This window comes from Mixophyes fleayi, unplaced genomic scaffold (assembly GCF_038048845.1).
Source record: "Mixophyes fleayi isolate aMixFle1 unplaced genomic scaffold, aMixFle1.hap1 Scaffold_62, whole genome shotgun sequence".
NCBI lineage: Eukaryota > Metazoa > Chordata > Amphibia > Anura > Limnodynastidae > Mixophyes > Mixophyes fleayi.
Window position 1 is genome coordinate 111,362 of NW_027448322.1, and position 72,089 is coordinate 183,450.

Genomic DNA, 72,089 nt, shown 5'->3' on the forward strand with positions numbered 1-72,089 from the left:
AGAGAGATACAGAGGATGCTGGGTTAGAAGAGGGAGGAGGAGAGATACAGAGGATGCTGGGTTAGCAGAGGGAGGCAGAGAGATACAGAGGATGCTGGGTTAGCAGAGGGAGGAGGAGAGATACAGAGGATGCTGGGTTAGCAGAGGGAGGAGGAGAGATACAGAGGATACTGGGTTAGCAGAGGGAGGGAGAGAGATACAGAGGATGCTGGGTTAGCAGAGGGAGGGGTAGAGAGATACAGTGAGGATGCTGGGTTAGAAGAGGGAGGAGAGAGATACAGAGGATGCTGGGTTAGCAGAGGGAGGAGGAGACATACAGTGAGGATGCTGGGTTAGCAAAGGGAGGGGGAGAGAGATACAGAGGATGCTGGGTTAGCAGAGGGAGGAGGAGAGAGATACAGAGGATGCTGGGTTAGCAGAGGGAGGAGGATAGATACAGTGAGGATACTGGGTTAGCAGAGGGAGGAGGAGAGATACAGAGGATGCTGGGTTAGCAGAGGCAGGAAGAGAGATACAGAGGATGCTGGGTTAGCAGAGCAAGGAGAGAGATACAGAGGATGCTGGGTTAGCAGAGGGAGGGAGAGAGATACAGAGGATGCTGGGTTAGCAGAGGGAGGAGGAGAGAGATACAGAGGATGCTGGGTTAGCAGAGGGAGGAGGAGAGATACAGAAGATGCTGGGTTAGCAGAGTGAGGAGGAGAGATACAGAGGATACTGGGTTAGCAGAGGGAGGGAGAGAGATACAGAGGATGCTGGGTTAGAAGAGGGAGGAGAGAGATACAGAGGATGCTGGGTTAGCAGAGGGAGGAGGAGACATACAGTGAGGATGCTGGGTTAGCAGAGGGAGGGGGAGAGAGATACAGAGGATGCTGGGTTAGCAGAGGGAGGAGGAGAGAGATACAGAGGATGCTGGGTTAGCAGAGGGAGGAGGATAGATACAGTGAGGATACTGGGTTAGCAGAGGGAGGAGGAGAGATACAGAGGATGCTGGGTTAGCAGAGGCAGGAAGAGAGATACAGAGGATGCTGGGTTAGCAGAGCAAGGAGAGAGATACAGAGTATGCTGGGTTAGCAGAGGGAGGGAGAGAGATACAGAGGATGCTGGGTTAGCAGAGGGAGGAGGAGAGAGATACAGAGGATGCTGGGTTAGCAGAGGGAGGAGGAGAGATACAGAAGATGCTGGGTTAGCAGAGTGAGGAGGAGAGAGATACAGTGAGGATGCTGGATTAGCAGAGGGAGGGAGAGAGATACAGAGGATGCTGGGTTAGAAGAGGGAGGAGGAGAGATACAGAGGATGCTGGGTTAGCAGAGGGAGGGAGAGAGATACAGAGGATGCTGGGTTAGCAGAGGGAGGAGGAGAGATACAGAGGATGCTGGGTTAGCAGAGGGAGGAGGAGAGATACAGAGGATACTGGGTTAGCAGAGGGAGGGAGAGAGATACAGAGGATGCTGGGTTAGCAGAGGGAGGGAGAGAGATACAGAGGATGCTGGGTTAGCAGAGGGAGGAGGAGAGATACAGAGGATGCTGGGTTAGCAGAGGGAGGAGGAGAGATACAGAGGATACTGGGTTAGCAGAGGGAGGGAGAGAGATACAGAGGATGCTGGGTTAGCAGAGGGAGGAGGAGAGAGATACAAAGGATGCTGGGTTAGCAGAGGGAGGAGGAGAGATACAGAGGATGCTGGGTTAGAACAGGGAGGAGGAGAGATACAGAGGATGCTGGGTTAGCAGAGGGAGGAGGAGAGATACAGAGGATGCTGGGTTAGCAGAGGGAGAGAGATACAGAGGATGCTGGGTTAGCAGAGGGAGGGGTAGAGAGATACAGTGAGGATGCTGGGTTAGGAGAGGGAGGAGAGAGATACAGAGGATGCTGGGTTAGAAGAGGGAGGAGGAGAGATACAGAGGATGCTGGGTTAGCAGAGGGAGGAGGAGAGATACAGAGGATGCTGGGTAAGCAGAGGGAGGGAGAGAGATACAGAGGATGCTGGGTTAGCAGAGGGAGGAGGAGAGATACAGAGGATGCTGGGTTAGCAGAGGGAGGGAGAGAGATACAGAGGATGCTGGGTTAGCAGAGGGAGGAGGAGAGATACAGAGGATACTGGGTTAGCAGAGGGAGGAGAGAGATACAGAGGATGCTGGGTTAGCAGAGGGAGGAGGAGAGATACAGAGGATGCTGGGTTAGCAGAGGGAGGAGGAGAGATACAGAGGATACTGGGTTAGAAGAGGGAGGAGGAGAGATACAGAGGATGCTGGGTTAGCAGAGGGAGGAGGAGAGATACAGAGGATGCTGGGTTAGCAGAGGGAGGGAGAGAGATACAGAGGATGCTGGGTTAGCAGAGGGAGGAGGAGAGATACAGAGGATGCTGGGTTAGCAGAGGGAGGGAGAGAGATACAGAGGATGCTGGGTTAGCAGAGGGAGGAGGAGAGATACAGAGGATGCTGGGTTAGCAGAGGGAGGAGGAGAGATACAGAGGATGCTGGGTTAGCAGAGGGAGGGAGAGAGATACAGAGGATGCTGGGTTAGCAGAGGGAGGAGGAGAGATACAGAGGATACTGGGTTAGCAGAGGGAGGAGAGAGATACAGAGGATGCTGGGTTAGCAGAGGGAGGGGTAGAGAGATACAGTGAGAATGCTGGGTTAGCAGAGGGAGGGGTAGAGAGATACAGAGGATGCTGGGTTAGCAGAGGGTGGGGCTGATGTATGACACAATATCTATAGTGCAGCAGTAGATGTGTTTGGCTGCCCCCATGTTGGTCTTATATTGGACACAGCATCATCTTGGTATATTCAGCCGTCGGTCTCTTCATCCTCTGCTCTCTGTTCCTGCTGTATATTGACCTCTCCGTCACCACTAAGGAGAACTACTACCCCCATCATGTACGCCTTCTACTCCCTGCTGGTCTACATCATCTACACGTTCTTCAGGAAGCGAGAGGAGAAACCAGCAGAACACAGCTCTGAGCAGGTAGGTCCAAAGACATTATATATATATATATATATATATATATATATATATATACACGTGGGATCGCTGCCTCTCCTGCCAGGGACATGGATATATATATGTAATTATCCACACGTATGTACACACAGAGCAGGGCCCAGGTACCATGTTATCAGAGCGTGTAATCATAGATCAGGCAGATATGTCCTATAGACACACACACACACACATATATATATATATACACACATGTACTTCCACCTCTTCCACATTTGTTGCTGGTGACAAGTCAGACAATAGGGTCTGGCAGCTGGGGCAGTTGTCTTGTCAGCTGGGGCAGTTGTCTTGTCATCTGGGGCAGTTGTCTTGGCAGCTGGGGCAGTTGTCTTGTCAACTGGGGCAGTTGTCTTGGCAGCTGGGGCAGTTGTCTCAGGCTGGGGCAGGTTGGGGCACCAGCCACATAAAGCCGACACACTCACGTTGAACATCATTGTGGCCTCATCTCTGATATATTCCTCCTTCTTTCTCTCTCCAACTATCTCTGATTGCAGCAATAGTCTTATGTGGTTGTCTGACGCTTATAATAACACTGTACATTATAAGAGGGGACATTCGGGACTGAGCGGCGCAGTGTAATTGTGCGTTTAGCTTTTAGCGTGTACGGAGCGGTTCTCCGATCCCCCAGTATTTGTCCTGATGATTTGTGCAACACTTAACCCCTAATAGTCCGGCCTGATCTCGACCTTTTGGACTGATCCCCGAGTCTTGTTATATTGAACCTTTCCTACATTCTGCTATTGATTTGCTTCTATATACTCAATAAACCATTAGTTGAGAAGAGGAGTCTTAATTTGATGTATTTTTCTGTAATATTAATGTTATTTCCTGCAGAGGAGGCAGCTCCCCAATAATAGCAATGACTGAGCTGATGCTGAGAGTCTGCAGCCGAGCCCAGAGCACAGATGTGGGGATGGGGCTGTACCTGGCCATGACAGGGTGTTGTATGATTATTATCTGACAGTCTGCTGACATCTTACCCTCTGTCACCCGGATGGCCCAGCACGGCCGCTAACTGCCCCTGGTCCCTGCCTGCAGCCGGGGTACATGTATTACAGGGTCTGTGGAGTATAATAACCTCCTCGGTTGTCATAGAAACTGATGACTGAGCTCTGTACAATCCTCGCTCTCAGTACCACGTGGGTGACTGCTGGGGGCATCTGATATAAGAGAGGAGGGAGGGGGGCACTTATAAAGCAGAATAACAGTGGGGTGCGTAAGTAGATTAGGGGCCCAATAACCTCTGGTCTCTGTGACTTGTGGGGGACACATTGAGATCCCCCATAATCTAAGGGTGACTCCTCTGATCACCATCTCTTGTGTTGGGGGGCTCTTCTCTCGCTCCATCGGTGACCCCACAAACCTCACACGTCATATGACCTCCACCTCCTCCAGCATAAATAGGAATTCTCCATTTCCTCCCATGGATGACTAATTCATACTCACCTACTCTCCTGTATTGTCCGGGAGACTCCTGAATTTCAGGTAGGTTTCCCAGGAGACCAGGCCATTCTCCCGCATCCCACACGCTTCCTAGCAAAGTGGTTGGGCAAGGAGCCACCGTAACGCGATTCACAGGAAATCACATCATATTAACCCCACGAGGTGTTGATGTGATCATTGCATCATTGTGCTGAGTGGTATCGCTGCACCTCGCCCCCACCTCACTGAGGGGGTGGGGGGCAAAACACAGAAGTTATTGCAGAACTGTAACTTATACATATGGTATATTGTATATACAAATGTTATTGTTTTGTTTAAATTGTTTTTATTAATTGTACATTCATGTGAGGGTTACTGACAGTACACAAGGGGGGGTCTGGGGGGTTAGCGGTAATAGTTATTATAACATATAACAGACATATGGTTTCCCCCCATGTCCAGGTCTTATAAAGGAAATTTCTACTAAAACTGGGTTTATATGATCTAGGTTGTGGCTTCATGATGGGAAGAAGAGGTTAAAAGATGGGGGAGATTGTTTGTGTTTGTGAAAAGCTTTCCAAAGAGTGTGTGTAAAAAGAGCCAGTATAAGGGCCCCTGGGGTATGAATGGAGAGAGGAGGGTGGGCTCCTTTCATAAGATCCATTTCGGGTTTTCCAACAAGTTAGCAAGTTGCTAGTAATCAGTAGTTGCTCCTTTGTGGTGCAGGTAGAAGGCTGCTGGGCAGTTAATTCAGTCTCTCAACACTCAGACGGCTCCTGAGAGATGCTGCATTGTGTGATCTGTAAGTTCCATTGTTTGTATGTGTGGGACACTAGGTCCCTCGCTTTAGAGAGGGAGCTCCCGTGTATTAGTTAGAAGCCAGACGCAAGGATTTTGCTTATTTACATGTTAGTGAATAAATCTAGCTGAGGCTATTTAAACCAAAGCCCTGTACTGGTGTGACATGTGTCTACCCCAGGAGATGTTACCCTCTAACCCAGGGGTAGGGAACCTGTGGCTCTCCAGGTGTTGTGAAACTACAAATCCCAGCATGCCTTGCCACCTCTCTGCTGGTTATCTACTGGCAAAGCATGCTGGGACTTGTAGTTTCACAACACCTGGAGAGCCGCAGGTTGCCTACCCCTGCTCTAACCCATTCTTATGACACACTTTAAATCATACTTGCCTACTTTGGCGGTTATTTCTGGTAGAGGGGCGCACACAAAAGCGTAATTTTGGCCCCGCCCCCGCGACAAAAAACGACAGTGCTACCCGATTATAAAGAGGGATTTGTTCACTTATCCCCTTTATGGGTTCTGTCTCCTATACAGAATAAAGAATTATATATAACCATTAAGGCAGTAGACCTCTATAATTGGCTGTCTGCATAATATTCGCCATTTAGCGCTAGACCAGTAATGATTTTCTGCCTTAATGAGGAGCGCTGAGAAGAGAAGGCTGAGAGTCAATCAATGGATTCACTCTGAATCTCGGGTATCTTCGTTAAGGCCTCTTGTCTTAGATCTGTGGTTGGTCAGATTTGGGGGTGTCGCTTGTTCCAGCCAGACGACACTGTGTATTATCACTATATTCTTCTCCGTTTTCCCACTTTTATTGGGTTTATCTGTGAATCAAATGTCTCTGTCTGTGAGAACCTCAGTGTTTGTTGGTCTGTGCGGCCTCATACGCAGCTTATTGCCACTGAGTCTCTGAAGTCAATTCTGTTAATATTGGTTAATGATTGTTCAAATTAATTTAATCATTTGCTCTGCTGGTCCAGGCTCAGTGAGCGTCTGATATTCTGGAGGGTAACAAAGGTAGTACTCCCTTCAGGATCCCCCCTCCTTCTATATTAATGGGGGGTTCTGTGGGGACTGCTCTAGTGTTGGGGTAATAGGATCTCAGGTAGACTCGATAATGATGGACCCTCCTTGTGGTGAGCGAGCGCACCCTAAACGTGACCTCTCACGCGCTCCGCCCAACGGAAGGATCGAAACCTCATCACAGTCTTACAAAAAGTGGAAAAGCCAAATATCAAGGTATCAATCTGTTATTGTCTAATAATTACAAACGTATCTGAAAACATTGGCTCCCTGTGTATAACAATATTACTCATGATTTATACAGAGACATATGTTTGAAGGTCACACATGTAGATACAAGCATACATACACTAATTAATATAAATATATACGCACATAATAAATGTCAATGTGTACGTTACACTGTTTACAGATGTTTACATTGATTTGTGTGAGGATGAGAGGGTAACGCAGCGGTGTGGACGCCCCAACAATGCGTTCATGACCATACCCAGAATGCTCCAGTGTCTGCTTGTTATCCGGTCTGTCCGGTGCTGATACAATGGGATTAGTTGTTGATCTGTTATAGGCGTAATATAATTATTATTTATGTGTCCTTGTGGGAAAAAGTCATCTAATTAGAGACTCAGCAGTTATTAGCACTGTGCTCCCCCCGGCTGGCACCGCTGTTCCAATTAACACCAAGTATTACCGATCAATGGCTTTTCTCATTACAGAAACGAGTCATCAGCAGTGCCGATAAACAGCCGGCAGCTCAGGTTCACTTCAAGTCACACAACAGAGACACTAGGTCACCCAGCAGCCTGCTCACTGCCGGGGTTACAGAGACACTAGGTCACCTAGGTGCCTGCTCACTGCCAGGGTTACAGAGACACTAGGAGTAAATGTATCAAGCTGAGAGTTTTCTGGCGGGTTTGAAAAGTAAAGATGTTGCCTATAGCAACCAATCAGATTCTAGCTGTCATTTTGTAGACTGTACTAAATAAATCATAGCTAGAATCTCATTGGTTTTTCAAACACGCCGGAAAACTCTCAGCTTGATACATTTACCCCTAGGTCACCCATGTGCCTGCTCAATGCCGGGTTACAGAGACACTAGGTCACCCAGGTGCCTGCTCAATGCCGAGTTACAGAGACACTAGGTCACCCAGGTGCCTGCCCAATGCCGGGTTACAGAGACACTAGTCACCCAGGTGCCTGCCCAATGCCGGGTTACAGAGACACTAGGTCACCCAGGTGCCTGATCACTGCTGGGGTTACAGAGACACTAGGTCACCCATGTGCCTGCTCACTGCTGGGGTTATAGAGACACTAGGTCACCCAGCAGCCTGCTCACTGCCGGGGTTACAGAGACACTAGGTCATCCAGCAGCCTGCTCACTGCCGGGGTTACAGAGACACTAGGTCATCCAGCAGCCTGCTCACTGCTGGGGTTACAGAGACACTAGGTCACCTAGGTGCCTGCTCACTGCCGGGTTACAGAGACACTGGGTCACCCATGTGCCTGCTCACTGCCGGGTTACAGAGACACTAGGTCACCTAGGTGCCTGCTCAGTGCCGGGTTACAGAGACACTAGGTCACCTAGGGGCCTGCTCAGTGCCGGGTTACAGAGACACTAGGTCACCTAGGTGCCTGCTCAGTGCCGGGTTACAGAGACACTAGGTCACTTAGGTGCCTGATCACTGCCGGGTTACAGAGACACTAGGTCACCTAGGTGCCTGCTCACTGCCGGGTTACAGAGACACTATGTCACCCAGGTGCCTGCTCACTGCCGGGTTACAGAGACACTAGGTCACCTAGGTGCCTGCTCACTGCCGGGGTTACAGAGACACTAGGTCACCCAGCAGCCTGCTCACTGCCGGGTTACAGAGACACTAGGTCATCCAGCAGCCTGCTCACTGCTGGGGTTACAGAGACACTAGGTCACCTAGGTGCCTGCTCACTGCCGGGTTACAGAGACACTGGGTCACCCATGTGCCTGCTCACTGCCGGGTTACAGAGACACTAGGTCACCTAGGTGCCTGCTCAGTGCCGGGTTACAGAGACACTAGGTCACCTAGGTGCCTGCTCAGTGCCGGGTTACAGAGACACTATGTCACTTAGGTGCCTGATCACTGCCGGGTTACAGAGACACTAGGTCACCTGGGTGCCTGCTCACTGCCGGGTTACAGAGACACTATGTCACCCAGGTGCCTGCTCACTGCCGGGGTTACAGAGACACTAGGTCACCTAGGTGCCTGCTCACTGCCGGGTTACAGAGACACTAGGTCACCTAGGTGCCTGCTCACTGCCGGGTTACAGAGACACTAGGTCACCTAGGTGCCTGCTCACTGCCGGGGTTACAGAGACACTAGGTCACCCAGCAGCCTGCTCATGGTTGCTCGGATGACACTAGAATAGAGACAAGCAACCAGTGGCTTTCGTGTGAAACTATCCGTCCCATCATGCACTTGCAGATGGTCAGGTCCTGCTAGGTGTTAGGTGTTCTAGTTCCACAGTAAATGGAGAAACGCGAAGGTATCTAACCCTGCAGTAATACATGGCGTCAAACATCCTCTTATCTACCATCAGCAAAGTGTCACTGTGTAGATAATAATAATAGCAGATTATATGTGGAGAAGGAGAGAACCTGTACCTGTATCTACGGGAATTATTAGGCACTTTAACGGGTGATATAAATATTAATAATTATAAAAAAGGATATTATAAATGATCCATTACAATTTCTCTTTAGGCCAAGGGGTGGATACCAAAATGCTATTTATATACAATATGGATAATGGAAGCAATGAAATGGCAAAATAGACAGAACACAGCTGCCCTGTGTCAGATTCCTGTGTCCCAATCCAATAACAGACAAACAAAACGTTAAAGGAAATGAGGGCACTTATCTTCTTGTCTGTACTAAACACCAACCACAATGTACTAAAAACAACTCTATTAAATTAATATAAAACCTGATAAACCATCATTTTAATCACATATAACAATCCACCTTATGTAGCAAAACAGTATCCTGGGATGTCCAGTTAATATAACTCTGATTTATATACTTCAGTATAAATCCCACTACTGACTGAGTGCAGACTGTAGGGTTAGTATCCTTCAAACACTGCGAAATCAGTCTCTTGATTAAACTGCTATATTACCTTAACTCAATCTGTCAGCTGGACACATATTAAGAGGATTAGAGGATCTTTTGGGAACAATATTGGAGTGAGATTTTTAGTACAAATAGTGCTGTTTTGCTTTTTCTGGTGCTCATGTGCCCATTGTAGGCGCTGTCAGCAGTGGACAGGGGTCAGCGTGGGCTCTCTGACCGGTCTGCTGCTACGCAGCCCCATACACAGCAAGCTGCGATGCTCTGTGTGTCCTGACACCTTTCTATCATACCCAGCAGTAACTTTTTCAGCAGTGTGTGCTACAGTAGCTCTTCTGTAGGATTGGACCAGACGGGGTAGTCTGCACTCCTCACATGCATCAATGAGCCTTGGGCACCATGACCCTGTCTCAGTTCACCGGTTGTCCTTCCTTGGACCACTTTGTTAGGTAGTAACCACTGTATACCGGGAACACTCCATAAGACCGGCCTGCTTCCAACATATCAATTTCTAGAACTAATTGTTCACTTTCTCATATAATATCAGGTGGGTAAACTGCGCTCACTAAGAGTTGAAGCCACATAGGGAAAAAGTTGGGGAAATGGATTCCAGTCATTCCCTCCTGGATTAGATTGTTTTCCATACATTGTGATACATATACGAGCTTTCCATATCTGCCCATAGGGGGGGAGTACACTCTTCATCTGTCTGCCTACTGGGGAAAAAGAATTTCGAGAAAAAGTGGATTGAGAATTTTCAAAAAAACACCTTTAACTAAGACAATGAGAGATTCATGGGAGGATGAAAAAAGTTCCCAATGAATGCTCTATCACCTTGATGAATGCTCTATCACCTTGATAAATGCTCTATCACCTTGATGAATGCTCTATCACTTTGATGAATCTCTATCACCTTGATGAATACTCTATCACCTTGATGGATGCTCTATCACCTTGATGAATCTCTGAATCTCTATAACCTTGATGAATGCTCTATCACCTTGATGAATCTCTATCACCTTGATGAATCTCTATCACCTTGATGAATCTCTATAACCTTGATGAATGCTCTATCACCTTGATGAATGCTCTATCACCTTGATGAATGCTCTATCACCTTGATGGATCTCTATCATCTTGATGAATCACCTTGATGAAATTAATCATCGAGAGCAGGGAGGCCTCAATATTTAAAATAGAAGAAGAGACAAAACTCTTATACGACAAGCTCACACCCTTTGTCATTTAGACGACTTTCAGAATTTAGAGAACCTTACTAAGAATAAACTCAAAAGCATTGAGGAAGAAACCATCAAACACAAAGAAAAGAGATTTATAAGGGTCCTTAGAGATTCTGAAACAGACTATAGGAACCTAAACCTCAACAAACGAGATCCTACTTGTCCTGATCTTCATCAAAATAAACTGACATTTGAGAAGAATAAGAAATTGCAGGGACCCTATAACAACACAACCCTCTAACAACACAACCCTATAACAACACAACCCTCTAACAACACAACCCTCTAACAACACAACCCTCTAACAACACAACCCTCTAACAACACAATCCTCTAACAACACAACCCTCTAACAACACAACCCTCTAACAACACAACCCTCTAACAACACAACCCTATAACAACACAACCCTCTAACAACACAACCCTATAACAACAACACAACCCTCTAAAGATAAAGTACAAAAATATCATTCAAGATCACCTCTCATTACAAAAACACCTAAATTGAATGCTAATTAGAGAATTTTCAAACCCTTGGATCCAAGGAACATTGGAACCTCAGTGAGAAACATTTGCACTAGAGATACCTATCGTAGGAATAGGGACAATAATTACAGGAATAAAATATTCCGAATCTCAATGATCACAACTTCAATTTACCATACTCAAAAAACTAGACCCCACCTACCCCAGACACTGTCACTATCTGTTGATCCTACCAAAATATTGATACTTTTTAGAACTAGCATTGAATATTTCCTCCAGAATTAATTTCACAAACAACAAAAAGTCCCCCAAGCTTAAAAAGAAAAGAGAGACCAGGATCCCCAGAGGAGTTACGGCAAAAAATCAAGAAATGAAACATCTGATGAGTCAATAGATCAAGTTACCGATCCAACGCTGCCTCAACGAAATAAAGGGATATTTAATCTAAGTAACACCACCCTCATATTGCCTCAGACTAATGTGCTAAGTAAAGGGCTTAAATTTGCCCCAGATAAGGGACTGAAAAAATTTGAGAGTTTCATCGATCTCCATAAAATTATTAGAAAATTCACTTTAAAAAAATTCTTTGTGAATAATCAGAAGGTTTCAGGACCCAACAACACTGATGATAAAGAGATGACCACTCAATATGTACAAATCACTCTTCTATCCGAGCTATAAGAAAGGTCCCTGTGTTGAGACCTTCCAGAAATCAGTGGAGGAAGACCTGGAAGAACACCAAGAGGAGCACCCAATGCAAAATCAACATTACAAAATCTGAATCCGCTGCTATTAAAGAACTAATTTAAAGTAGAGCAATTACCATCAACCTGCAGATAAATCATGAACAGAAGAGACTATATTCAGGAATCAGAAAATCACCTAGCGGCTAGATATGAACCATTATAATCCCACTACACTCTATGGCCGAGAATTAGAAAAACTTTTAAAAATAGATCTTCTTAAGGGACTATTAAACAAATCAGAGTTCGAGTGTCTCAATACCAAACATCCTAAAGTCCCTGTCATCTACTCCCTACCTAAAATCCATAAGTCACCTACTCAACATCTTGGCAAATATCACATGGAAACAGGAATATATTATCATGTGATGTGACATCATTATACACGGAGATCGATTTTCACAGGATTTATATATGTTAAAAATATCCTGAGCAAAGAAACAGAAATTCCTCCTGAACAAGTTGAGTTCATTGGGGACAGAATTCTATTTAGATTACAACATAATTATTTTTGGTTTAACGGTGGGGACCCTAAACAGGTTCGTGGAACTGTGATGGGCACTAAGTTTGTGCCCAGTTACGCTAACCTGTTTATGTCCCATTGGGAAGAGCCCACATATGGCACAACAACCCCTATCTGGGTAACATCCGTGGCTGGCATAGATTTATTGATGATGTATTCTGGCTTTGGACCGCCGACATGAATGATCTGGAATCCAACATCCAATACATCAACTCTAACAACATCAATCTTCACTTTACCTTTACTAGTAGATAGAGAGTAGAATTTCTAGACTTAGATAACAACATAGAAACCAGAACCTTTGTAAAACCTGTGGATTGTGACTCCTACCTCCCGGCAGATAGCAATCACCGTAGACATCGGCTACAAACATTCATAAAGGCCAATTCACTCAGCTTAGAAGGAACTGTTCCAACATAGAACAATATGAATATCAATAAAAAACTTTGAAAGAGAGATTTTTAGAGAGAAATTATGACGAAAATCTAGTAGAACAAGTTTATGAGCACGTAAGGGATTCGTCAAGAGAAAGTTTTCTTATCCCTAAGACCATGAGATGCTCTTATGGCAAGATATAGCCCCAATTCCAAATCCATAGAGAAAATCATTAAAAAATATTGCAGTGTTTTTCTAATGGACACAAAATTAAAAAGGATTTTGCCAACTAAACCCAACTTTATATATAGGAAGGCAGAAACCGGGGAAATACACTAAATAAAAGTTACATACCTGTCGAGAAAGATAAACCTTGTAAGACCTGGTTTAAGGAGAACAGAAAGGAAGTAATAGATGCTATGTATGTAAAACCACAGAGCAGCGTAAGACCAAACCTATCCGAAGATTCAAATCAGACAAGACAGGGTTAACGTACAAGTGGGGTCATTTACCTCCTGGAATGTCCCTGTGGCTTAAATACGTGGTGCGGACTATCCACATAAGGGACATTAAGAAGGACTTTGAGGCCCACAAGTGTCTCCAGACATTACACCTCACACCATAGACACGATCCCACATCCACGAAATTCATAAGTAAAGTAAAAAGATCTTGGAGAGGTGGGGACTATATAAAGCTAATATCAAAAGAGGAGACAAGATGGATCTACACCTTAAAACATTATTGCCCAATGGTCTAAATATAGACTTTGATTTGGGAACATTTCTGTAGTATCATTACACATCTGTGTACCTGTAACACAAACTGTGCTACTGCTTGTACCATGTATGATTACTATATGACACTACTATATGTTCAAATATACTACAAAATACCATGTATTAGATAATGTGTGATATCTCATGCTCTATGCAAATGTCTGTTCTTCCATTGGGATGTAGGAAGCAGCTACACCGAGCCGTACGCTAATACCGCCATAGCACAGACGTACTCCATGTGCCACCATACGCTAATACCGCCATAGCACAGACGTACTCCATGTGCCACCATACGCTAATACCGCCATAGCACAGACGTACTCCATGTGCCACCATACGCTAATACCGCCATAGCACAGACGTACTCCATGTGCCACCATACGCTAATACCGCCATAGCACAGACGTACTCCATGTGCCACCATACGCTAATACCGCCATAGCACAGACGTACGCCATGTGCCACCATACGCTAATACCGCCATAGCACAGACGTACGCCATGTGCCACCATACGCTAATACCGCCATAGCACAGACGTACTCCATGTGCCACCATACGCTAATACCGCCATAGCACAGACGTACTCCATGTGCCACCATACGCTAATACCGCCATAGCACAGACGTACGCCATGTGCCACCATACGCTAATACCGCCATAGCACAGACGTACGCCATGTGCCACCATACGCTAATACCGCCATAGCACAGACGTACTCCATGTGCCACCATACGCTAATACCGCCATAGCACAGACGTACTCCATGTGCCACCATACGCTAATACCGCCATAGCACAGATGTACTCCATGTGCCACCATACGCTAATACCGCCATAGCACAGACGTACTCCATGTGCCACCATACGCTAATACCACCATAGCACAGACGTACTCCATGTGCCACCATACGCTAATACCGCCATAGCACAGACGTACTCCATGTGCCACCATACGCTAATACCGCCATAGCACAGACGTACTCCATGTGCCACCATACGCTAATACCAGCCGTAGCACAGACGTACTCCATGTGCCACCATACGCTAATACCGCCGTAGCACAGATGTACTCCATGTGCCACCATATGCTAATACCGCTATAGCACAGACGTACTCCATGTGCCACCATACGCTAATACCGCCGTAGCACAGACATACTCCATGTGCCACCATACGCTAATACCGCCGTAGCACAGACATACTCCATGTGCCACCATACGCTAATACCGCCATAGCACAGACATACTCCATGTGCCACCATACGCTAATACCGCCATAGCACAGACGTACTCCATGTACCACCATACGCTAATACCGCCATAGCACAGACATACTCCATGTGCCACCATACGCTAATACCGCCGTAGCACAGACATACTCCATGTGCCACCATACGCTAATACCGCCGTAGCACAGACATACTCCATGTGCCACCATACGCTAATACCGCCGTAGCACAGACATACTCCATGTGCCACCATACGCTAATACCGCCGTAGCACAGACATACTCCATGTGCCACCATACGCTAATACCGCCATAGCACAGACGTACTCCATGTGCCACCATACGCTAATACCGCCATAGCACAGACGTACTCCATGTGCCACCATACGCTAATACCGCCATAGCACAGATGTACTCCAGGTGCCACCATACGCTAATACCGCCATAGCACAGACGTACTCCATGTGCCACCATACGCTAATACCGCCGTAGCACAGATGTACTCCATGTGCCACCATATGCTAATACCGCCATAGCACAGACGTACTCCATGTGCCACCATACGCTAATACCGCCGTAGCACAGACATACTCCATGTGCCACCATACGCTAATACCGCCATAGCACAGACATACTCCATGTGCCACCATACGCTAAAACCGCCATAGCACAGACGTACTCCATGTACCACCATACGCTAATACCGCCATAGCACAGACATACTCCATGTGCCACCATACGCTAATACCGCCGTAGCACAGACATACTCCATGTGCCACCATACGCTAATACCGCCATAGCACAGACATACTCCATGTACCACCATACGCTAATACCGCCATAGCACAGATGTACTCCATGTGCCACCATACGCTAATACCGCCATAGCACAGATGTACTCCATGTGCCACCATACGCTAATACCACCATAGCACAGATGTACTCCATGTGCCACCATACGCTAATACCGCCATAGCACAGACGTACTCCATGTGCCACCATACGCTAATACCACCATAGCACAGATGTACTCTATGTACCACCATACGCTAATACCGCCATAGCACAGACGTACTCTATGTACCACCATACGCTAATACCGCCATAGCACAGACGTACTCCATGTACCACCATACGCTAATACCGCCATAGCACAGACGTACTCCATGTGCCACCATACGCTAATACCGCCATAGCACAGACGTACTCTATGTACCACCATACGCTAATACCGCCATAGCACAGACGTACTCCATGTACCACCATACGCTAATACCGCCATAGCACAGATGTACTCCATGTGCCACCATACGCTAATACCGCCATAGCACAGATGTACTCCATGTGCCACCATACGCTAATACCGCCATAGCACAGATGTACTCCATGTGCCACCATATGCTAATACCACCATAGCACAGATGTACTCCATGTGCCACCATATGCTAATACCACCATAGCACAGACGTACTCCATGTGCCACCATACGCTAATACCACCATAGCACAGATGTACTCCATGTGCCACCATACGCTAATACCGCCATAGCACAGATGTACTCTATGTACCACCATACGCTAATACCGCCATAGCACAGACATACTCCATGTGCCACCATACGCTAATACCGCCATAGCACAGACGTACTCTATGTACCACCATACGCTAATACCGCCATAGCACAGATGTACTCTATGTACCACCATACGCTAATACCGCCATAGCACAGATGTACTCCATGTGCCACCATACGCTAATACCGCCGTAGCACAGATGTACTCCATGTGCCACCATACGCTAATACCGCCATAGCACAGACGTACTCCATGTACCACCATACGCTAATACCGCCATAGCACAGACATACTCCATGTGCCACCATACGCTAATACCGCCATAGCACAGATGTACTCCATGTGCCACCATACGCTAATACCGCCATAGCACAGATGTACTCCATGTGCCACCATATGCTAATACCACCATAGCACAGATGTACTCCATGTGCCACCATACGCTAATACCGCCATAGCACAGATGTACTCTATGTACCACCATACGCTAATACCGCCATAGCACAGATGTACTCCATGTGCCACCATACGCTAATAGCGCCATAGCACAGACGTACTCCATGTGCCACCATACGCTAATACCGCCATAGCACAGATGTACTCCATGTGCCACCATACGCTAATACCGCCGTAGCACAGACGTACTCCATGTGCCACCATACGCTAATACCGCCATAGCACAGATGTACTCCATGTGCCACTATATGCTAATACCGCCGTAGCACAGACATACTCCATGTGCCACCATACGCTAATACCGCCATAGCACAGACATACTCCATGTGCCACCATACGCTAATACCGCCATAGCACAGACGTACTCCATGTGCCACCATACGCTAATACCGCCATAGCACAAATCTACTCCATGTGCCACCATATGCTAATACCGCCGTAGCACAAATCTACTCCATGTGCCACCATACGCTAATACCGCCATAGCACAGATGTACTCCATGTGCCACCATATGCTCTGTCTGGAACACCTAGGCTGAGAATGAGGGTTATTATGGGATATAACCATTTACACAATAAATTCCACTATCCAGTGGCTTCATTAAGAGACACAAATGTAGGTTTCTTGGTGAAGTATACCCTACATACCAGAAATAGGAAAATATCTAAAGAAGATCTGCTTATTAGCTGGTGCCAATCAGAGAAAACATCAAGTACAAATACTTTATATATGATGGCTGATTGGTTTTACTCAAGAAGGGACTTTTTGAATCTAAACATGAATAATGCGTTTATTCTCCCTTTGTTTTATATATATATATATATATATATATATATATATATATATATATATATAGATATATATATATATAGATATAGATATATAAATATAGATATAGATTTAGACATAGATATAGATATAGATATATAAATATAGGTATAGATATATAAATGTAAATATAGATACAGATATATAAATATAGATATAGATTTAGACATAGATATAGATATATAGATATAGATATATAAATATAGATATAGATTTAGACATAGATATAGATATAGATATATAAATATAGATATAGATTTAGACATAGATATAGATATAGATATATAAATATAGGTATAGATATATAAATGTAAATATAGATACAGATATATAAATATAGATATAGATTTAGACATAGATATAGATATATAAATATAGGTATAGATATATAAATGTAAATATAGATACAGATATATAAATATAGATATAGATTTAGACATAGATATAGATATAGATATACATACATTTTCACATTTTAGTGTTTAACCAGATATGAAACTACAATGTGCTGTTTGTGGACCCCAATCAAAGATTCCACCAATCACTAACTGGACCACCTTATGTGTCATCACTACATCCACCAATCAGCTCTGCATCCAGTCATGACTCTCATTTTGAAAAGACAAACTAGTGCAGTGTCTGATCATACACTTTTCCATGAGGAAGACCTGATTAACTCTGGGGCGAAACGCGTTGGGTACGGCACTCTACATATATCCTTTTACAAGAGCGGTGTCTATTATAACACCACGATTGACAATGGTTAAGTACAGTGCAGAGCAGACCAGCATCGGTTGGCAGTGTGTAGCCTCCGAGAAGGAGATTCTTCACTGTGCACGCGCAGCAGCCGGTAAACCCCGAACATGCCCCAGGACTCCCGACAACCCGCATTCAAGGGGAGGTATTGGGACTAGTCCAGGAGCGAATCATCGCCATCATCCCCGGCAATGTCTTACATGTACGTTGACACCATTTACTCGGTGACCACACTTTGGACTCCTACTTTATCTTTGAGGGACAGAACTCCAGGTTGTGGACTTTCTATAAATGTGATTTATTACAAAAAATCCATAGACTATAACGTCAATAGTAAGAGCGAGTATTTATGATAAAGCAGTTTGATTATTTATGTATCTGGACTTTGGTGAATACCGTAAGGAGAAGAGTCACTGTTACTCTGATAGACTTACAGTAAGCTAACCCAGGACTACTCACCTACTACTATTGCTAACATTGCTTAATATGCAGTTTATTATCTTGCTTGTTCTGGCCAGAACTGTCATAAAATTAGTATATATTTTTAATAAATTATCTTTTGTTATTTTATATTTGAGATGTTTTCCATACATTTTGATAGATATACACGGTTTCCAGGGAGTACACTCTTGATGTGATCACTCACTGCCTAATATCTCCTACCCCCTCTCATTGTAACCAGATGATCCATGTTATTCACTGCACTTGTCGGTGGTTTTAATGTTGTGGCTGATGGGTCTATATGGACAATATATAGATTGTAATATTACATTATCTGCCAGTGGGAAATTTGTGACATACAACATACATGAGACTCCTTGTCATATGAACTGACAATGTCTTCTCTCTTGTGCAGGAAGATAAAGGTTCAGCGGAATCCAAGCAGAATATCTCGTGGTCAGATTGTGCAGAGCTGGAAAGTAGGTGACGTTAATCCCACAACGCATTTCACTGTCTCCTATGATAGAGCTCTATCTATCACTTTGAGACGTTTGTTCCATCACAAACTATAAATCAATATGACACAGGGTTACCTGAAGACAACACCCACTTTAGGGAGTACAGAACCTGCAGTGTAGATATCGGGTGGATTGAAACACAGGTGGGAAATGCTGAACTCTATATAAGGATCCCTGATAAGGGTGGGAGGATCAGAATGAATGGTAGCCCCCAAAATTATAAACAGATTCAGGCTCTTTGTAGAGTGATCAAACATGTTATAACTCCCCGTTAGGATGCACACCTGAGAGACGGTGATATGACCAAAGAGCATTCCCACCAGCGCGTTTCACTTACTGCACTGAGACTTATCAAGACTAGTGATTGGAGTGTCTGATTGAGTGTAAATAGAAATACATCATACAAATAGCTGTACACGCCCATAGATGGACACAAGGATTAATACATATTATGGTGGAAAACATCAGTTTTGTAAATGATCAAATCTTTTTATGACTTAGGACATAAGACAGATGCAGCAGAGGATCTGACAGCGGAGGGGAGACATTTATATAATGTTTGAGGGAAAAATTCTCTTACCTAACAAGGGTCAGATTTGTTATAGAATGGTCCAGAAATACTAATTGTCCTCCAGTCCATCCGTCTATATCCCACTTCTGGTACCAACTTAATGTCGTGGACAATAACAGTCAATTGTATAAGTGATCAGAATGGTCCCTTTATTATATAAAAGCAGAATATAAAAATAAAATAAATATATTTAATTTGTAGCTATCAAGCCCAGTCCTTATGTGGGTAAGATGAACATCATACATAATATCCTTTTTACATAACATTAACAGTTTATGTATGATCTTCCATAGATTTGTCAGAAGAACATAAATAAATCCTTTCTTTACCCAGAGAGACCATTAAAGTAACACTTGTTTACACATTGCTGTTTAAAAAGACCAAATGTTTATATATGAAATATGAAGGACAATGCGCTGTTTAGTGTTACCCTGACATTCTGCTGCTCTTCTATTAAAGTTCTACCTCCCCCCTCCATTATAGACAGCTGATGCTCTTCCCACATCTTTAGGAGAGTGTCCTGATGGGATTTAATACTGTTCAAAAAGCTGATTCTGCAGTCTGTTGAGCTGCTGTAACTTCATTGGCCCGCCCCTTTGTCTGTAGAGCAAGTCTGGCACTCACTCTCTGCCTGCTCAGTTATAGAAGCTCCTCCCTCCTATCATGACAATCTGCTGCAGGGGGTGCGAGAGAGCATGGTATGTGTCGTTATAGTTATTTCATGGATATTATCCAGCTCAATCTCTCATATATATAAATATCACAGGCTGCATAGCGCAGTGGAAGGGAGGGTTGTCCAGTACTCTGTTACTTTCTTAATGCGTTGGTTTTACTAATTTGCAGGCAGTGACGACAGTGATGGGTTCTCTGGATCAGAGGATGATTTGGGAGCAGCTGGGGATCAGTTACTGGGAGATCTCAGCTCCCCTCTCTCTGAGTTCTTGGCCTTTAAGCAGGAGAGGAGCTCCGAGCAATCTGCGGCCATCAGTCAGGACTCTGGCAAGGTGAGTGGGCATTATACTTATCCCTTCTGATAATGCTGCGGGCAGTGCCCATCACTACAAGTCCCAGAATCCTTTGTAATATAATCTATACACCACAGTGTGTCTGGGTCATTTATAAAGTGCAGAATGGCGCTGGGTGATGGAAGGTGCCGAGTACAGATCTGCAGTTAGTTTAGCAGGATGTCCACCTCTGTACCGTCAGTATATCGCGGTAACGCTGCACCGCGCTCATCTTCTGTACTCTGCGGAGCGGGGCAGGGATGGTCTATAGACTTATGATGGAAGTCCCCAATGATGTTTATATAGACAGTGACGGACTGAGGGATCTGGTAAATCCATTATAGATTAATATAATATATTACATAACAATCTATGAATAACGAGGTGACTGTGTCCTCCTGCGCTGCAATCATGGCAGACTGCGGCCACTGAGCCCCGATATAAGAGCCGCAGCCACATGGGTGCTATATACAGGGACTGATCACATTCTTGTAAGATAACAGTGGGGTATTTGCCGTCCTGCTCACAGGACCTCAGTATAAGGCTGCAGTGGGACGAGGTGAAGGGAATAACATCCATAATGTGACCCCTCCTCTCCCCCCCAGCCGGCCTCCCCTCTCCTCACGGTCATGTCCCATCTCATCACGTTCTTGGAGCACTACTCCCAGATGCAGCGGCTGCAGAGTAAGGCTCAGGAATACAGGGAGCAGCTCCGCAGGGAGGAGCGAAGGCGCAAGAAGCAGCTGAGAACCCTACGAGGAGCCTACAAGCAGCGCATGCGAGACAAGCTCAGTCTCATCGAGAGCCTGGAGAGTGTGATATGTGAGCAGCAGAGTGTCCTGGAGAGACTGCAGAGAGGTGAGTGACAGAGACTGCAGAGAGGTGAGTGACAGAGACTGCAGAGAGCTGAGTGACAGACCAGACACTGCTGGAGCCCAGAGAGTGTGATATGTGAGTGTCAGAGTGTCCTGGAGAGACTGCAGAGAGGTGAGTGACAGACCAGACACTGGGGGGAGCCGGGAGAGTGTGATATGTGAGCAGCAGAGTGTCCTGGAGAGACTGCAGAGAGATGAGTGACAGAGACTGCAGAGAGGTGAGTGACAGAGACTGCAGAGAGCTGAGTGACAGACCAGACACTGCTGGAGCCCAGAGAGTGTGATATGTGAGTGTCAGAGTGTCCTGGAGAGACTGCAGAGAGGTGAGTGACAGACCAGACACTGGGGGGAGCCGGGAGAGTGTGATATGTGAGCAGCAGAGTGTCCTGGAGAGACTGCAGAGAGATGAGTGACAGAGACTGCAGAGAGGTGAGTGACAGAGACTGCAGAGAGCTGAGTGACAGACCAGACACTGCTGGAGCCCAGAGAGTGTGATATGTGAGTGTCAGAGTGTCCTGGAGAGACTGCAGAGAGGTGAGTGACAGACCAGACACTGCGAGAGCACGGAGAATGGGATATGTGAGTTACAGAGACTGCAGAGAGGTGAGTGACAGACCAGACACTGGGGGAGCCGGGAGAGTGTGATATGTGAGTGTCAGAGTGTCCTGGAGAGACTGCAGAGACATATGTGACAGACCAGACATTGCTGGAGCCAAGAGAGTGTGATATGTGAGTTACAGAGACTGCAGAGAGGTGAGTGACAGAGACTGCAGAGAGGTGAGTGACAGAGACTGCAGAGAGGTGAGTGACAGAGACTGCAGAGAGATGAGTGACAGAGACTGCAGAGAGATGAGTGACAGAGACTGCAGAGAGGTGAGTGACAGAGACTGCAGAGAGGTGAGTGTCAGAGACTGCAGAGAGGTGAGTGACAGAGACTGCAGAGAGGTGAGTGACAGAGACTGCAGAGAGATGAGTGACAGAGACTGCAGAGAGGTGAGTGACAGAGACTGCAGAGAGGTGAGTGACAGAGACTGCAGAGAGATGAGTGACAGAGACTGCAGAGAGGTGAGTGACAGAGACTGCAGAGAGGTGAGTGTCAGAGACTGCAGAGAGGTGAGTGACAGAAACTGCAGAGAGGTGAGTGACAGAGACTGCAGAGAGATGAGTGACAGAGACTGCAGAGAGGTGAGTGACAGAGACTGCAGAGAGGTGAGTGACAGAGACTGCAGAGAGGTGAGTGACAGAGACTGCAGAGAGATGAGTGACAGAGACTGCAGAGAGGTGAGTGACAGACCAGACACTGCGAGAGCTCAGAGAATGTGGTATGTGAGTGACAGAGACTGCAGAGAGGTGAGTGACAGAGACTGCAGAGAGGTGAGTGACAGAGACTGCAGAGAGATGAGTGACAGAGACTGCAGAGAGGTGAGTGACAGACCAGACACTGCGAGAGCTCAGAGAATGTGATATGTGAGTGACAGAGACTGCAGAGAGGTGAGTGACAGAGACTGCAGAGAGATGAGTGACAGAGACTGCAGAGAGGTGAGTGACAGAGACTGCAGAGAGATGAGTGACAGAGACTGCAGAGAGGTGAGTGACAGACCAGGTGAGAACAGGTGGATACACATCTGCAGAGTGGGTGATGGAGCGTCGTACACTTACAGTCTCATAGTTATCAGCATTATCGTACAAAACATGTTCCCCAATAATGACAATCAGTAATAGTGTTAGATCATAGCAGGGGGTCAGGATCTCTTCATATACACGGAGGGACCTGTAAGAGATGGATCAGTAAGGAGGGGGCGCATAGTACAATCTGGATTTATCATATATCTGTTTATTATATTTATTTATATTATATATCTTCAGAAATTCTTATGTTCTAGGCTCAGAAGTTCTGGGATTTCTGCTGCAAAATATGAGGATGTGAAAATAATACAGATTTGAAATGTATCCAGTTCATAGATTGACAATTACTGTAAAATGTACTATAATATATAATGTAATGCGATATATTACGTATCTACGTATATAAAGCTTTATATAGCATACATGGCAAACAAAATGGGAGGATCACCAACTTCCGATATAATACAATAGCAAAGTAAACCCTGTCCCAAAGAGCTTGCAATCTAATTGGCTAGCTAGAAATATGCACAGACAGATGGCTAGGTAGAAAGTTCTGTTTTTTTTGAGCAATCATTGCAGTGATAATTGGACTTGGCAACAGTGCTAATAACCTAGATCGGACGAAGACAGTGTTTCTCACAGGGATGCCATTGTGGGCAGCACGGTGGCCTATTGGTTAGCACTTCTGCCTCACAACGCTGGGGTCTCCCCGTGTTTGCGTGGGTTTCCTCTGGGTGCTCCGGTTTCCTCCATAGTTTAATTGTCTGCTATCAAATTGACCCTAGTCTCTCTCTCTCTCTCTGTCTGTATGTGTATGTTAGGGAATTTAGACTGTAAGCTCCAGTGGAGCAGGGACTGATGTGAGTGAGTTCTCTGTACAGCGCTACGGGATCAGTGGCGCTATATAAATAGCTGCTGATGATAAGGAGGGTCTGGAGGTACAGAGAGATATAAACCTCTCCCGCCGTCTGACTGATCTGCAGATCTGGATTCTGTCATCACAGGTGTCCTGTGCCCTGTGTACCCCATCTCCACTCTGCCTCATGTTGGGGTGCACAAGCTGGTAGAGTCGATCAGCGTTTTACAGGGGGAGCGGGCTCAGTTACAGGAAGAGATCGGAGGACTGAGGCAGAATATAGAGGAGAAGGAGAAGGAGCGGGAGAGGATGTCTAACACTCTGCAGCAACAGGTGAGGAGCATGAAGGAGCGCCCTGGTCTATGGTCGGGGGATTCTGGGCAATTGGGAAATACACACTAGTAAAATAAATCTTGTATTTCAATACATAACCAATGGGAAAGACGCATTTCTTGTTAAAATAGGAAGTGTTCTAGATTCTCTCCATTCTACATGAAGCAGACAGAACAGTATTAGCTATAATACCTCTGCACCTGGTGCGCTGCTGCACGGACACACATAGTAAAAGCTCCGGGCTGTTCACAGGAGATCTCCATGATATTTCCTCCTGACCTGTGGACACCTGGAGAAGTTACCAGGTATACACTGCTCAGTGGGAGGTGATGGAAGCAGCTGATTGGACGGTTGTTCTGTCCAATCAGCTGCCCCGACAGCCTTCCCCCGAGCAGCAGACCTCAGGACGCAGTGACTAACTATGTATCTCTTACATGTTATTAGATTGGAGAGCTAAAGGGGAAGATTGAGGAGCGAGAGGAGGAACTGTCCCAGCTCAGAGAGGAAATGGTGAGTACCCCAATATCAGACGCTCCTTTTAGGCTGGTCAGTGACAACACATGGGATGCGCCCCACCAGGGGTGACAGACAGACCGGATACCACTTCTTATCCATATTCAGTCAGTATTGGTTCTGTAATCTGGTCACAACTGAGGAAATCCCCAAATGTTTAATGCTCAAGGTCTGAGGGAGCGTTGACAAGTTTAACACAGAGAATCTGCTGTGCAGGAAAACCCTCATGATGCCTCCCCCCCAACCATAATGTGCATTCATTTACCTAGGGCCTCAAATTCCTCATTATAGCACCTGTCACCTGGTGCGAGTGCTGAGTCTCAGCCTTGCTTCAAACATTCACAAAACATTTATTACCCGTCATGTGAGATTATGTTCTAATGATGTGTGATATGTGGGTGGTCTTAGACGTCACATGACCGCTGTATCTGGGGTGTTATTTTCCATTGGTGGATTCATCTATAATTGGTTGTAAAAGGTCTGTGATTGTCTCTTACATATTTATATAAAGTAACTAATGATGTCACTGATAAGTATCTTATATATAGAATGGTCTGAAGGAATGAACATAACTTATATCTCTCTGAAGACGTTGTGACAGCAGCGAAACGCGTAGGGTTTTCAGGAGGCACGAGGTCCAGTATTTGCAGTTTGTGGGTTTTTCATCTACAAGGAATGATGGACTGAGCTTGTGAGTCTTCATGTATTTCTAAGATATATACAAAGGAGAACGTTTGTCTTTACAGGAGAAATACTATCAATCTGTAGGACGGTATTGTGCTACTAACTGGCTTTGGTATAAAAGTCTTGACCCTCCCAGAGCCTCATATAAGAATCATTTTATGATATTTTTGATTGATGTTTTATTATTGGTTTTATGGTTCTTCACAGATTGAGCTGTTAGTTTGCGCTCTGTGTTGGCGCATGTGATTGGCTGCTCGTACAGCCGACCATACAGAGCAGACTTCTTGTTTGTGGTTTGGTGTTGAGTAATGAAGGATAGAAGCCTCTATGTCCGGTGATATAACACATAGCGGAGAAGATCTGTTTAACATCTATATGTGATGATTCTGGTCCGTTCACCGGCTCCTCTCTACATACGGTGATGTAGAAGGTGTAACTATGTCCTACAGAGTCACCCGCAGGGTGTCACCCGTGTCCTATACTGTCTCCCTTAGGGTGTGACCCGTGTCCTATACTGTCTCCCGCAGAGTGTGACCCGTGTCCTATACTGTCTCCCTTAGGGTGTGACCCGTGTCCTATACTGTCTCCCGCAGAGTGTGACCCGTGTCCTATACTGTCTCCCGCAGAGTGTGACCCGTGTCCTATACTGTCTCCCGCAGAGTGACCCGTGTCCTATACTGTCTCCCTTAGGGTGTGACCCGTGTCCTATACTGTCTCCCGCAGAGTGTGACCCGTGTCCTGTACTGTCTCCCGCAGAGTGTGACCCGTGTCCTATACTGTCTCCCTTAGGGTGTGACCCGTGTCCTATACTGTTTCCCTTAGGGTGTGACCCGTGTCTTATACTGTCTCCCGCAGAGTGTGACCCGTGTCCTATACTGTCTCCCTTAGGGTGTCATCCGTGTCCTATACAGTCTCCCGCAGAGTGTGACCCGTGTCCAATACTGTCTCCCGCAGAGTGTGACCCGTGTCCTATACTGTCTCTCGCAGAGTGTGACCCGTGTCCTATACTGTCTCCCGCAGGGTGTCACCCGTGTCCTATACTGTCTCCCGCAGAGTGTGACCCGTGTCCTATACTGTCTCCCGCAGAGTGTGACCCGTGTCCTATACTGTCTCCCGCAGGGTGTCACCCGTGTCCTATACTGTCTCCCGCAGAGTGTGACCCGTGTCCTATACTGTCTCCCGTAGAGTGTGACCCGTGTCCTATACTGTCTCCCGCAGAGTGTGACCCGTGTCCTATACTGTCTCCCGCAGGGTGTCACCCGTGTCCTATACTGTCTCCCTTAGGGTGTCACCCGTGTCCTATACTGTCTCCCGCAGGGTGTGACCCGTGTCCTATACTGTCTCCCGCAGGGTGTGACCCGTGTCCTATACTGTCTCCCTTAGGGTGTGACCCGTGTCCTATACTGTCTCCCTTAGGGTGTGACCCGTGTCCTATACTGTCTCCCGCAGGGTGTGACCCGTGTCCTATACTGTCTCCCGCAGCGTGTGACCCGTGTCCTATACTGTCTCCCGCAGGGTGTGACCCGTGTCCTATACTGTCTCCCGCAGGGTGTTACCCGTGTCCTATACTGTCTCCCTTAGGGTGTCACCCGTGTCCTATACTGTCTCCCGCAGGGTGTCACCCGTGTCCTATACTGTCTCCCGCAGGGTGTGACCCGTGTCCTATACTGTCTCCCGCAGGGTGTGACCCGTGTCCTATACTGTCTCCCTTAGGGTGTGACCCGTGTCCTATACTGTCTCCCTTAGGGTGTGACCCGTGTCCTATACTGTCTCCCGCAGGGTGTGACCCGTGTCCTATACTGTCTCCCGCAGAGTGTGACCCGTGTCCTATACTGTCTCCCGCAGGGTGTGACCCGTGTCCTATACTGTCTCCCGCAGAGTGTGACCCGTGTCCTATACTGTCTCCCGCAGGGTGTCACCCGTGTCCTATACTGTCTCCCGCAGAGTGTGACCCGTGTCCTATACTGTCTCCCGCAGGGTGTGACCCGTGTCCTATACTGTCTCCCGCAGGGTGTGACCCGTGTCCTATACTGTCTCCCGCAGGGTGTGACCCGTGTCCTATACTGTCTCCCGCAGGGTGTCACCCGTGTCCTATACTGTCTCCCGCAGGGTGTGACCCGTGTCCTATACTGTCTCCCGCAGGGTGTGACCCGTGTCCTATACTGTCTCCCGCAGGGTGTCACCCGTGTCCTATACTGTCTCCCGCAGGGTGTGACCCGTGTCCTATACTGTCTCCCGCAGGGTGTGACCCGTGTCCTATACTGTCTCCCGCAGGGTGTGACCCGTGTCCTATACTGTCTCCCGCAGGGTGTGACCCGTGTCCTATACTGTCTCCCGCAGGGTGTCACCCGTGTCCTATACTGTCTCCCGCAGGGTGTGACCCGTGTCCTATACTGTCTCCCGCAGGGTGTGACCCGTGTCCTATACTGTCTCCCGCAGGGTGTCACCCGTGTCCTATACTGTCTCCCGCAGGGTGTGACCCGTGTCCTATACTGTCTCCCGCAGGGTGTGACCCGTGTCCTATACTGTCTCCCGCAGGGTGTGACCCGTGTCCTATACTGTCTCCCGCAGGGTGTCACCCGTGTCCTATACTGTCTCCCGCAGGGTGTCACCCGTGTCCTATACTGTCTCCCGCAGGGTGTCACCCGTGTCCTATACTGTCTCCCGCAGGGTGTCACCCGTGTCCTATGCTGTCTCCCGCAGGGTGTCACCCGTGTCCTATGCTGTCTCCCGCAGGGTGTGACCCGTGTCCTATGCTGTCTCCCGCAGGGTGTGACCCGTGTCCTATACTGTCTCCCGCAGGGTGTCACCCGTGTCCTATACTGTCTCCCGCAGGGTGTGACCCGTGTCCTATACTGTCTCCCGCAGGGTGTGACCCGTGTCCTATACTGTCTCCCGCAGGGTGTGACCCGTGTCCTATACTGTCTCCCGCAGGGTGTGACCCGTGTCCTATACTGTCTCCCGCAGGGTGTGACCCGTGTCCTATACTGTCTCCCGCAGGGTGTGACCCGTGTCCTATACTGTCTCCCGCAGGGTGTGACCCGTGTCCTATACTGTCTCCCGCAGGGTGTGACCCGTGTCCTATACTGTCTCCCGCAGGGTGTGACCCGCGTCCTATACTGTCTCCCGCAGGGTGTCACCCGTGTCCTATACTGTCTCCCGCAGGGTGTGACCCGTGTCCTATACTGTCTCCCGCAGGGTGTGACCCGTGTCCTATACTGTCTCCCGCAGGGTGTGACCCGTGTCCTATACTGTCTCCCGCAGGGTGTGACCCGTGTCCTATACTGTCTCCCGCAGGGTGTCACCCGTGTCCTATACTGTCTCCCGCAGGGTGTCACAGACTCGGAGAAACACATCCAGAATCTGAGTGTGGAGAACGAGGGGCTGAAGCAGAGTCTTAGTGTGACTCAGGGGTTACTGGAGAAACTGGCTGCAGTGAACACCCAGCCGTCCGCTCAGCTTGTCAAGGTACCAAATACTAATTACAACCCTGTCATATGACCCGTGTGATACACGACACACACGTGCTGAAGGTGTCACGTGTATCAAATAAAACACAAGATTTCATCCATTTTTCCAGCATTTTTTGTCCAGCCCAAAAATATTTCCTAAAATTAAAACCAATTATTTACCTTTTATGTATTTTTTAATATGTATAACCAATGCATGCACAGCTGTGTGATATACAGTGTATATATATATATATATATATATATATATATATATACAAGTTAACCCGTGCATGATACTCATGCATTCTAGTCAAATCAAGATACTTAAGGTCTTAAAAAGGTTCTTGTCATGCATTTGGGCCTAGCCCAGGCCTCCTCAGGGGAAGAGCGTTACTTCCCGACGCAAGCGCCCTTTTTAATGTGTGTTCATGAGGTAAAATTACCTCACAAAAATGAGTTTGACCCCTCAACTCGTTAATTTAGCCTTTACTACCCCTCCCACGGGGGGAAGGGGGGATGATGGAAGTTAACTGACTTGACTATTCTAATTTTTTTGTCAAATAATGTCAGTATACCAAATTTCAGTTCAATTGGATGAGCCCTTTCTGAGAAAATAGTTTTTTCCACACACACACACACACACACACACACTAACGCACGCCTCTACACATGTGTGTTCATGAGGTAAAATTACCTCACGAAAATGAGTTTGAGCCCTACCAAATTTCAGCCCTTTTTGAAATTTTTTTCCCACACACACTAAGAATTTAGTAGGTCAGTGTATAACTCTGCCCAGCAGGTGGCGCTGCAACTTGTTGTTTTTTTTTTCCACACACAGACAGACAGACAGACGCCACTAAGCATTTATATATTAGATATATAGGTCAAGTCCATAACATGGAAGGGTTCAGTAACAGATACTGACGGCGTTACACCGTATACATAACACCGGCATGTGTACAATAATACTCTCTGTGCGGCGTTGCGTAATATGATTGGCGCTATATACAGTTATAATTATAATACACATATGATCAGTCCCTATAGAGTGAGACAGAGATGATTTATCCCCATATTTCCAGTAATAAAATGAAGGGAAACAAAGAATATAGGTAGAGATCTATTACAGTAATCACACAATGTATCACAGATGTAATACAACTTATACAGTTAATTAGTCCACAGAGCAGATGGTTCATTAGCAACAAACACTAATTGGTACAGGATAATAAGGCAATACAAATAAGATGCACAGTAGTCTCTGTTGGAAAAGACAAATGATCTGTGACAGCTTCCTGTGCTGTACAGGAGAACCCTGAGAAGTCTGGTTCGGTGGCACTGGTGTGACTGTGGACAATGTCAGGCAGTGCGGAGTGACTGTGCAATTACCTTGCAGCGCTAGAACAAGCGCATGTGTGTGCAACGGGGATCTGCTGCCTGGTCCCGCCGTGTGTCGATGTGGGTCTGGGGCCAGCTGGTTGCGGAAACGGTGGAGCGTGCGGCTCACTTGGTCGGTGGTGTGCTTGTTGTTTATCGCCGATCGCTGCTCGTCCGTGAGGGAATCTGCAGGCGCTGCGCACAGGTAATTGCACAGTCACTCCGCACTGCCTCACATTGTCCACAGTCACACCAGTGCCACCGAACCAGACTTCTCAGGGTTCTCCTGTACAGCACAGGAAGCTGTCACAGATCATTTGTCTTTTCCAACAGAGACTACTGTGCATCTTATTTGTATTGCCTTATTATCCTGTACCATTCTGTATCACACTGTTCTCTTTCCCCGTCAACCATTATTATCATTATCTTTTGGTGCCATATTGCACACCGCACCCCCAGACTGACATCAGTATTTGAGCGCGTCTGGACCTTTCAGCTTTATCTTTTAGGGGATCGGTTACCCCCATCCTGGCTGCAGCTCATACTACAATACCATTTGTCCAGTGCATCCTCCTACTTCCTGTTCAACAAACACTAATTACTAGTAATATTGTGATAACATGTATCTAAGTACAGAATAATGTATAACACTGTAATATAATATAATAGTACACACACCTAGCGATGAGCTATCAGCGGGACGGATACAGTTCATTACCTGAGACTCCTACATTTGTTTTACCTTCGTTATATTATTACTTCACGCCTGGGGTTATATGTACTAACCGGCTGTGTCATCGCTGACGGCTCCTGACCGCCGTTTAGTACATTTACCCCCAGGCGTTGCGGGGAACAGGGCTGTAAGTGGCCTTTGTCTCACACCCGCTTTGTACGTCCTTCTCTAATACAACTTTATAATGGAGCGTGCTGCTGGTCATGTATGTGATATGTAGATAATGGTCCTGTTCCTGTCTGTCAGGAGAACGAGGACCTGCGCACTAAAGTGAATCATCTGGAGACGTCTCTTCAGGAGAAGGTGGAGCAGCTGCGGTACACCGAGGGTCACATGGACACCATGACGTGGCGCAGACGGGAAGAGACCCATCAGCTGGAGGAGAAGATCCAGGGTCTGCAGCTGTCACTGGAAAACGAAAAGAAAAGACCCCCAGATGTACAGGTGAAAAGAAACATGTTCTAGTACACGTGACACGTACCTGGCATAAGTACACGTGACATGCACGTGGGATAATTACACGTAACACGCACCTGAGATAAGTACATGTGACACGCACCTGAGATAAGTACATGTAACATGCACATGGGATAATTACACGTAACACGCACCTGAGATAAGTACATGTGACACGCACCTGAGATAAGTACATGTGACACGCACCTGAAATAAGTACATGTGACACGCACCTGAGATAAGTACATGTAACATGCACATGGGATAATTACACGTAACACGCACCTGAGATAAGTACATGTGACACGCACCTGAGATAAGTACATGTAACATGCACATGGGATAATTACACGTAACACGCACCTGAGATAAGTACATGTGACACGCACCTGAAATAAGTACATGTGACACGCACCTGAGATAAGTACATGTAACATGCACATGGGATAATTACACGTAACACGCACCTGAGATAAGTACATGTGACACGCACCTGAAATAAGTACATGTGACACGCACCTGAGATAAGTACATGTAACATGCACATGGGATAATTACACGTAACACGCACCTGAGATAAGTACATGTGATACGCACCTGAGATAAGTACACGTGACACGTACCTGGAATAAGTACACGTGACATGCACGTGGGATAATTACACGTAACACGCACCTGAGATAAGTACATGTGACACGCACCTGAGATAAGTACATGTGACACACACCTGAGATAAGTACATGTGACACGCACCTGGGATAATTACACGTGAAATGCACCTGGGATACGTAACACGTGATATGAACTGGGCATGAGGTGACTATTCATTTTTAAAGGTTTTAGGCTGAATAAATTAATTTATTATAGTAATAAATGTCACTTACATCTCATACACATGTAACCTACCTAGGTGAGAACTGACATTATTCCTGGTTGGAAATCTGAGACAGAATAGACCTTTTAAACCCAGAGAAGCGACACCGATGAGCCAAATATCGGAACTCTTGGCAATTTTGCTGTCTAGGGTGATTGACAGGTAGCACCTTGTACGGTGTAGACTGGTCCTGCCATGGTCACGGTGTGCTGCCTCTGATTGCACATATATGTAATTCATGTAACACTGCTGTACATGTGACCTCACAGTGAGGGATTTTATGTACTAGGGCGAGAGATGTCCATCTAACAGGACCATGTTGTTGTCTCCCATGTGTCACTGCAGTATGTCACACAGACGGTGGAGGTGGAGTCCCCCACACTCCTCCGCTGCTTAGAACAGGCCGAGGAGAGGAACCGGGCGCTGATGGGCCAAGTGTTCAGCCAAGGTGAGAAGTGCCATCTGCTGGAGGAGAAGCTGAAGAGATCCGGAGACCTGACCTCCACCCTGCAGACCAAGGTAGGAGACTCATGGACAATATAACCTGGGTCACTGACATTGATGCTTCTCAGTGTTTGTTTTCCAGTTCTCTGTGACTGTTCTCCTGGGCTTAGTAGTCAGCATTAGTAAGTGGCAAAAATGATGGGATTTGGGATTGGAATTTCTGCATTTTGGATTTCTGGGATATATTTTGTACAACTCTGTCTTTCCCATGTCCTGGGGTTTAGGGCACTTCAGGTGATTATCATTGCACTCATTATGGAAAGCTGTGAAATGAAAGATTATTGACCCTCTTATCCTATCACCCATTGATAAAGACAAATAAGGTGACCAGGACATTTCACTGCTTCTGTAACCAGATCTCTTCCTATGAGTCTGAGATTGGGAAACTGAAGGATGAGCTGATGCTGGAGATCCACCAACTTGAGGTCCAGAAGGAAGAAGCCATTAAAGAGGCCTCAGAATGTTCTGAGCAGCATATGGAGACTCTGAAGGACCAGCTCTCAGGTACGTAGACATAACCGGACGTAGATCACCAGACCCACCAGACCCAGTCTGTTAGGGTGGGTGCGACAGAGATCAGTGGTTACTTCATTGCGTCATCGTACCAGGTACATTTACAGCAGCCAGTTGGGAGTCATCGGCATTAGGGCACCTGGGATCCAAAGCTTCAGAGCAGAATCGCGGATGGACCCATTTGTCTCACCTGAAATCTGAAACTCACAAATTTCCCATAATTCAGGCTGAAATAGGCTCCTATAAAAGATTTACCTTTTTGAGAGCGAAACGGGGAATAATGTGGTGGATTTTATGAACTAGAACTTCTATATATTCTATTGGTTGTCCCAGTTTTCATTTCACAATGATTTGAGCCCTATTTTTCATTATGTCATTGTGAAGAACATGTGGTAGACAAACACTGGCAATCACGGTACGAGAGTTAATATATTGAGGTTTATAGGCAGAGCCGTCGGTGATTGTATCCTCTCCTTTGAAGACCTTGTTCGGGCAGCTGATCCGAATGTTAACCCGATTCTTAAAGGTCGGGATTGGTTGACCACACTCGCACATCCCTGGAGGGTGGGCTGTCTTTGTTATCTTGGGGACCACGGATACAGAGGCCCCATTAATGTCATATAGAAATTGCAGAATTTGTACCCAATACCCTTGTATTCCAGGATATTTCTGAATTGAGTGGTAGAACCAATGATGGTTTACATTTGGTCTCAGACTGATTCACGTTGTGAGATGGATCATAGAATAATAGATAACGAGGACAATGTAGTTGGAGCCCACCATGTTAAGCATCTAACTCTCCTCAACTTGAGATTTGCAGGAGCTCCATCAACTGTTGTAACCCAATAACGAGGGTGAGGTTACTTGGGCAGTAGAACTACACAGATGCTCCTCTCACAGGTGTCCTTCACTTGGGCCAGGGAACCAGTTATTTTCCAACAAATCCTTACAGCACATGGACACTTGGTGGAAGTATGTCTCTCAGGCTGGACTTCCTCTCCTTACTCTTTACACTGCCACCATGTAGGGACAGCCCCATATATCATACATTTATTGGTAGAATAGATCAATTCAATCAACATATTTATAAATACTGTAAAGTTATTTATGAGTAGTTAAACCATCAATGTAAGTGGGAAATCAGACAAAATGAGCCCTGACGAGACACCTACGTGTTCCTGGAGACTTTGTGCATGTAGAATTGAGTGGTCCACTTACTCTCCTGTCCTTCTATGTTTAGGAGTTCAGGGCCGTCTGGCATTACTACAACCTGTCTTCAAGAACATGAAGACCAACTACAACAGTCTGAGAAGCCAAGTGAGGAACTTCTCTCAGTTCTACGAGGCGTCTATCAAGGAGGCCAGGAGGCAGGTAGGAGAACTGTGGACCAGAGAAGAGGAAAACTGTAGGAGGACACTGGGGCAGGTCCCAGTTATTTGTGATTGTGCCCTGTAGATCTGTAACGCGGTTACCGATGTGTCAGAAGCCAACCAAGACCTGCTAGACAAATACCGGAGAGAGGTGCAACTGCGCAAGAGATACCACAACCAGCTGGTGGAGCTAAAGGGTGAGTGCGCATATATATATATATATATATATATATATATATATATATATATATATATATATAACTTATGGAGAGATCTTCAGAAGTGAAATTAGCTCAGAGTGGCAGCCATGGAAGCACTATCTCCCCCAAATGTATGAGCCGGACTATGGGTACCCCACCTGGACCGACACCAAAGAGGGGGCGGCATCTTCTGCTCCTCAGACTGCTCATTGCTGACGCAGAGGAGCTTCACAGGTAAGGAACTGCCAGCGCTCTACGCGGGGGCGCCACAGAGACATTAAACACACTGTGCAAGTGACATTATATTACTCGTTCACCCCTAAACCTTGATGCCCCAGACGACCACCTAGACCTGCACACAGAGGAATCCTGGGTGACATTGTGACCTTGTAGCTGAAATAAACATATTAACCTGTTTTGTGCACCTGCTGATGGTCGTGGCACCATGTGAGGTCTGGTTCTAGAAATATAACAGTGTATTATATGTGATGTATGAATAACTTTCAGCGACTTCTGTCAATATCGGCTGCATTGTCCTCTAGTTGAATGAAGTCCAGTTATACTGTATGTTCCCCTGCAGAGCTGACAATCTCTTTGTTTTCACCCCTGACCACACTCTGTGCTTTCATGTTCTCCATCAGGAAATATCCGTGTGCTGTGCAGAGTGAGACCGCACATTGACACCGGTGAGGAAGGCTCAGGAGCCTCCGCTATAAACACAGATGTGAACAATGACACCAGTCTCTCCGTCAATTATAAAGGGAAGGAGAGGAATTTTGAGCTGGATAAAGTCTTCTTACCTCAAGCCTCACAGGAAGAGGTCAGCTCAGTGTGTGCAGTAATGAGAGCGCTCAGTGTGTGCAGTAATGAGAGCGCTCAGTGTGTGCAGTAATGAGAGCGCTCAGTGTGTGCAGTAATGAGAGCGCTCAGTGTGTGAAGTAATGAGAGCGCTCAGTGTGTGCAGTAATGAGAGCGCTCAGTGTGTGCAGTAATGAGAGCGCTCAGTGTGTGCAGTAATGAGAGCGCTCAGTGTGTGCAGTAATGAGAGCGCTCAGTGTGTGCAGTAATGAGAGCGCTCAGCGTGTGCAGTAATGAGAGCGCTCAGTGTGTGCAGTAATGAGAGCGCTCAGTGTGTGCAGTAATGAGAGCGCTCAGTGTGTGCAGAGTGTAATTGTGAATAGTAATTTGTGTTTAGGAATGTATATAAAATGGTTTTGCGCATCTTAAAGGTGTGTAAAGCCGATATCTGACAATGATTTATATCTGTGTATTTCTGAGCTGAATAATATACATGTGATTATTGATTATACCTTTTGGTGTCTGTAAAAAGTGTTGGGTGGATGTTCAGCAAGGGTGTAACATACCAGTAGTATAGCAGCTGTAGGTGACCCTTATACAGATAGGTGGTAGGTACTTGTACATATGCTGCATGTCCATGCAGGATCTTATTATTGGTGGTACAGACTCCTATTATTACTAGGGAGCCTCCGGTGTGGGCGCTATCAGTGCTGCGTCTTGTCCGCTCACAGTCTCAATGCGCTGATCACGCGGTAGCAGATATCGGACGCTAGGTGTCCTGCCCATCTACTAGACCACCGGGGAACAGGCTGCAAGAGGAGATGGAGCTGAGTGCTCCAGTGTAACAGAAATATACATATCTAAGTATCAATCACATTCTATCTGCTGCTGTGTTAGGTGATTCTGGAATGAGATAGCAGAGTGGCTGTGTCACATGTCGGACCTGCGGACCTAACGAGCAGGGTCTGGCGCACGCTACCTGCGCACTCACCTGCGCACGCACCCTGCGCATCCTGCCGGCTGCTGTGTTGAGCTGCTTCTAGAATGAGCTTATAGCTGAGCTTAAGCCAATTTCTTTGCATAACATGCATTTTTGTATTACACACCCGCATAACATTGTGCCACCATACGTTTATATGTAGATCTTTGTATATCGTTGACTTATCCCATTACACCTGGAGAGATGAGCAGGTGTAGTCATCTGTAAGCTTCGTTCAGTAAGGGCATCATCATCATCATCATCACCATTTATTTATATAGCGCCACTAATTCCTCATGTTCATGTAATTCGATGTGACACATCCTCATATATGTCTTTTAGGAGATGTATCTATGTAGCTGCTTCTGGTTGGCTGATTGCGTATGGACCCCTGTTTCATAGCATTGCAGCCATGTTATATGAAGTCGTGGCCTCTGTTGATCCGATAGACACGTCCATTACTTCCATTCCCTCCCAGTTGGTCTTAGAAGGCAGCTATATCCTGAGTTATATAAATCATCAGGCTGTGTAACGCGTTTCTCCCCTGACTCCAGGTCTTCCTGGAGATTGAGCCGGTGGTCACATCGTGCATCAACGGATACAACGTCTGCATCTTTGCTTATGGACAGACTGGCTCTGGCAAAACCTACACCATGGAGGTAATTATCCTCATTATACATGTAATAAGCATCACCGGTTCTCTCTAAGGGGCTCTCCACTCCCGGGTGTCACTGAACAGCGATGCTCAGTCCAGCAGAAGTCCAGACTTCAACGCTGGAGATCTTCTAAGGATCAAAGCAAAAGAACCAGCTTCCATGTCTCTCACTCTTTCCTCTACTCCAGTGGATCCCAAACTTTCTCAGTTCAAGGCACCCTTAGGTTCTCCATAAGTTTTTCAAGGCACCCCCAAGCCAAAATAATTACCAAGTAGTGCCGCGCCTTGCTTACCGCTGGCCCTGGCCACACCACCCCTGTGAGATCACTGGGGCACCCCAGGGAGCCGCGGCACATAGGAACCACTGCTCTATACCCTGTAGTTTTCCCACGCTCCAGGGGCTGGGTCAGGGATGGCCTTAGATAGTGGGATCCTCTGAGAGTGACTGTTACAGGGCTGTCCCTTCTCATCCCAGTACATCCCTTAGTCCCCTGCTGGGCTGACACCAAGGAGTCTGGCTGTGTACAACCTGAGACAATGGGGATATACAGATACAGCCCCCTCGCCTGTATCCTGGAACTGGACCCCATCCGATCCTTACCCATAACCCACCTGGTATAACAGCATCACTGCAATATCAACAATACACATTTTACAATGGATAACACATAGTGAGAAAGTCTCCTGTATAGGTATGGTACAATGTTCCCTTATCCCCAGTGGAAGAGAGGGCATCCAGCGGGTTATAACGTTTACTTACATGTGACAGACACTCTGCTTTCACCACACAACCCATTAGTCTGAGGGCGCTACGGAGACGTGGGGTATAACTCGGGTCCCTCTCTGAACACTGCAGGAAAAACGCCTTCTAAAAAAATGACGTAAAGTGCAAGAAGTTGGACAAATAGCCCATAAGACTTACTACTAAATAAAGCAGGAAAGACGTCACTACAGGAAGGTGTCAGAGAGACTGGTGGGAAACTGACAGGAAGCAGAAAACCAGTCACAGGATTTGTCATAAGCAGGATCTTTACTTATCGTCTCAATTTAACAAATACCACATGACGGGGCAGGTGAGCGATACTGGGAGCAGCCCACGTACTGGCAGGAGCATGCTCAGTGTGCTCCTCAGACACAGTGACATCATCAAACTGCCAGAGCTCAGATCATTGGCTCTGAGTGATCACATGAGCTCAGTGTCACAGGAACTCCCACCCACATCAACTGCTCATTTAAATATGGTTTAAGACATTTTAGCAGGAAGTACTAGAGATGGAGGCCGTAGTTTTATATAATTGCAATTATTATTTTATTCATGTTGTAATCGTTACAGTGACCAGGGACATATTAAGGGGCCTCTCACACTACAGTACGTTCACATACGTGTGCATCCATGGTGTAAATAGTGATCTCTTTATACTGCCCAATAACTATTACATTTTATAATTAAACATGATTAGCTGCATCATGACATCACGTGACACTGAATAATATATTATTCTGCCAGCACCGCATAGTAAATATCTGAGCCCTGGGTGCAGGTAAGTACAGCTGGGCATCTTATGCCAGGGTTCTGGCCTGGTGACAGTGTACAGCCGCAGTCCTGGTGATTAGTCCTGGTGACAGTGTACAGCCGTAGTCCTAGTGATTAGTCCTGGTGACAGTGTACAGCCGTAGTCCTGGTGATTAGTCCTGGTGACAGTACATCTGTAGTCCTGGTGACAGTGTACAGCCGCAGTCCTGGTGATTAGTCCTGATGACAGTGTACATCCGCAGTCCTGGTGACAGTGTACAGCCGCAGTCCTGGTGATTAGTCCTGGTGACAGTGTACATCCGCAGTCCTGGTGACAGTGTACAGCCGCAGTCCTGGTGACAGTGTACAGCCGCAGTCCTGGTGACAGTGTACATCTGTAGTCCTGATGACAGTGTACAGCCGCAGTTCTGGTGATTAGTCCTGGTGACAGTGTACAGCCGCAGTTCTGGTGATTAGTCCTAGTGACAGTGTACAGCCGTAGTCCTGGTGATTAGTCCTGGTGACAGTACATCTGTAGTCCTGGTGACAGTGTACAGCCGCAGTCCTGGTGATTAGTCCTGATGACAGTGTACATCCGCAGTCCTGGTGACAGTGTACAGCCGCAGTCCTGGTGATTAGTCCTGGTGACAGTGTACATCCGCAGTCCTGGTGACAGTGTACATCCGCAGTCCTGGTGACAGTGTACAGCCGCAGTCCTGGTGACAGTGTACAGCCGCAGTCCTGGTGACAGTGTACATCTGTAGTCCTGATGACAGTGTACAGCCGCAGTTCTGGTGATTAGTCCTAGTGACAGTGTACAGCCGTAGTCCTGGTGATTAGTCCTGGTGACAGTACATCTGTAGTCCTGATGACAGTGTACAGCCGCAGTCCTGGTGACAGTGTACAGCCGCAGTCCTGGTGATTAGTCCTGATGACAGTGTACATCCGCAGTCCTGGTGACAGTGTACAGCCGCAGTCCTGGTGATTAGTCCTGGTGACAGTGTACATCCGCAGTCCTGGTGACAGTGTACAGCCGCAGTCCTGGTGACAGTGTACAGCCGCAGTCCTGGTGACAGTGTACAGCCGCAGTCCTGGTGATTAGTCCTAGTGACAGTGCACAGCCGCAGTCCTAGTAGATTGTGTGCAAACCATATAAAGCAGACCCCAATTTGACGACCAGTGTAATAAAAAGATCCATTCTGATGGCTGGTACAAAGTACAGACTCCAGTCCCGGTGGCTAGTATACAAAGCAGGTACTAATAAATGTGACACAGGAGCCGAGGGAGCAGTAATAGATACAACACACAGGGAGTTAGGAGGACAGTAATGAATGTAAAGCACAATGGGCTAAGGAGAACCATATTGAATAGTTTACAAATCAAACCTCAATCCTGGTGGCTAGTGTATCAAACAGACCCCAATCCACCCTTTCCAGCTGCTCTGCAGTCCTTCCTCTAGTGCGCGGAGCTTGCCCTGGACTTGGTGGAGACTGTACTGGAAGCCAGGTCATCAGTAAGTATTAAGGAAGATCAGCACAGAGCTGCTTGGTGTCTGAGAAGTGTTATTAGGTGTTACTGTAAGGTGGATATTTCCCCTCCTGTGTCATGTAGACTATCGGATTCTTCTCTCCGTCAGGGAACTACGGAGAGTCCCGGAATAAACCAGCAGGCTCTGAGGTCCCTATACCAGGAGATGGAGGCACGGAGAGGCCTGTGGGGATATACAGTCACCCTCAGCATGGTGGAGATCTATAATGAGGTCATCAGGTGAGTGTCGGAGTTCCCCCTTATAGAATGACCAATGAGGGCAATAGTAATGTAAAGGGGTGTACAACAATGGCTCCTATCCTCATCAAACCGGTCTGTGTGCTGTCCAAGGGTACAGGAGGAGAAATCTGTGTCCATTACGTTAGGAGGTTTAACGTTATTAAAATATAGATATTATATAAATATATATATATATATATATATATATATATATATATATATATATAAACACAATACCAAAAGAACGGTGCGCACCGGTCAAATATAATAGGTAATACAGTCTCAGCGTGCTTGTTCGTGATCAATCTCTATTCCACAATTATTGGAAACACCAGCAGGATATAGTCTGCACGTCCTTCCCTTCTACCTCCCGATCTCCACGGGGGAAAAACTCCTATAGCATCAAACAGACAGAGGCGCTTCCATGGTGCGTTATCCAAGTAAAATGTTTTATTCCAAACAATAAAATTGCACGTATCAGATGGTAAAAGTATTAAGGCATAAATCACACAACAGCTCAATTCTGATCTCAACATACGAACAGCTCTATCTGAAAGAGCTCGGAGTCAGAGAGTGTCCACGATCAGCTCTACGCGTTTCATCTCTACGGACTTCGTCAGGAGGTGGAGGTTGTTATATGTATATATATATATATATATATATATATATATATATATATATATATATAAAGCAAGAAAAAAACATTATAACGTCAATATTTTCATATGTAAAAGTTTATTTTGTGTCTTATATTATATATATGGCAGAACGGGGCAGTGCGATAAGTAACACTTCGCTATGACATCCAAGTATCGTTTAGCCGCCACTACAATAAAATAATGGTAGATGTGTTGATAAATTATTTTTTAATGCCACGTTATGTGTTTGAGCTTCAAGTTTCACTGCTGAATCCACGACAACAACAAAATTTATACTGTGTATAACATCTTTTTTTAAAAAACAAACCCAAACTTTTATATATAAAAATATACAGTGGGTGAAATAAGTATTGGACACATCAACATTTTTCTCAGTAAAAATATATTTAATGTGGGTGTTGTAATACAATTTACACCAAATGTCAGCAACAACCTTTGCAATCCACACATGCAAATAAATCAAACCATAGATGTCCATAATTTAAGTTTTGTGTAATAATGTGAAATGACACAGGGAAAAAGTATTGAACACATGAAGAAAAGGAGGTGCAGAAAGTCATGGAAAGCCAAGACAGCAGTTGACATCTATCAGTAATTAGAAAGCAATCCTGCCAGCTGGTACAGCCACAACTGATGGCCTATAAAAAGGTGTCTCATTACGAAGGTGTCACACAAGAAACATCTCATGATGTGTAAAAGCAAAGAGCTCTCTCAAGACCTTCGCTACCTTATTGTTGCAAAACATACTGATATCATTGGATACAGAAGGATCTCTAAACTGCTCAATGTTCCAGTGAGCTCTGTTGGGGCCATAATCCAGAAGTGGAAAGAACATAATTTCACCATAAACCGGCCACGACCAGGTTCCCCTCGCAAGATTTCTCACAGAGGAGTGAAAGAAATTATCAGAAGAGTTGTCCAAGGACCAAGGACCACTTGTGGAGAGCTCCAGAAAGACCTGGAATTAGCTGGTACAATTGTTTCAAAGAAAACAATAAGTTATGCACTCAGCCGCCATGGCCTGTATATACGCTCACCACGCAAGACTTCTTTACTGAAGAAAGACATATCGAAGCTTGTATAAAGTTTGCTGCACAACATTTGGACAAGCCTGTGATATACTGGGAGATTATAGTGTGGTCAGATGAGAGCAAAATTGAACATTTTGGATGCCATAATACACACCATGTTTGGAGGAGAAATGGCGCTGCCCATCACCCCAAAAATACCATACCAACAGTGAAGTTTGGAGGTGGGAACATCATGGTGTGGGGCTGTTTTTCTGCACACGGTACTGGCATACTGAGTGTCATTGAAGGAAGGGTGAATGGAAAAATGTACCGAGCCATTGTTGATAAAAATCTGCTGCCATCTACCAGGATGCTGAAGATGAAACGAGGGCGGACGTTTCAGGAAGACAATGATCCCAAACACGCAGCCAAGGACACTCTCTCAATTGGTTTCAGAGAAAGAAAATAAAGCTGCTAAAATGGCCCAGCCAATCACCTGACTCCAATTGAAAATCTATGGAAAGTACTAAAGATCAGAGTTCATAGAAGAAGCCAACGGAACCTTCAAGATGTGAAGACTATTTGCGTTGAAGAATGGGGTGAAATCCCACCTGAGCAATGTATGTGACTAGTTTCTCCATACAGGAGGCGTCTTGAAGCTGTAATTACCAACAAAGGCTTTTGTACAAAGTATTAAATAAATGTCAGGAAGCTTGTTCAATACTTTTCCCTTCTGTCATTTTACATTATTACACAAAACTTAAATTATAAATATCTATGGTTTGACATTTGTTGTCAATTTCATTACAATAGCCACATTAAATATATATTTACTGAGGAAAATGTTGATGTGCTCAATACTTAATTCACCCGCTGTATATAAGTCATAATATAACATTTATATCAACTTCCTCGCCCACCTTAAAATAATATTTATCTTCTAGGGTGGAACAATACTCATTTAATAAACTTCCAGCCTGAAAAAAAATATTTCTTGGCGGAAAGTCTCTCTTAGCGCAGTCCTGAGATACTGGATAAATAGACTCCGCATATCGCCAGTGGTGACTCATTACAATAGGGCAAAAAGAAGCCGCAAAAACTCATTTTCATGAGCGATATCTCAATTTCTCTCGGCATCAGGACTCTTCTCTGATAGTCATCAGTCTTAATCTATTGTAGACACAATTTATTAAATATTGATAACTGTGATTTACTCCCGTTGTGTAAAACATTATATTCATCATGATTTTATGCAATGCTCTACTCCCAAGATTAAGCCTCACATCTTATTCAAGGTGATAATTGTAGAAAATAAACATTTCATATTCTAGAACGGCCATAAACGTTCATATACATTATATACAAGAATTATCACACAAATATAATCTCTCTGCAGAGACCTCCTGGCCAAGGACCCCCAGGAGAAGTTGGACATTAAGTTGAACCCAGATGGCAGTGGGCAGCTTCATGTGCCAGGACTGACCAGTACTGAGGTCAAGAGTTTCCGGCACATCAAGAAGGTAAAGACCTCGCCCATCCGCACTCCGCTTATATACAGACGTTTCAGTTCTCTGTCATCTGAAATAAGAGGTTATCTGTTATATTCTCCGACTTAGATAAACCTGGAACTTGTTTAGTCACTTACACGTTATCATCTCTCTCTGTTTCCTGGTCTGATGTTATTGCTGCAGGAAGCTTACACTCTAATGCGCTGATTGTTCTTACCAGCTCCTGTCTCTGGGTAAGAGGAACAGAGCCACGTTCTGCACAAACATGAACGAGAGGAGCTCACGATCCCACGCGTTACTCACTGTTACCACAACAGGACAGGAACTGAGCTCAGGAGCCATTACTACAGGTACTCTACTGAATACTCAGCATTCACCGCAAGAGACATCACCACAGGTATCCTGCTCATCGTTCATCATCATCATCATCCATATTTATTTATATAGCGCCAGCAAATTCCGTAGTGTTTTACAATTGGGGACAAACATAGTAATAACACAGACAGAGGGGTAAGCTTACAATCTACGGGACAATGGGAGTCTGATACATGAGGGTAAGTGCTACATATTGTATATTGGTCCAGCCAGATCGCAAAGGTAAAAAGTGTTTAGGGAACTATGTGATCAGTCACACAACAATGCTGGTCAGGGGTCAGAGAGTTGTTGTCTTGTGTTAGCTGTATAGAGGGTGGTAATATGGTGACCTAGGGAGATTAAGAGGGTGGTTGAGGAATACTATAAGCTTGTCTGAAGAGGTGGGTTTTCAGAGAACACTTGAAGGTTTGAAGACTAGAGGAGAGTCTTATTGAGCGAGGGAGAGAATTCCATAAAGTGGGTGCAGCCCGAAAAAAGTCCTGTATCTGGGAATGGGAGGATGTGATGAGAGTGGAAGAGAGACGCAGATCTTATGCAGAACCGAGGTATTGAGTTGGAAGATATTTTGAGACAATACGGGCAGCAAAGTGGCTTAGTAGTTAGCACTTCTATGACACAGCACTGAGGTCATGTGTTCAATACCCACCCATGGCCTTATCTGTGTGGAGTTTGTATGTTCTCCCTGTGTGAGTTTCCTCCTACACTCCAAAAAAATACTTGTAGTTTAATTGGCTTTTATTAAATTGACCCAAGTGTGTGTATATTAGGGAATTTAGACTGTAAGCTCCAATGGGGCAGGGACTGATGTGAGTGAGTTCTCTGTACAGCGCTGCGGAATTAGTGGCGCTATATAAATAGCTGATGATGATGAAGAGAGGAGATGTATGTTGGGGAAATCTTGTTGACTGCCTTGTAGGTTAGTAGAAGAATGTTATATTGGATTTGTTGAAAAACAGGCAACCAATGTAGAGACTGACAGAGTGGCTCAGCAGACGAAAAATGATCTGCAGGAAAATCAATCCAGCCGCTGCGTGCAAAATAGATTGTAGGGGTAAGAGTGTGATTCGGGGAAGACCAGTAAGGAGGGAATTGCAGTAGTCCATGTGGGAGATGATAAGTGCATGAATTAGAGTTTTTGCAGTGACCTGTGTGAGAAATGTCCGTATTCTGGAAATGACTCTTAGATGTATGTAACAGGGTTTAGATATAGACTGGATGTGGGGATCACACCTTAGCAGCGAGCCTGTGGAGTGGGATTTATTGTCATCTTGTCATCAGATGTAGAGATATCAGGTAGGTAACTTCTGTTGGCGGTGGGAATATTATTACCTCAGCTTTTATAAGATTGAGTTTGAGCTGGTGAGAGGACATCTAAGATGAGATGTCAGAAAGACCGTCAGTAACGCGGGACAACAGAAATGTTGAGATATTCGGAGATAGTAGATAAATCCGCATAGAGATGATACTGAAATCCAAAGGAGCAATTAGTTTTCCAAGAGAAGTGGGATAGATTGAGAAGAACAGAGGACCCACAATGAGCCTTGTGGTTTCCAACTGATAGATGAGGTGAGTCCAGAGAAACTAATACTGCAAGAGCGATTAGATAAACCTCCTCCTAACTCCATTGTCCCAGCTTTCACCCCCAGTCGGTACCACCCTATTTGTGTCTCCCCCTTTCCTTTAGGATGTAAGCTCTCAGGATCAGGGCCCTCTGTCCTTGTGTGCTCCTTCCATCACCCTCTGTACCTCTTGGCTGCTCCCCTAGACCTGTATTCCTGAGCTCAGGGCTACTTGCCGCTGATTACTACCATCACTCTCACTCACTGTCCCACAAATAATTTGATCGGCATTACCGTGTTACCTGTATATTTATTCATTCAGTATGTCTGTTCTTTGTATTTTGTTCTTAATGTATCAAGTTATGTGTAATAGATCATTGCTTTCTGTATATGTCATGTACAGCGCCCTTTGTATGAGGAGAGAGATCCAGGAGAATTAGAAGTAATCACCTTTAGTTTTAGCTGTGATCAGATCATTGACAACCTTGGTCAGCGCAGTCTCTGGAGTGCTGAGAGCGATGTCCAGACTGAAGAGGATCCAGTAGGTTGTTTCCAGAAAGGAAAGTGTGAGGCGAGTGTAGACAAGTCTCTCTAGAAGCTTGGAGGGGCACGGGAGCTGAGAACAAGAGCACAGTATAAGAACCATGTCTACATGTATCCTACATAATACTCATCATTCAGTGTAAGAGCCACGACTACTTGTATCCTATCTTATCTAGTCTAGGACATGGAAGACTCTTTACTGTACCACAACCATCTCTCCATCCTCCAGGAAAGCTGAACTTGGTGGACCTGGCCGGCTCGGAGCGGGTGTGGAAGTCCGGGGCGGAGGGAGAGAGGCTGAAGGAAGCACAGAATATAAACAAGTCTCTGCTGGCTCTGGGTGAAGTGATTCAAGCACTAAGGGCCAAGCAAGGTCACGTACCCTTCAGGAACTCCAAACTGACCTACCTGCTGCAGGACTCTCTGGGCAAGGGCAACAAAACTGTCATGATGGTACAGGTGTGAGACTGGGTTCACAATGGATATTATGGCTATGAGCTCTTTATGCTGTAGCAGTGCATGCTGGGAATAATGACTCTGTAGCAGTGCATGCTGGGAATAATGACTCTGTAGCAGTGCATGCTGGGAATAATAACTCTATAGCAGTGCATGCTGGGAATAATGTCTGCTCAGCTGAGAATACTGACACTACAGTTGGGAATAATGACAGTGAAATAGTGCATGCTGGGAATAATGACTCGAGCTGGAAACAATGACGCTGTAACAGTGCATGCTGGGAATAATGGCTATACAACTGAGAATAATGACTGTGGCTATGCAGCAGTGGATGTTGGGAATAATGGATATGATTACAGGTATACTATGTAATACTCATCATTAAGTATAACATTGCCACTGTACAATGCATAACCCAGACCCTGGTGGTCCTGAATATTCCTGGTGCCCAGTGTACAATATATTGCAGTGTCCTTGTGGTCACTGTACAATGTAGAGCCCGGTCCCTGTAGACGTGTGTGCTCTATAGAGGCCGATACCCGATGGCCACTGTGCAGTGCAGAGCTCAGTCCTGGTGGCCAAATGTTTATAATAGAGGCCGGTGATGGCTGAAAAATTGTACCCCGGGGGCTGAGACACGACAGCAGCCTATTAGGAACATTTTAAAAGAAAAAAAATGCAGGTGGCCCAGTGACCCAGCCCAAGGTGGCCCAGTATGAGAGCGGCCCGGGGAGCAGGCGCCCCCCTGCCCAGCCCAGTGACCCAGCCCAAGGTAGCCCAGTATGGGAGCGGCCCGAGGAGCAGGCGCCCCCCTGCCCAGCCCAGTGACCCAGCCCAAGGTAGCCCAGTATGGGAGCGGCCCGGGGGGCAGATACCCCCATGTCCCCCAGCCCAGTGACCCAGCCCAAGGTGGCCCAGTATGGGAGCGGCCCGAGGAGCAGGCACCCCCCTGCCCAGCCCAGTGACCCAGCCCAAGGTAGCCCAGTATGAGAGCGGCCCGGGGAGCAGGCGCCCCCCTGCCCAGCCCAGTGACCCAGCCCAAGGTAGCCCAGTATGGGAGCGGCCCGAGGAGCAGGCGCCCCCCTGCCCAGCCCAGTGACCCAGCCCAAGGTGGCCCACTATGGGACCGGCCCGAGGAGCAGGCGCCCCCATGTCCCCCAGCCCAGTGACCCAGCCCAAGGTGGCCCAGTATGGGAGCGGCCCGAGGAGCAGGCGCCCCCCTGCCCAGCCCAGTGACCCAGCCCAAGGTAGCCCAGTATGGGAGCGGCCCGGGGGGCAGATACCCCCATGTCCCCCAGCCCAGTGACCCAGCCCAAGGTGGCCCAGTATGGGAGCGGCCCGAGGAGCAGGCGCCCCCCTGCCCAGCCCAGTGACCCAGCCCAAGGTAGCCCAGTATGAGAGCGGCCCGAGGAGCAGGCGCCCCCCTGCCCAGCCCAGTGACCGAGCCCAAGGTGGCCCAGTATGGGAGCGGCCCGAGGAGCAGGCGCCCCCCTGCCCAGCCCAGTGACCCAGCCCAAGGTGGCCCAGTATGGGAGCGGCCCGAGGAGCAGGCGCCCCCCTGCCCAGCCCAGTGACCCAGCCCAAGGTGGCCCACTATGGGACCGGCCCGAGGAGCAGGCGCCCCCCTGCCCAGCCCAGTGACCCAGCCCAAGGTAGCCCAGTATGGGAGCGGCCCGAGGAGCAGGCGCCCCCCTGCCCAGCCCAGTGACCCAGCCCAAGGTGGCCCACTATGGGACCGGCCCGAGGAGCAGGCGCCCCCCTGCCCAGCCCAGTGACCCAGCCCAAGGTAGCCCAGTATGGGAGCGGCCCGGGGAGCAGGCGCCCCCCTGCCCAGCCCAGTGACCCAGCCCAAGGTAGCCCAGTATGGGAGCGGCCCGAGGAGCAGGCGCCCCCATGTCCCCCAGCCCAGTGACCCAGCCCAAGGTAGCCCAGTATGGGAGCGGCCCGAGGAGCAGGCGCCCCCCTGCCCAGCCCAGTGACCCAGCCCAAGGTAGCCCAGTATGGGAGCGGCCCGAGGAGCAGGCGCCCCCCTGCCCAGCCCAGTGACCCAGCCCAGGTAGCCCAGTATGGGAGCGGCCCGGGGGGGCAGATGCCCCCATGTCCCCCAGCCCCTGAATGGAGGGCAGTGGCCGGTGTATAATATCTTGCTCTGTAACGTGTGTCCAACTGATGCCTACAGACAGTCCCTTGTGGCCACAATAGTGAGTCCAGTCCCTTATATATTGCTCATTCCCCAGTGGACAGGTGTGCGCAGCAGAACCCAGTTTTTGAGACCCTGTGTACAAATGTCAGCCCCTCCTATAGAGGACAGTATATAATATATCACTAAGTCCCTGGTAGCCAGATATAAAATGGAAAGCTCATTCCTCAGTGGCTTGTGGTAGTTTATTTACCTCCAGTCCTGCTCCCATCTGATCTGATCTCTGAGCTTCTATCAGCTTGTTACATTGGCTCACAATGACTTTGTTTAGACTCTTAAACTTAATTCCAACAGAAGTCAGCGTAGGACAGAAAACTGAACTCTACTAACCAATAATTCTAATAGGCTGATAACGTTCATCTTTCTGTGATGTGAGTGGAGGAGAGGAAAGGGAGGTGCTATCAGCCAGCCAATAGTCTGGTAGCAGCTCTGTGACGTGGTAGGAGCGCTTAGACCGTTACTGTGCGCTGCCGCTGACCACCTCCATGAAAGGGACATTAGAGGCTCTGGAGTGTGACCACTTTTGAGGTTTTTTTTCGTATAATCCGAACCTTATTTACAGTGCAAGAAATCAGACCGGACTCCTCACAATCAGTTTATTCCCACACTCCCCTCCCAGACCCATCTATGTAACTGAAAGTTGTGATACCAGATAAACAAATCAGAGTAAGAATTCTGGAGTTCCAGTGACATCATCATCATCATTTATTTATATAGCGCCACTAATTCCGCAGTGCTGTACAGAGAACTCACTGACATCAGTCCCTGCCCCTTTGGAGCTTACAGTCTAAATCCCTAATACACACACACACACACAGAGACAGACTAGGATCAATTTGTTAGCAGCCAATTAACCTACCAGTATGTTTTTGGAGTGTGGGAGGAAACCGGAGCACCCGGAGGAAACCCACGCAAACACGGGGAGAACATACAAACTCCACACAGATAAGGCCATGGATGGGAATCTAACTCGTGACCCCAGTGCTGTAAGGCAGAAGTGCTAACCACTAGGCCACTGTGCTTTAGCGACTCACTGATGGATGTGTCCCTCTATACTACTAAGGACCGCTGATATGCAGATTTCAGAAACCACCACTTCTCGGCATCTTGTGTCTTTGCCCATAGGATGAATCTTTCTCAGACTCTCCAATATATTGAATGAAGGATGTCTTCCTTGTCTCGAAGAGTGTGGTTCATCTCAATTCATGCGCCATAAATTGAGCCTCTGTAAATAACGATGTCTAAACGCATCTTGTTCTAGGAGATCTTGGGGCTTACACTGCTATCTCCCATACGAGATAAAACCAAGGTCTGTGTGGCCAGTATAGAAGAACAGCAATTGCCTTCGTAACCTTCTGAATGAGGGAGAGAAGTCATATATCAGGGAATACTGACACAGAGACAGAGCATGGACTCCTGTATTCAGACACCAGTACCTAGAGGAGTGGAGACCTTTCTTGTGGTTCACATTTGAGGTCATCTCATCTACTCATAGAAGACTTCACAGTAGTTCCCACTTGTCTCTGAATGGTCTCCTGAGCCTGCTCTAGTCCTGACCTGTTTCCCCAGAAGATAAGTAATTGTCAGCTCATCCTCTCATAGCTTGGTCTCTTGTTTTATTTAGAGAGGAAACAACATGAAGAATACAAACATCACACTACACTAAATAAATATGAATATACAAGATGTTTCCTCTTAGTTTTATGTCTTATATCAATGGGAAGCGGGAGGGGGAGAAGGATAGAAGATGAGGGAACGAGGTAGAAGAGGGGGAGCAGGAAAGGCACTAATAGCATCAAAAATTTTGCTAATGTCAATATGTTCAACACGTCTGGGGGACAAAGGATGCAATTAAAAATCAAAAATCAACCAGGACAAGATTCTTACCCACGGTGCACTGCACCCAGCAGCTTGGTCTCTTTAATATAGGTCTGCTCTCGTTCCCACTTTCTTTTCTGATGTATAAGACCGTTGTCCTTCTCAAGATTTACTGATGGACGGTGGAAAAGCTCTTGCCTCAGTTATGTTCCGTGGTTAAAGACTTACACTTACTTACACACACTATTTGCACTGTGCCTGCAGAACACAACCTACCAGACAATACATGGAGCGGGATTGAGTGGTGGAAGGAAGACACACTCTCATATCGCACACAGAGACTGATTCACTGTACAAAGATTAAGGCCATCGATCTACTGCAGAGCTTAAAAGTCTGATGTAAGTTCTAACATACCCGGAGCGCTGATTATAGATGATCTACATGTGTGTTTAATACTATCTCCATGTGACTGGTAGTTATCCACTGACGTAAGAGATATCGGAGGTGAAGATGCCAGCTAATTATATAAATATATATATATATATCCTTTACTATAGGAGAATGCTGAGTTATCCATCTAACAAGTAACATGTTTTACTAATGGAATAATTGCTGCACCAACCACAATGGTGTTCAAACTAAATACACCTTTATTCCTCACAACATTTTTGAAAATTTGCAGGTATTTTTGCTAACTTACATCTGCACAAATATTGACGGATGCAAGGTTTATACATCCGCCTGTATTCTGCATTACGCTTAGAAGCTTCTCAACCCTAATACTGAGTTGAGTGGAAGCTGCACCTACTTTATGATGGCACAAAAAATGCAAAACACACATTTTTAGTGTAACTCTAACACTAATTTAAAGCACAGGGTCTCCACTCCGTTACTGTACTGCACTTATCCGTCTAGCGCAAATCATGGGACTGCAAGTGTTGCATAAGCGCAGTTGAAAATCTTGGCGCACACTGTGGTGGGAGGTCATCGTTTCCGGCTCTTCGTAACCTCAATGAAAGAAGGTTACATTATACATGCTGCCATATATGTTTCCTCTTTTCCTACTGACATTAATGACAACAGATAGGTTACAAGCTCCTGGTATATCCTCCTGAGTGAGGACCTTGAGAGATGTCCCTTAAGATTGTCTTAATAGGATAATCAGAAATTTCTCAGAGTTTGTCTGATACATTTTGTGCCTCTGGATCTTTGTTTTGTACATTTTCCATAAGATGTGAAGCTCACACCCAGTATGAAGGAGCAGCCGGACGTCTTCCTTGTACTGGTCACGTCCTCCGCAGCTGGAAGGCTGGTGGGATTCCTTGTATCCACGTCTTGTCCTTTTACTTGGATGAGAACTGAATATAATATCACAGCTTGGTAAAAATAAACTAGTTATAATCATTCTTACCTCCGACACGGAGGGACAATTTGTATCCATGGCCTAAAGGAAGCTAAAAGGTAACCGCCCCATAATAGTACATATAGATACATTCTGCCCTATGAACAGTCATTATCCTATGCTGAAAAAAATAGAAAACCTTTTGTACTTAATGGTCAAAGATAATTCTGCCAGCAGCCAGAGTACATGCCCGTAGCCAGAGTACATGCCCGTAGCCAGAGTACATGCCCGTAATCAGAGTACATGCCCGTAGCCAGAGTACATGCCCGTAGCCAGAGTACATGCCCGTAGCCAGAGTACATGCCCGTAATCAGAGTACATGCCCGTAGCCAGAGTACATGCCCGTAGCCAGAGTACATGCCCGTAGTCAGAGTACATGCCCGTAGCCAGAGTACATGCCCGTAGTCAGAGTACATGCTCGTAGTCAGAGTACATGCCCGTAGCCAGAGTACATGCCCGTAGCCAGAGTACATGCCCGTAGACAGAGTACAAGCCTTCAGTCAGAGTACATGCCCGTAGCCAGAGTACATACTCGTAGTCAGAGTACATGCCTTCAGTCAGAGTACATGCTCGTAGTCAGAGTACATGCCCGTAGCCAGAGTACATACTCGTAGTCAGAGTACATGCTCGTAGTCAGAGTACATGCCCGTAGTCAGAGTACATGCCCGTAGCCAGGGTACATGCCCGTAGTCAGGGTACATGCCCGTAGCCAGAGTACATGCCCGTAGCCAGAGTACATACTCGTAGCCAGAGTACATGCCCGTAGCCAGAGTACATGCTCGTAGCCAGAGTACATGCCCGTAGCCAGAGTACATGCCCGTAGCCAGAGTACATGCTCGTAGTCAGAGTACATGCCCGTAGCCAGAGTACATGCCCGTAGCCAGAGTACATGCTCATAGTCAGAGTACATGCCCGTAGTCAGAGTACATGCCCGTAGCCAGAGTACATGCCCGTAGTCAGAGTACAAGCCTTCAGTCAGAGTACATGCCCGTAGCCAGAGTACATGCCCGTAGCCAGAGTACATGCTCGTAGTCAGAGTACATGCCTTCAGTCAGAGTACATGCCCGTAGCCAGAGTACATGCCTTCAGTCAGAGTACATGCCCGTAGCCAGAGTACATGCCTTCAGTCAGAGTACATGCCCGTAGTCAGAGTACATGCCTTCAGTCAGAGTACATGCCCGTAGCCAGAGTACATGCCTTCAGTCAGAGTACATGCTCGTAGTCAGAGTACATGCCTTCAGTCAGAGTACATGCCCGTAGCCAGAGTACATGCCCGTAGCCAGAGTACATGCCTTCAGTCAGAGTACATGCTCGTAGCCAGAGTACATGCCCGTAGTCAGAGTACAAGCCTTCAGTCAGAGTACATGCTCGTAGTCAGAGTACATGCCTTCAGTCAGAGTACATGCCCGTAGCCAGAGTACATGCCCGTAGTCAGAGTACAAGCCCGTAGCCAGAGTACATGCCTTCAGTCAGAGTACATGCTCGTAGTCAGAGTACATGCCTTCAGTCAGAGTACATGCCCGTAGCCAGAGTACATGCCCGTAGTCAGAGTACAAGCCCGTAGCCAGAGTACATGCCTTCAGTCAGAGTACATGCTCGTAGTCAGAGTACATGCCTTCAGTCAGAGTACATGCCCGTAGCCAGAGTACATGCCTTCAGTCAGAGTACATGCTCGTAGTCAGAGTACATGCTCGTAGCCAGAGTACATGCCTGTAGTCAGAGTACATGCCACACAGCAGGGTACATGCCCGTAGTCATAGTACATGCCCGTAGCCAGAGTACATGCCACACAGCCAGGGTACATGTCCGTGGCCAGGGTACATGTCCGTAGTCAGAGTACATGTCCGCAGTCAGAGTACATGCTCATAGCCAGAGTACATGCCCACAGAGTACATGCCTGCAGCCACTAATAAAAGGCGGAAGCGCCACTAGAAGGATTTCCCAGAGACACCCATCGTAACCGAGCTGGACGACCAGAGTAGGGGCCCAGCAACACACCAGGTAACTCCACAAGCACCTAACGCCGACATTATCCAGTACCGGGACCCCCGGCTGTTATTAGGGACATTCACTCTGTATAACTGGCTGATGCACATGAAAAATTCCCAGAATAATGCAGAATAAAAATAAAGAATGAGGACAGTAATCCGGGTATGTATTGAATTTGGAAGGGATTCTAATAACCCACATATTTGGTGCCATGTATCAGACATAAGGCTGGGGTTCCTGTCTGTAAGTCTGTGGAAGAAATAAGAGAAATGTCGTTGGTGACAGTGACTCCTTATTGATGGGTACTGAAGAAAATGAGGCCACAGATTTGTCTTTTCTCTCCCACTTTAGGTTTCGCCCCTGGAAAGTAACATCGGGGAGACGGTCTGCTCACTGAACTTCGCTCAGCGGGTCTGTAAAGTGGAGCTCGGTCCGGCTTCCCGTAAGATTGACACAACCAAACTGGAGATATAACCGTTCCTTGGCATGGTGTCGCTACTGCTGGATTTCCAGTGCATGGTTGGGGGAATTGGGGCGTTGAAGTCTTACTGAGATTAACGCTTCGAAATGAGGCTTTAGGGAACTTCAATTTATATTAATACTTTATGTCCAAAGCCAAACAAGTAGCATGAAATAACGCTTGTAAACCAGAAGGGCATTAAGATACCAAGCTGGCATATTGTATCCTACCCTAATCAGTGCCAAGGATGCCGGCAGAACCCAATAAAGGAAAGCGGTCATGAAGACGTTATACAATCCAGATGGTGTAGGTTTCCAGAGTTATACATTGGGGTCATCCAGTTCTCCAGCATCATGGGAGACTGCACGGTCTACAAATGGTGACATCACTCTGTATATGTGTGATGGGGCAGGGAGACCTGGATGTACCTGTTGCCTGCAATAACGGATGGTGGTTCGTGCATCACCCGCCATCCCACCCTCTTCATTTAGACTAATGTCCGTGATTGGAAGGACGCAGAGATGGTCGGGTATTGTGTAATATTGAGTGTTCCCCTGGCAGTAATGTGCAGTCACTGGGGGCTTCTCGCTCTCTAGGGGGATAGTTAGCTGCTGCTTGTGGCCCCAGCAGTGCCAGTAAGAGACACTCTTACTTGGCTGTGTTTCCCCATAGAAGCACAGCAGTTGTGGCTGGTAAAGTGTTACTAAACTTGAAAACAATGAATGTTTGCTCAGAGGATCATTCAGAATTGTTTCCACTGCATGCTGCCATATTTCTGTGAAACTCCGCACCACTGAACAAGTCACTGACTTGGATCCACCTTGATCATCTGGGGCCTCATGTGGATAGCTGAGCAACCAAATCTGGCACCTCAATGACCTGTTCTCCGCCCACCGACCATCATGGCCGCCCCCACTCAGTAAAGCTGAGATGTAAATATATCATCCAGTAATCACTGACACACATCTTACATGGAGTAATTCCAATCATTTATTTTACCACTTAGTTCTACTTTGATAAATTATCTTATTTTCACGCTGGGGGAAACTCTCATAGGGGCAATTAATTTACACTTCATACAATAGGGTGTTCTAAATATCCAATGTCTGGAAACCTGCAGCACATGGATGGTAATATGACAGGGCGCTGCCACATGGTGCTATAGTAACTCTACTGGTGCTGGGTGCATGCAATACTTACCTTTGTGCTACTCGGACTTCAATCTTCATAGGATTACAGCTTACTTAGAGCACAACCTGTAAAACATTTTCTTATCCACAGACAGACTGGCTGTAATAATCCCATATCATATAAACACAGAACAATTACATTTATCTGTTTCCTGAAGTGTGTGTCAGACTAGTGATGTCCGGTAATTCTCACCCCTTATATAAACCATTCCTGTGAGTGCAATGTCCGCTGTAAAATGCTCATTTTCTTACTTTCATCCAATAACCTGACGCCCGTCATGTGGGAGATGTTTATCACCTGTTATCGTGGTCACATTGGGGGTTACTGAAGCCGGGACGTAGTGACATGGGGTTCTCTGGGAAGACGCAGTACAGGTCTCACAGCGGATTGTCTATGACCTATGTTCCTAGCGCTGCCTTCACCTGCCTGATAAAATACACCCGTGTGTCAAACACTGAATACGGGAGCAGAGAAGCGTCTGCCATGTGAAATGGGTCATAGATATTTTTTATTTTTACGTTCAGGAGAAAACCTCTGAAGGGCCACAAGTCCGTCAGTCCCTCCTGGCTGAGCAGGTCCACTGGAGGTATAACTAGTAGGATCCTTCCCAGTTCATGCCTTGGAGGAGGCCATTGCGGGCGTGGAACTCGTTAGTCCTCCAGCGGATCCGCTCACCCAGTTCGATGCCAGTTGATACCTTTTTATCTACCATTGTCAATAAAGATACAATTTCAACACATACAGTCTACTGGCGGCTTGTTTTACATGGCGCACAGTCGTTGTGATGGAGATGGGGGTCCTGGGGCCACGGAGGATTAGCTCACCAGGATATTGAGGACTGGTGCTTCTATAGTTACCTATTTGTGTGTTATGCACAGACCACATTATCCAGCCAGGAAGTGGTGTCACAGATACAACAGAGGGGTAGATGACAGCTCTTTATAATGGCAGAGCAATCTCCATTGGGCACAAGAAGCCATACTCCCCCATACACCAGGATGCCTGGAGCAGGGGGTTTGTCATGATCAGAGCACCTATTGTATTCTTTATCTCCGGGCCTTCTGTGTATAATCAGCTTTAAAGTGGGCAGGGTTAGAACAACCTGTAGCCAATCAGAGCTTTACAATATGATCAGTGGACAGGGTATTTCAGATCAGTCAACCCCCCTGCTGGTTATATTTACATATTACACCCCTCTGCAGAGTACAGGGCCGGTGTTCTGTAAATAAAAGCAATCTGGAATCATAATACCTACTCCTTATAACCTCATGAGCTTGAATTAAGTTATCCATGTATGACAAGAAGACAGAATATATATTTTTTATTAGAACACTCTCTGGTGCTGTTAAATAGTTTATTATTGTTTGTGTACAAGAAGTGGCGATTGTGATCATAACCAATATCAAACCGTTAGGGCAAATACCGGACAGATTAAACTATTATCTAGCAACGCCGATGCCAAGCAGTGATTGGTTAAGGTGGTGACTGATGTAAACTACTACAGGATTTATTTAGAAGATGAATGATGTTTTAGGAGGTGATTGGCTGGCTGAGGGTTCAAATACTCTACACTCCTGGAAATCTGTTCTTACCTTGAAAAAGAAGACGCAGTGAAACGCGCATCAGCGTTTCCGTGGCGCATCTGTAGTAATAACAAGTGCAATGAGAAGAATGTGTTGTTAGCTTCTCATAGGGCTAGATATAGAGTAAGATTAGATAAAAGATATACACTACATGACCACACGTATGTGGAGTTATAATTAGTGTTTGGTCATTTCAGTCACAACCATTGCTAACAGGTGCCTTAGTCCAGCTTTCAGCCATGCAGTCTCCATAGTCCCACAATAGCAGGAGAAGGGGTCGTATTGTAGAGCTCAGTGACGGTCATAAGAGGCCACCTTTCCAACAATGCTGGTATTGTGAAGTGGAAACGTTTAGGAGAAACAGCAGCTCAGACATGAACCTGTAGACCACACATGCTCACGGAAGGCGAAGCTGTTAGAAAATCACAGGCATACCAGGTTATGTTTGTAGTAAAAAACAATATGGAGTTTATTGCAGTGCAACGCATATAATGATGGGCAAGGTTTAAGTACACTGGATTTGGCAGTGATTAAAAATAGATAGCTGGTAACAATGGCTCTGAGGTAATGCAGGAAAAAGTCACAGTCAAAAGATAATGCAGGAATATAATACAGTCTCTGAGGCAATGTGGGTGCAGAATTTACAGTATTTAAAGTAATGCAGGTATATAACAGTCTCTGAGGAAATGCAGGAATATAACACAGTCTGTGAAGCATTTCAGGAATATAGCACAGAGACTAGCAGTCACTGGGAAGACCCGCAGAGTAAGAAAATTATAATTACTGCACTCCGTGCCTGAGGATACTGTGTAGAGCTGTATGAATAAGCAGATGCAAAGCCAGAAATTAGGAACCAGAAGACAAGTAAAATCAGAGCCAGAGACTACCGATGCAAGGTCAGAAGAACACAGATATAGGAACCAGGAAGCTATCGTGTAACACTATCACTGGCAATGAGTGCAGGACAGGTGAGAGCTTATAAAGAGCATCCCTCCAAACAGCATTCAGAGGAAGACACACCTTAACGGCATACCAGGTCTAACTATAAGCAGAATTTATAGCAGATGAAAACCTAAAAGTACCCACCCCATTGTGGAGGAGTCAACACACCCCTATCTAGTTTCTGTGGACATTGATGATGTCTCCGCATGCAGGTCCCGAGAACGGACCCACAACCTCTCTTTAGGTCCATAGTCCCTCTAATGGACTAGATATTGTACTTGTTTCCATAACCTTCTTGAATAATATTTTGTCCACTATATACTCTGTCAACAAGTACCGAAGGTGTAGAAGGAACGCGCTGTCTTAAAGGTTGAGATTCTGTAAGTCAGTTTCAGCAAGAAACAATGACAAGCGTTAGGAATCTTAAGGGTTCTGTGTAAAGCCAACTGTGACTTGGCTAATTATATTGATGTACTTACACGGACCAATAAACCTAGGTACCAAGTTAGCAGTGTTTTTATGTATATAGATGTTTTCTCGAAAGCCAAAAAACACCCCCAATGAGGAAATCAAATGGTGTGCGATGTTTCACAAAAAACTTTTTGGCTTGAACAGCAACTTGGGACAAGGCCTTATGAACTCCCCTCCAGACCATTTTAAGAGTTCTGGCAGTATCACAGGTGTCAGAAGAATATGCATCATCAGAAATAGAAAAAGAATTGGCCTTAGGATGAACCTCATAAATGCAGTAGAAAGTAGATATCCGGGAGGAGAAATGTGGACAGTTATTATACGCCTATGGTGGATGTTCTGCCCAATCAACCAGTAAAACAGATGTAATCATAAATATTGCGCCATGGTTTGTTTAACTCTGTCTGCCCATTTCTCTGTCAATGATATGCAGGCGAGAAGTTGAGATCTATTCCAAGCAGATTACAGAAGGTTTTGCAAAAATGAGCAGTGGATTGTGCATTCCGGTCCAGCACAATAATTTCTGGGATGCTATGGAGCCTCTGGTCATGCTTGACAAATAATGGGGTTAACATCACAGCAGTGGGAAAATGAGACAGAGATACAAAATGGGCCAGCTTGCTAAATCTATCAATGGCTACCCAAAATGGCAGTAAAGCCCATTTAAGTAACAGTAAGGGATTCAGCAGACCACAGGGAATGTCACATAGAACCTTGTTGTGGGAGCATACCTCACAATATATTACAAAGGTTGGCCACCATACTGATCTCCAAAGGGTAGAGGTCAGATAATCTCTGACAATGGAACTCTGACAGGATTTGTTGTCAGAAACAATCAGGGACAAATAAGTGGTTCTGAGGAGTCTTGGTGAAGCCATGCTGTGGTTCTCAATGTCGCAGACGGATCAGGAATCAGAGTAGCCAGAATTACTGTGGATGGAAAGAATGGATTGTTATAGTAGGAAGTTCCTAGGCAGTAGCTCAGCTTTGAGATTTTTGGACCCTGGCTGGTATGAAATTACAAAGATAAATCTGGTAGAGGGTCCATCTAGTTTGTCTGGGTGAATATTTTAGCAGAACTGATGTATTAAAAAGGTCTTTTTATGAACAGGGAGAATGGTCACTCTGTTACATGTACCCTCCAACCATGCCGCCATTCTTACAGAGCCCACTTTACTGCTAAACGCTTTCTGTTGCCCATGTCGTAATTATGCTCAGCATAATTAGTGCAAAGGGATGGAGTTTCTGAGACTCTGGATCTGCATGCGAGAGAATAGCTTGCAAGGCTTGAGAACTGTGATTGGGGTTACTACTGAAGATAAAGCTGGTGTGAATCTTTTATAGTGGTTAGGGATCCCCAGGAATCTTTGGATAGCCATGTGATTAGCAGGCACTGCTCAATTCACTATGGCTTGGAACTAGATGGGATCCATAGAGAAGCATTCAGCAGACATGATGTAACCCAAAAAAAAAGACCTGTGTTACCTCAAGTTTACATTTCTCCCTTTTGGCAAACAACTTAAGTTTTAAGCATTCTAATGCTTGGCATATATGTGCTCTATGTTTTGCGAGACTAGAGGATTAAATCAGGAGATCACTGAGAAAAACAACAATATGTCCCAAGAAATCCTGAGGAGTATCATCGATGGGGTCTTGGAACACTGCAGGAGCACTACAAAGGTCAAATGGCATTACCAACAATCATAATGTCCTGAATTGGTATTAAAGGCTTTTTTCCATAAGTTGCCAATTTATATTCTAATCAGATTGTAGTCCCCTTGAAGATTAATCTTACTAATGATGGTAGCTCCTCTAAATTGGTCAAAAAGTTTAGAAATTAATGGAAGTGGATATTATTTTTTTATAATTATTTTATCAAGTTCACAGAAGTCAAATCAGGGGCTTAACCCTCCTTCTTTCTTGGAAACTAAAAAAGAATCCTGCTCCACATGGTGATTTAAAAGGGTGATGAAAACCTTTCTCAAGGTTTTCTTTTATGTATTCATTCAAAGACGTGGTTTTAGTAATAGATAAAGAATACAGTGGCTGGATCACTTATGAATAACTTATTGTATAAATTTATTTAAATTAATAGCGCAGGGCGCCAATTTATGTTATCGCAAATGTACTGATTTTATTTATATTGTGTTGTATTTCAGTATAGGAAATGCAGTGCCAGGGGAGGAAAGTGTATTTTTTTTAACTTTTCTATAGAAAGTCCCCCATGCTAATTAGACCTTTTGAGGTGTGAGCGCCCAAAACATCCTTAGCCTGAATGCACAGTAATTAAACTTGTTAGGTTTCCTATATCTCTCTAAGACAGGATGCAAGAAATCAGATTGGTGTGAATTTTGTTAAAACTTAAATTTAAGTTGACCCCAAGTCTGGAGAATATATTACATCCTGGTGTTAATCTTTGAATGAAATATTTCAGAAGCTTCAGTGCCTGGTTGGACCAGGGGGCACATTTACCCCCAGCTACTGTGATTCCTGTGACCTACACATTAGACCAATCTAATCCAAGGTTCTAATCTGAGGTTGGGACCCAGCATCCAGCATCAACGTTCTGCAGCTCTGGCCAGTGGGGGAATCATCCACAGCAACCCTGACTTGAAGGAAGAGGTCAGGGGTACCAACCCAGGTGCCCAGCAAGGGGGTACGCTAGCAGTGAGAGTTACCCAGAAGCAGTCCTAGGTGCTGGTGAAGGAGCCTAGTGGGTGCAGCAGATGCTTGTCCTACTGAGGTTGGAGGGCGCATTTGGGATAAAGTGGACAGTGGCAAGGCAAGCCCAGCCGGTCCTAAACACAACACGGACAAGGTGGCATAGGAGGTCCTTCCTGTGACAAATACAGTATAGCTTTGGGCAACGTATCACCAGGAACCAGGGCAATGGTACAATGATAAGATCTGTGAGGAGGCAGGACTTTTACTGAAAACATCAGCACATGTTTGGTATGGAGCCGGCAGGTCAACATAGTCCAAGGGGTTTTGATACATTGATACACTCAAGTAACTGTGATGATACTAATCACTCCAGGGTACTATCGCTCTGGTTTTGCAATTGATTTCTGGATTGTGTCTAGCTAACTATGTGCATCCCAAGATGACTGGAAAACGAGTTGATGATTAGAAAAGTGATCTGAGTGAAACATCCCAAAGTTCACAGTGATTGGTGGATTTACACAACTTGGGACTTCCAGGAACAGGTGAATCATCCATCATACTCAAATAAATACTGTTCTGTAGAGTGGTAATTGCAGGGTCTTAGCCAAGTTATAGTACAAGAAATTACCTGTGGATCCGCTATCAATGAAGGCTGAGGTGTGGATCACAGTGATTGCAAAAAACAGACTTAACGGAAGTTTTAGGAAGTTGTGCAAAAGTTTGAAATTTAAGACCTATTGGAATCACTCCCTCACTCCCTAGGTCCTGTGCTTTCCCCATGTCTTAATTGTTTTTAGACAAAAAGTAGCATAATATCCACTAAGACTGCAGTACAAGCACAATCTTAATGTCCTGCGGTGGTGCGTCTCTTCAAGAGTGAGACGAGATACCCCCATTTCCATGGGTTTGGAAAGAACCATTGCTGTAGTATGAGGAAAAGACTCTCTCGATATCTCTCCATGTGTCCACGGTCAATCTTGATGAAGATTCATTAGTGCGTCTCTCGTCCCATAAGGAGGGAATTGCAGAAGACATTCTTTATCATCTCAGATAAGCCAAGACGGAATTAACTGCAAAGGGCAGGGTTATTCCAGCAGGTGTCTGTTGTCCACTGCACAGTATACTTCAGTGGAACGATTAGTTTGTCTCAGATACGTAATGAAGATTCAGCAGAGGATTTCCTATCTGAGTCATCATACAGAAGGGATAATGCAGAATCATAAGGTTCTAATGGAAACACCCAGGATTGTGGATCTCCCTGAATGAGTGAGATAATGAGACCCACACGTTGTGATTCAGGACACAATTTACAACTGTTCATGAAGTTGCTGAAGCAAATTCTGTCATCAATGAAACTATCTGGAAGGTGCATTTTAGGCTGGAGAGATCAAGTCTGTACAGCAGCTCTTACCACGTCCCTCCTGAGCTGAATGCCTGGCAGCTAGTTGTAGTTTCACAATCTGATTTGCTAGCACCTGGACAGGACTAATAGAAGTAGACTTAGTCTCCACTACTGACCGCACACCTCCGAACATTTAGGCCAATTATAATTTTAGGAAATCGCAGGAATACAGGGTGAGGTTTGAAGTAAAAACCAATACAGAGTTTATTGCAACACTCTGCAAATAATGAGGACAGAGCCCAGAGACTGAAGTCTTATATAACATCCACGACCTTCATATACAGCTGCAATTTGGGACGGGTCTAAAACGTTTCTGCTTTTACAAACGATATTTATCAACTCCAATTAGTGATTCATTATATATATATATAATTAACTGAGCAATCCATCATAACCACCTAATAATTGAAAATACTAACAAATATATTAATAAAAATAGAAGCATTTTCTCAAACCTTTTCCGATTGGTACTTTTTTGCTCTCAAACTAGACTATCAGAATGTTATTTGTTATATAATTCTCACTCGTGACTCTTGCACTGCTCCCCACTTACTGCTCCCTACCCCACCTAAGCAGACTCTCCCTCAATCCTTCCATCGCTCTCTGAGAACGGCCCCCCCTCTCACTATCACCTACACACCAGCACCTGATACACTCCAGTCCGATAGCTGCTATGGTCTCAGCACTGCCCCCTCCCTCCACTGGTCCATAGGAAGAGCACAGAAGAGCTTTGTGTGGGACATTAATGAGATGCTGAGTACACAGAAGTCTATAGAGGAAGCCTCTCGGTCTGTACTAGGCAGCGGGTTCCAGAGAGCAGGAGCCGCACATCTAGGCAGCGGGTTCCAGAGAGCAGGAGCCGCACATCTAGCAGCGGGTTCCAGAGAGCAGGAGCCGCACATCTAGCAGCAGGTTCTAGAGAGCAGGAGCCGCACATCTAGCAGCGGGTTCCAGAGAGCAGGAGCCGCACATCTAGGCAGCGGGTTCCAGAGAGCAGGAGCCGCACATCTAGCAGCGGGTTCCAGAGAGCAGGAGCCGCACATCTAGGCAGCAGCTTCCAGAGAGCAGGAGCCGCACATCTAGGCAGCGGGTTCCAGAGAGCAGGAGCCGCACATCTAGGCAGCGGGTTCCAGAGAGCAGGAGCCGCACATCTAGCAGCGGGTTCCAGAGAGCAGGAGCCGCACATCTAGGCAGCGGGTTCCAGAGAGCAGGAGCCGCACATCTAGGCAGTGGGTTCCAGAGAGCAGGAGCCGCACATCTAGCAGCGGCTTCCAGAGAGCAGGAGCCGCACATCTAGGCAGCGGGTTCCAGAGAGCAGGAGCCGCACATCTAGCAGCGGGTTCCAGAGAGCAGGAGCCGCACATCTAGGCAGCGGGTTCCAGAGAGCAGGAGCCGCACATCTAGGCAGCGGGTTCCAGAGAGCAGGAGCCGCACATCTAGGCAGCGGGTTCCAGAGAGCAGGAGCCGCACATCTAGGCAGCGGGTTCCAGAGAGCAGGAGCCGCACATCTAGCAGCAGGTTCTAGAGAGCAGGAGCCGCACATCTAGGCAGCGGGTTCCAGAGAGCAGGAGCCGCACATCTAGGCAGCGGGTTCCAGAGAACAGGAGCCGCACATCTAGCAGCAGGTTCTAGAGAACAGGAGCCGCACATCTAGGCAGCGGGTTCCAGAGAGCAGGAGCCGCACATCTAGCAGCGGGTTCCAGAGAACAGGAGCCGCACATCTAGGCAGCGGGTTCCAGAGAACAGGAACCGCACATCTAGCAGCGGGTTCCAGAGAACAGGAGCCGCACATCTAGGCAGCAGGTTCTAGAGAGCAGGAGCCGCACATCTAGGCAGCAGGTTCTAGAGAGCAGGAGCCGCACATCTAGGCAGCGGGTTCCAGAGAACAGGAACCGCACATCTAGCAGCGGGTTCCAGAGAACAGGAGCCGCACATCTAGCAGCAGGTTCTAGAGAGCAGGAGCCGCACATCTAGGCAGCGGGTTCCAGAGAACAGGAGCCGCACATCTAGCAGCGGGTTCCAGAGAGCAGGAGCCGCACATCTAGCAGCGGGTTCCAGAGAGCAGGAGCCGCACATCTAGCAGCGGGTTCCAGAGAACAGGAACCGCACATCTAGCAGCGGGTTCCAGAGAACAGGAGCCGCACATCTAGCAGCGGGTTCTAGAGAGCAGGAGCCGCACATCTAGGCAGCGGGTTCCAGAGAGCAGGAGCCGCACATCTAGCAGCGGGTTCCAGAGAGCAGGAGCCGCACATCTAGCAGCGGGTTCCAGAGAGCAGGAGCCGCACATCTAGCAGCGGGTTCCAGAGAGCAGGAGCCGCACATCTAGCAGCGGGTTCCAGAGAGCAGGAGCCGCACATCTAGCAGCGGGTTCCAGAGAACAGGAACCGCACATCTAGCAGCGGGTTCCAGAGAGCAGGAGCCGCACATCTAGCAGCGGGTTCCAGAGAACAGGAACCGCACATCTAGCAGCGGGTTCCAGAGAGCAGGAGCCGCACATCTAGCAGCGGGTTCCAGAGAGCAGGAACCGCACATCTAGCAGCGGGTTCTAGAGAGCAGGAGCCGCACATCTAGCAGCGGGTTCTAGAGAGCAGGAGCCGCACATCTAGCAGCGGGTTCCAGAGAACAGGAGCCGCACATCTAGCAGCGGGTTCCAGAGAACAGGAACCGCACATCTAGCAGCAGGTTCCAGAGAGCAGGAGCCGCACATCTAGGCAGCGGGTTCCAGAGAGCAGGAGCCGCACATCTAGCAGCAGGTTCTAGAGAGCAGGAGCCGCACATCTAGGCAGTGGGTTCCAGAGAGCAGGAGCCGCACATCTAGGCAGCGGGTTCCAGAGAGCAGGAGCCGCACATCTAGCAGCGGGTTCCAGATAACAGGAGCCGCACATCTAGCAGCGGGTTCCAGAGAACAGGAACCGCACATCTAGCAGCGGGTTCCAGAGAGCAGGAGCCGCACATCTAGGCAGCGGGTTCCAGAGAGCAGGAGCCGCACATCTAGGCAGCGGGTTCCAGAGAGCAGGAGCCGCACATCTAGGCAGCGGGTTCCAGAGAGCAGGAGCCGCACATCTAGCAGCGGGTTCCAGAGAGCAGGAGCCGCACATCTAGGCAGCAGCTTCCAGAGAGCAGGAGCCGCACATCTAGGCAGCGGGTTCCAGAGAGCAGGAGCCGCACATCTAGCAGCGGGTTCCAGAGAGCAGGAGCCGCACATCTAGGCAGCGGCTTCCAGAGAGCAGGAGCCGCACATCTAGGCAGCGGCTTCCAGAGAGCAGGAGCCGCACATCTAGGCAGCGGGTTCTAGAGAGCAGGAGCCGCACATCTAGCAGCGGGTTCTAGAGAGCAGGAGCCGCACATCTAGCAGCGGGTTCTAGAGAACAGGAGCCGCACATCTAGCAGCAGGTTCTAGGGAGCAGGAGCCGCACATCTAGGCAGCGGGTTCTAGAGAGCAGGAGCCGCACATCTAGCAGCAGGTTCCAGAGAGCACGAGCCGCACATCTAGGCAGCAGGTTCCAGAGAGCAGGAGCCGCACATCTAGGCAGCGGGTTCCAGAGAGCAGGAGCCGCACATCTAGGCAGCGGGTTCCAGAGAGCAGGAGCCGCACATCTAGGCAGCGGGTTCTAGAGAGCAGGAGCCGCACATCTAGGCAGCGGGTTCTAGAGAGCAGGAGCCGCACATCTAGGCAGCGGGTTCCAGAGAGCAGGAGCCGCACATCTAGCAGCAGGTTCTAGAGAGCAGGAGCCGCACATCTAGCAGCGGGTTCTAGAGAGCAGGAGCCGCACATCTAGCAGCGGGTTGTAGAGAGCAGGAGCCGCACATCTAGCAGCGGGTTGTAGAGAGCAGGAGCCGCACATCTAGCAGCGGGTTGTAGAGAGCAGGAGCCGCACATCTAGCAGCGGGTTCCAGAGAGCAGGAGCCGCACATCTAGCAGCGGGTTCCAGAGAGCAGGAGCCGCACATCTAGCAGCGGGTTCCAGAGAGCAGGAGCCGCACATCTAGCAGCGGGTTCCAGAGAGCAGGAGCCGCACATCTAGCAGCGGGTTCCAGAGAGCAGGAGCCGCACATCTAGCAGCGGGTTCCAGAGAGCAGGAGCCGCACATCTAGCAGCGGGTTCCAGAGAGCAGGAGCCGCACATCTAGCAGCGGGTTCTAGAGAGCAGGAGCCGCACATCTAGCAGCAGGTTCCAGAGAGCAGGAGCCGCACATCTAGCAGCGGGTTCCAGAGAGCAGGAGCCGCACATCTAGCAGCGGGTTCCAGAGAGCAGGAGCCGCACATCTAGGCAGCGGCTTCCAGAGAGCAGGAGCCGCACATCTAGGCAGCGGCTTCCAGAGAGCAGGAGCCGCACATCTAGGCAGCGGGTTCCAGAGAGCAGGAGCCGCACATCTAGGCAGCGGGTTCCAGAGAGCAGGAGCCGCACATCTAGCAGCAGGTTCTAGAGAGCAGGAGCCGCACATCTAGCAGCAGGTTCTAGAGAGCAGGAGCCGCACATCTAGCAGCGGGTTCTAGAGAGCAGGAGCCGCACATCTAGCAGCAGGTTCTAGAGAGCAGGAGCCGCACATCTAGCAGCGGGTTCCAGAGAGCAGGAGCCGCACATCTAGGCAGCGGGTTCCAGAGAGCAGGAGCCGCACATCTAGGCAGCGGGTTCTAGAGAGCAGGAGCCGCACATCTAGCAGCGGGTTCTAGAGAGCAGGAGCCGCACATCTAGCAGCGGGTTCTAGAGAGCAGGAGCCGCACATCTAGCAGCGGGTTCTAGAGAGCAGGAGCCGCACATCTAGCAGCGGGTTCTAGAGAGCAGGAGCCGCACATCTAGCAGCGGGTTCCAGAGAGCAGGAGCCGCACATCTAGCAGCGGGTTCCAGAGAGCAGGAGCCGCACATCTAGGCAGCGGGTTCCAGAGAGCAGGAGCCGCACATCTAGCAGCAGGTTCTAGAGAGCAGGAGCCGCACATCTAGCAGCAGGTTCTAGAGAGCAGGAGCCGCACATCTAGCAGCGGGTTCTAGAGAGCAGGAGCCGCACATCTAGCAGCAGGTTCTAGAGAGCAGGAGCCGCACATCTAGCAGCGGGTTCCAGAGAGCAGGAGCCGCACATCTAGGCAGCGGGTTCCAGAGAGCAGGAGCCGCACATCTAGGCAGCGGGTTCTAGAGAGCAGGAGCCGCACATCTAGCAGCGGGTTCCAGAGAGCAGGAGCCGCACATCTAGGCAGCGGGTTCCAGAGAGCAGGAGCCGCACATCTAGGCAGCGGGTTCTAGAGAGCAGGAGCCGCACATCTAGCAGCGGGTTCCAGAGAGCAGGAGCCGCACATCTAGGCAGCGGGTTCTAGAGAGCAGGAGCCGCACATCTAGGCAGCGGGTTCTAGAGAACAGGAGCCGCACATCTAGGCAGCGGGTTCTAGAGAGCAGGAGCCGCACATCTAGGCAGCGGGTTCTAGAGAGCAGGAGCCGCACATCTAGCAGCGGGTTCCAGAGAGCAGGAGCCGCACATCTAGGCAGCGGGTTCCAGAGAGCAGGAGCCGCACATCTAGGCAGCGGGTTCTAGAGAACAGGAGCCGCACATCTAGGCAGCGGCTTCCAGAGAGCAGGAGCCGCACATCTAGGCAGCGGGTTCCAGAGAGCAGGAGCCGCACATCTAGGCAGCGGGTTCCAGAGAGCAGGAGCCGCACATCTAGGCAGCGGGTTCCAGAGAGCAGGAGCCGCACATCTAGCAGCAGGTTCTAGAGAGCAGGAGCCGCACATCTAGGCAGCGGGTTCCAGAGAGCAGGAGCCGCACATCTAGGCAGCGGGTTCCAGAGAGCAGGAGCCGCACATCTAGCAGCAGGTTCTAGAGAGCAGGAGCCGCACATCTAGCAGCGGGTTCCAGAGAGCAGGAGCCGCACATCTAGGCAGCGGGTTCTAGAGAGCAGGAGCCGCACATCTAGGCAGCGGCTTCCAGAGAGCAGGAGCCGCACATCTAGGCAGCGGGTTCCAGAGAGCAGGAGCCGCACATCTAGGCAGCGGGTTCCAGAGAGCAGGAGCCGCACATCAAGCAGCGGGTTCCAGAGAGCAGGAGCCGCACATCTAGGCAGCAAGTTCCAGAGAGCAGGAGCCGCACATCTAGGCAGCGGGTTCCAGAGAGCAGGAGCCGCACATCTAGCAGCGGGTTCCAGAGAGCAGGAGCCGCACATCTAGCAGCGGGTTCCAGAGAGCAGGAGCCGCACATCTAGCAGCGGGTTAAAGAGAGCAGGAGCCGCACATCTAGCAGCAGGTTCTAGAGAGCAGGAGCCGCACATCTAGCAGCGGGTTCCAGAGAGCAGGAGCCGCACATCTAGGCAGCGGCTTCCAGAGAGCAGGAGCTGCACATCTAGCAGCGGCTTCCAGAGAGCAGGAGCCGCACATCTAGGCAGCGGCTTCCAGAGAGCAGGAGCCGCACATCTAGCAGCGGGTTCCAGAGAGCAGGAGCCGCACATCTAGCAGCGGCTTCCAGAGAGCAGGAGCCGCACATCTAGCAGCGGCTTCCAGAGAGCAGGAGCCGCACATCTAGCAGCGGCTTCCAGAGAGCAGGAGCCGCACATCTAGGCAGCAGCTTCCAGAGAGCAGGAGCCGCACATCTAGCAGCGGCTTCCAGAGAGCAGGAGCCGCACATCTAGGCAGCGGTTTCCAGAGAGCAGGAGCCGCACATCTACAGTTTGCGCCACACATAAAGTATGGGAGGTTCTAGGCAGGGTTATCAGTACTTCATGTGTGGAATAAAGTGAGCCAGAGGGAGCACAGGGGACCAGAAGCTGCAGGGATTTAAAACAAAGAATACAACACTTATTAATGAACGTTTATTTGGTGCCAGGATATAATGACTGTAATACAGGTAAGAACAGGTGTGTATTAAGGACACATCTCCCAGAACACAGTCACTCCTCCATTATATTATTACATTCTGTATGGCTTAAATATTTATTTAGTTAACAAAACCCCTCATGAAGTCTACCTTGTTTAACTACACCCCAGTCTATTGGTGTGCTGAGATTCCGGGAGTAAGTGCGGCGATCCTGGGGGTCTCTGTCCTGCGATCACAGAGGTAATCTAATGGAATGAAACAGGGATAGACGCCACAGGCATTATTTATTAAGAACCGTTTATTCAAAATCGCTGATATTCTTTCATTTTTCCTGTGGAATTTGAAATGGCAATTTAGTTTAAGAAATCGCTGTTTTAGCAATAGCAATTTATAGAAAAAAAAATCCTTGATAAATAATGCCCCATGTCTCATATCACCCCTTGGTCTATTTCACCCTACAGTGGAAGGGACAGACTGTGCCTCATAGCTCTCTTCTGTGTCACCCTGCAGTGGGAGGAGCAGGCTCCATGTCTCATAGCTCCCTCCTGTCTGTGTCACCCTGCAGTGGGAGGGGCAGTCTCCATGTCTCATAGCTCCCTCCTGTCTATGTCACTCTGCAGTGGGAGGGGTAGTCTCCATGTCTCATAGCTCCCTCCTGTCTATGTCACCCTGCAGTGGGAGGAGCAGGCTCCATGTCTCATAGCTCCCTCCTGTCTATGTCACCCTGCAGTGGGAGGGGTAGTCTCCATGTCTCATAGCTCCCTCCTGTCTATGTCACCCTGCAGTGGGAGGGGCAGTCTCCATGTCTCATACCTCCCTCCTGTCTGTGTCACCCTGCAGTGGGAGGGGCAGTCTCCATGTCTCATACCTCCCTCCTGTCTGTGTCACCCTGCAATGGGAGGGGCAGTCTCCATGTCTCATAGCTCCCTCCTGTCTATGTCACCCTGCAGTGGGAGGAGCAGGCTCCATGTCTCATAGCTCCCTCCTGTCTATGTCACCCTGCAGTGGGAGGGGTAGTCTCCATGTCTCATAGCTCCCTCCTGTCTATGTCACCCTGCAGTGGGAGGAGCAGGCTCCATGTCTCATAGCTCCCTCCTGTCTATGTCACCCTGCAGTGGGAGGGGTAGTCTCCATGTCTCATAGCTCCCCCCTGTCTATGTCACCCTGCAGTGGGAGGGGCAGTCTCCATATCTCATACCTCCCTCCTGTCTGTGTCACCCTGCAGTGGGAGGGGCAGTCTCCATGTCTCATACCTCCCTCCTGTCTGTGTCACCCTGCAATGGGAGGGCCAGGCTCCATGTCACATAACACAAGATAAAGGCTGGTAAAATGAGATGTCACACTGTACAGAACGATCACGCACATTATTACACAATAAGGAATCTATATTCACACTCCCATGCCAGACAACGATCAGTGGAGCCCTCCACGTGTGCCACGTCTGCCCTCCATGCCATGGGTCTCCGGGACTCTATGTTTTCCAGGACTCATAGCTCCATTCCCTCATCCGGCTCCTTCTCACAACAGGGCACTGACGGAGAATCCTGGAGCCCGGCCAGTGAGCGGAGAAGTTGATGGATGGGGCTGGTTGGAGGGGACCAGACAACAAGCTCCAGACAGGGCGATGACCTGGGGAAACAATTAGACAATAAGTGATGGGAAGAGGAAACCATGATGTCATGTAACACTGTAGCTGCGGGAGAGGCACCAGTGAGGGAGCAAATGGGAGGGGGGCGACAGGGGGTGGACCCAACTCAGACAGACCGTGGCTTTTGGTTCCTTATCCACATTAAGAAATAAAAAACTTTAAAAGCAGTTGAACAATGCTGCCAAAGCTGCCAAAGCTGCCAAAGCTGTCATAGCAGTGTCCCTGAGCAGTCTACCAGTGTCCCTGAGCAGTCTACCAGTGTCCCTGAGCAGTCTACCAGTGTCCCTGAGCGGTCATAGCGGTCTACCAGTGTCCCTGAGCAGTCTACCAGTGTCCCTGAGCAGTCACAGCAGTCTACCAGTGTCCCTGAGCAATCATAGCAGTCTACCAGTGTCCCTGAGCAGTCATAGCGGTCTACCGGTGTCCCTGAGCAGTCTACCAGTGTCCCTGAGCAGTCACAGCAGTCT

General features: G+C 47.5%; 2 protein-coding genes across 3 annotated transcripts in view; one reads left to right on the forward strand and one right to left on the reverse strand.

The window, feature by feature from the left end:
• The first annotated feature begins 2,654 nt into the window (after window positions 1-2,654).
• On the forward strand, window positions 2,655-56,855 carry KIFC2 (kinesin family member C2). Of its 2 annotated transcripts, XM_075194571.1 has the most exons (19): window positions 2,655-2,962; window positions 19,190-19,253; window positions 20,707-20,867; window positions 21,473-21,725; window positions 24,373-24,557; window positions 25,002-25,067; window positions 29,085-29,222; window positions 31,563-31,760; window positions 32,992-33,165; window positions 33,507-33,654; window positions 34,904-35,034; window positions 35,119-35,230; window positions 35,875-36,053; window positions 37,565-37,669; window positions 40,815-40,945; window positions 44,011-44,134; window positions 44,343-44,472; window positions 46,829-47,058; window positions 54,817-56,855. In XM_075194571.1, the coding sequence occupies exons 1-19, from the start codon at window positions 2,873-2,875 to the stop codon at window positions 54,937-54,939; spliced, it is 2,742 nt and encodes a 913-aa protein (XP_075050672.1). In that variant the 5' UTR covers window positions 2,655-2,872; the 3' UTR covers window positions 54,940-56,855. The 2 variants fall into 2 exon arrangements, with proteins under 2 accessions (XP_075050672.1, XP_075050673.1); XM_075194572.1 differs by lacking the exon at window positions 46,829-47,058.
• A 13,100-nt stretch (window positions 56,856-69,955) lies between these two features.
• Window positions 69,956-72,089, reverse strand: part of HCFC1R1 (host cell factor C1 regulator 1) — a 17,882-nt gene continuing 15,748 nt past the window's right edge. The window contains exon 5 of the mRNA XM_075194575.1: window positions 69,956-71,603. Within this exon, the coding sequence (XP_075050676.1) occupies window positions 71,462-71,603 (142 nt within the window). The 3' untranslated portion in view covers window positions 69,956-71,461. The remainder of the gene's footprint in view (window positions 71,604-72,089) is intronic.

Bases quoted from the DNA above. Each gene is read 5' to 3' on its own strand.
- KIFC2 (XM_075194571.1), top strand. From the start codon at position 2,873: ATGTACGCCTTCTACTCCCTGCTGGTCTACATCATCTACACGTTCTTC. The intron at 21,726-24,372 runs GTGAGTGACAGA...CTGTCATCACAG, and splicing joins CCTGGAGAGACTGCAGAGAG to GTGTCCTGTGCCCTGTGTAC. The intron at 37,670-40,814 runs GTAATTATCCTC...TCTCTCCGTCAG, and splicing joins GCAAAACCTACACCATGGAG to GGAACTACGGAGAGTCCCGG.